Here is a 60,948-nt window from a genome sequence, read left to right as displayed (position 1 = left end):
CTGGGACAGGCTCAGCGTGCCTTGAACACATTCCTACAGGTGAACATGGTTTTGTGTTGACAAACAAGTAACTCTTGTTGCCTGCACCTATTCATTCCTGGGCACAACGAGCAAGAGTTTGGAGGGCAAAGGATCCCTCGTCATGCAAATCTCTTTGCTTCCTAGTCAGTACAATGCAAAGGCAATGTGCTCTCACTGCCACGCTGCTGGGTGCTCATGACACCTGACGTCCGTCACGGGAGGCACCCCTTGTCTCCCCTTCCCCCCACGCCTCCTGAGATGGGCTTCAGGTTGCTTCCAGTTTCCACCACCAGGGTTAACGACAGGCTGGTTTTCTTGTTTTAGGTGCTGAAATTATAGTGCATTGCTGGACCCACAGTCATCTGGAGCAGGGGGTCGGAGCAGCCACAGAGAACAAGTTTTGTGCTTTGTCTTTTTATTATTCTTTATTTACTGGTCCTACCAACGTGACCCTTTACCCAGGCCCACTGTTCCTATGTGCACTGGCTTTACAGACATTTGCACCATATGTCTGTGTCCCAAGTTGTGACTGATTTCTCCTTCCTATTCCTTTTCCATGCAGTGCCTCATTTTCTCAGAATCTGAAGGCATTTTTGTTTGTTTGGGTCTGTGTAAAGGTTCCTTGGCAGGAGAACATGCATATGATCTTAAAATAAAGACATTCTGACACTAAGGTAATGCACAGAAAAAATACAGTACACAGACATCATTGCAAATAAATACCCCGTACAGATGAAGTTTTTGTAAATGTAACATTATTTCTTATGAATCAACACTGTAAGAGAAGGTAAAAATAGGGGTCCCTACAACTAGGAATAAAAATGCTTATTCCAGGAAACAGAATTCTTCTATTCTTGCTACTTATATTATTATAATTTGTCCTGTATTTTGGAGGAGAGAGGACACTTCTTCTTCCTCCTCCTTGAGTACCAATTTGACCACTTGCACAACCTCACTCAGCAGATCAGGACAGGACATAGATCTGGTTTGCTAAGGAGCTTTAGTGACTTCTGTTTCCTGAAATTAACAGTGATTAGTTACACCAAGCAAGAGAATATATAATGTCTCTCTCTCACATTTGCAAAGAATACTATGGCTAGCCCTCACCCCAATGCATGAGGCCGACGGTGCCGGCTCCCCTGCCACCCGCCCCACTCTTCACAAACGTGGCGTGTTGTTCACATAGCTTGCTTAGCTTGTCCCATAAAGTCCATTTGGTTCCCAAAGCACACTCAAGGTTTGTGTTCACTTTCGTTTTCTCAGCCCCTGAATTTGCAAGGGTCTGCACAGTAAAGAATCACTGACTAACAGAATTTTGCACAATTGCTGTTTTCTTTCCCTCAATGAAGATGCCCAGGGTCAGGTTAGAAGGTGTGCACCTGTTCACACTGATTGGTCCACACTGGCCTTCAACATTCCCAACTAGCTCTTCACTGTCCATTTTAGAGAATAAACTACGCTGGAACACCTCCCTAAACTGATGAAGGCACTACTGGCAATGATTACTAACAAAAAGGCGTTGAAATATAACACCCTAAAAATCGACGACTGTAGAATTTTCTAAGTGTACCACAATTTGGCACAACAACCGGAGTAACAAAACAATTCCAATTTGGAATTTCACTGGTACAGTTGTATAAAATTCTGTTAATCAGTCATGCTTCACAATGTCCTAAAACCCAGAAAATTCTGGAATTTGTAGGTAATACTACTCATTCAATAATTTATCTTTTTGTTTTCAAGTGCCTTTTACTGTTTAACCAGAGCAAAGGTCAAGTTTTCTTCTTGTTACATTGAACTATTCCTAAGAATAATAATAATACAATATGAAAAACCCCAGAATCCGAATACCCTGGATTTCTTAATGAACAATGGCATTTAAAATCTGTAATTTCAAACACGAACCACAATGCCGTATAATTAAAAGGCTGCTGAACCACAGCATGGATACATTTAGCCGGGCTCCTTACCAAGTTGAAGCCTTCACCTAAACAGTCTAGAGCTACACGCTAGGAGGACACACCTGTGCCATGTGCTGATAACAGATCAACACACCGTTGGGAGCTACAGGACCACGAGACAGACTACGGCATCTGAGACCATCTCTACGCCAGGGATGAAGGAAGCAAATATAATATCAAAATATCAAAAGTGCACAGGTGGATTGGGTAAAAAAGGAGTATCTGTAATAGGGAGACCCCAGTGGTGAGTGTTTCTAGAGGGTTCCTAAGCAAGCCTGGTGGTCGCTGTCCAAGCAGGTTCTTCAGCGCCTGTACAAAGGCCTTTCCAAGCAGCAGCTGCCGGCATTCTCAACATTAAAGCTTTTATTTCCTCTGCCATTAAAAACTTGGGGAATGCTATTTTGAAAAGAATTGCAGTAGCATATCCAAAAACGTTTCTAAGTGGACTTTTAGGCTGCCCTTCCTTCCTCTGCGTGGGCCCATGGGAGAGGAGGGGAGGGGGCTGCAGTGTGACAGGGCCGGCGGCCGAGTCCTCCCAGCAGCTACTCTACAGCTGAAAATGGGAGAAAACAAGACAACGTTAGAACCGGTCACCCGTCAGACAACTAAAGCTCTCACCGAGCTGTGAGGGCATGGGTGTGTTAGTTGGCAGCAGAGAAGACCTGCATATGTTAGGGGGCGCCGCTGGCCCCGAGTACCTCATGAAGACCCTTTACTTTACAAGTATGGAGAGAAGCTGTGTGCCAGGCTTGGCAAGGAGGCAGAAGCAGTATGCGGCACCAGCAGGCAGCCACGCCCCTGGAAGTCCTGCTTGCAGAGGGGAGATGGCCTGACATCTTCTCAAGTGGGAGGGGAATCCAAGATCTGACATCCCATCTGCAAAACAGCCTGGAGCTGGGTATAGGCACACAGAAGGGACAGGTATGGTCCATCCTGTGTATCTTCACTCCGCAGTTTGCCAAATCCAAGTTGGTCTGGGTAGCACCTGGCATCTGGTGGGAATTGAGACATGCTTGGGAATTAAGGGAAAGAGTGGAATGAGGGCAGATACCAGTGTGCAGGGACAATGAAAATTCCCCCTCTGGGCCCCAGAGAGAGGAGGCAAAGAGCTATTCAGGAAGACTGCACCTTCATGACTGGTGGGCCCAAGGATGACATGGAGAGAAACACTGAGAGAAGTTCGGCTGCCAAAGCTCTTGGTGTGGGTGCAGCTTCTGAGCATGGGGGAGTACTATGGCTGCCTTTCCTGCCTGTCACCACCTCTGGAATTGCACTGATGATCAAGAACCATATTCCTCCTACTGTGAATCCTGAAACTAGCCCTGGGTCCATTCAAGGTTCCCTTCCTACACCAGGCTGGGCTTCAGTTAATAGGTGTGGAACCCAGTCCCTCATTTCAGCCTGGCCCGCTGGTAACTCAAGCTCAGGTTGGGGGTTTCCACAGCCCTGTTTCTTGTAGTCTGAAGCCCCCTGAGAGGAAGGCCTGATAATGGGCAGAGAGTGAAAAAATCCAACTGGAAGCTGGGGACACTCTAAGTACAAAAGGATGGGCTTCCTGTGAGGACAGAGGTCTGGCCAGGCACTTGGGAAGTTTTTCTCATTAGAAAAAACCCAAGCCTTTGGCCTGCCGATTTGTCACCTTGCAGGCCGCCGGACAAGCGTACAAATCTCAGAAAGAGAAGCTGAGGCTGCTGAGCTCTGGTCTGGGGTGTGGTTAGGTATGCCTGGGCCTCTTGAGCACGTGTACGCCTGGGCTGGAGGACATGGGACACAGGGCTGCTCTTCCTCTGGGTTTAGGGGAAGGAATTCTGTAATTCTGTCCCAAATATAAACTGTAACGAGATGCCGCGCAAACTACAAAATAATTGTCTCCGTAATCTGTACCAAGCACAGAGTGTCCTCCGAGGCCGCACCTGGGATTCAGGCTGGAACCTCTAACACTGGTTTCTGGGTGCCGGGGCAGTACAACTGCATTAGACACATGCAGGGAACATGCAAGTTTCAATGCAAGTTCTGCCCCTCCCAGTGAGAGCCAATGGCACGCGGGCCCTGGGAAGCCACACTTTTGTGAGGACAGATGGCTCCAACCCCACCTTGACCACCCCTCCAAGAGAGCAGCTGCTGTGAAGGGTGGTCCCGAGGGGTGAGAAACAGACACAAAGCTTGCAGTGTCCAGGTGGAGAAGCAGGCTGCCTCTGCTAACTTCTTCCCTCTGTGCATTAGTCACAGTTAAGACCAGCCTAGCACCATGGTCCCGCTGCTGCCAGGTTAGTTGAGGTGAAGCGGACAGGTGATATGCGGCAGGTTAGCTGCAGCGTGTACCCTTGCGGCCCTAATCGCAGTAAACGTTATATTTCTCGCCACAGAGCACCTGGGCAGCAAGCCCAGCACCCTCAGCCCTGTCACTAGCGCAGGCGCAGGTGTGACTTACGCTCGGGGTACCAGGCTTGGCCTTGGGGGTGGCCTTGGCGCGGCTTCGCCGGGTCTGCTCATGGTCCAGCTCAAGCAGCTCCAGCCGCTGGGTCAGCGCCAGCTTCTGCTGGATGGCCATGCGCAGCAGCGAGTTGAGTGTCTTCTTCTCGTCCTCAGCAGCTGCCAGCTGCCGCTGCATCTCATCCAACTGTGTGATGTACTCGTCACACCTGCAGGGACGCAAGAGGCAAGAGCGTGGCTGAAGGACCTGGGAGAGCCAGCGGCGTGTGTGATCATGGCTCCCGTACTGAGGGCTCCAGAAGGTGAGCAGACCCCATCTGCTCACTGGGCTAGAAACGAAGAGGATGTGCCCCTCTGAGGTTTGGCTTTCTCTGGGAGGGGCTCTCTGAAGCCAGTTTTCACTAAAGGAGGTGGTGGCTGCCCTTCAAGGCCTCCAGGTGGCTCAGGGGCAGCGGGCTGGAGGTGTGATATCACTTGGCTCTCAGGATGTGGGGATAAACCCGAGGGCAGGAATTGGCTTGCTCCCGGAATAGCCCAGGCACACAGTAGGTGCTTAGTAAGTCTAGAACAAATGGCTAACCAGAGCCTGGGAAAAGCACATGTGGATGTCATAAACAGCCCTATTTTAGTATCTGCTGAGCTGTGGCACATGCTCCCCACCTAGGTAAGGAGCTGGGAGAGAAATGCCCATCCTGGGCCTGTCCCTGAGGGAGGGAGTGCGGCCTGGGTGAAGGGGATGGTGGGCACACCCACCCTACACCCCCATCCACCAAGGCCAAGGACCATCAGCAAGTTTTAACCCTTGCCCCGAGGTTTGCAATCTTGGCACCATCTGACAAGTCAGGCTTTTAAATAAAACAAGTTGAGGAAGCAAGGGCCAACATACTATGTGCTGAGGACTAACTGAGATCTTTCCCAAGCACTTTGCCCAGGAGGAAAGAAAGCTTCCAGAGAGGCCTGGAAGCTTCTTTCTTTGTCTTTGCCCCCTCCTCCCACATCGCTGAAATGCAGGGAGTGCCCAGCACCCTGGCACAAGGCAAAGTAGGCCCTGAGCTCAGTTTCAACGCTGTTTAACCCAGAGCCTCAGCCTCCCAACCCTGACTGACACTGGCCAGCAGATGGCACCATGCCTCTCTGAATAGGGAAACACCCAGAAGCAGGCCCCAAAAGCAGCCTCCAGCTCTGCACCTGCCCGGCTTCCTGACCACAGGACTGGCCTAAAGAAAGACGCCGCCTGCCACCCCCACAAACTCTTAACTGGTAGGGTCAGAGGGGCAGCACTGGGACCCCGCCCCTGCTGGGAGGGAAACCTTCCTTCTAAATACATGAACTTCCCACCAAGTTCTGGGGGCAAACTCATTTGTTATCACTGGCTTGCCCACTTGCCTGTTTCTCCTTCGAAGCTCATGCCTCCAGCCTGGCCATAAGGACCCACTCTTTCAGCTTTCTGCTTCCAACTTTCTCATCTTAGGCGTAAAGTGGAGACAAAACTGGGCCCCTGGGCTGCTGAGCAGCGAAAGGAGCAGTGAGCGTTACCTGGTGGCGAACATGGCACGCAGTGAGGAGAAGGTGGCCGCGTCCTCCTTGAGGGCCTTGAGCTCGTTGCGCAGCTTCATCATGGTCTCGGTCACCATGGCCTTCTCGTTCTCGTACTTGCTCTTTAGGTTGGCGAGGGCCACCTCTGCTGTCTAGGGGGTCAGAGATGCAAAAGACGGGCAGGTGAGGGGCGCCAGGAGAGGTCTGCTGCCTCAGTGCCACAGACCAAGGCCCCAGCCAGCCCTCTCAAAGGCCTCAGCCCCTCCCCGCAGCACTGAGGTGAGGTTTTCTCACATCTTTCCTTCAGTAGCAGGAACAGCACGGACAGGAGGCCAGGGAGGGTGAGAAACCCCCCGCCCACGTGCCCGCCCCGATGGACCCGAGCGCCGTGCACACCTGCTTGTTGGCCTTGAGCACCGTGCGCAGCGTGGTGATCTGCTCCCGCTTGGTGCTGAGCAGCGACTTCAGCTTCAGGATCTCCTCCATGAGTGCCTCCCGGTCCTTGTCCGCAGCTGGGCCCAGCTCCTGTGAGGCCAGGCGCTGCCGCGACAGCTCTGTGGTGCGGTCCACAGCTGCCTGCAGGTGCCTGATCTGGTCACGGATGATGGCGATCAGGTTGTAGATGTTCATGGGCTCCCGGCGTGGGTCACTCAGGGGCGAGGGCAGTGAGGAGCCAGGTGAGGGGCTGCTGTCCCTGGCCCTACCCTCTGAGGCAGGCGGCCCCTTGGGCAGGACAGGTGAGCGACGCCCACGGGTCTCGGGGCTGCAGCTGCCGGCGCCAGCCGGGCCCTCTCGGTAGTAGTCCAGCACCACACGGGTGGGCGTCTCGTTGTTGCACATGCACACGTGGTGGTAGAGGTTGGCCAGCTCCTCACTGAAGGTCACCAGCTCGTCCTGGGCCACGCTCAGGCTGCCTTGTGTCTCGCCTGCGACGTCGCTCACCTTCTTCAGCTCCATCTGCAGCCGGGACAGGAGCTCGCGGTCCTGGCGGCTGGCCTTCTCCAACAGGGAGACCTTCTCAGTGAGCGCCTGGCTTTCGGCCTCATGCTGGCCCTTCTCCTCGGTGTGCTGGGCCTCGCTGGCCTCGTGTGCACTGCGCAGCGCCTTCAGCTGCTCCCGAAGCTCACCAGCCTCTGCCAGGGCCACACGGTACTTGCAGGCCAGGATCTCAGGCCCATTGATGTCCACCTCATAGTAGTCACCATCCTCATGGCTGTCTCGCTCCTTCTCACTGTCCAGGGCTGTCCGCCGCTCCTTGCTGGCCTGCAGGCGCCGCAGAGCACTCAGGTTCTCTGTGAGGCGGCTCACCTCCTCGTGCTGCTCCGACAGGGCCCCTCGGGCCTGCTCCAGCTGCTTCTGTGTGTCCTGCAGCGTTGCCAGCAGGCCAACCTTCTCCCGCTCCATCTGCGAAGGCACAGAAAAGGCCCGTCAACAGCCCACAGGAGTACTTGCGCTCAGAAGACCCCTGGACAGTCCCAGGAGTGACCCCATCCATGCCATGACCATCACCCTGCTAGCCTCTCTGTGATAAATTCGGGTGGAGGTGTCATGTGTGGGGCTATGATGGCTCTTCCCCGTGCCCAGATGCTTGCGGGGCTTGGTGAGTCCCTCCTCAGAGACATGCAGTGAACCAAGGGGCTGTGGTGCAGACCCTGGGATTCTGTTCAGTCGGGGCAGGAAACCCTGACGTGACGTGTCTACAGGACACAGCATGGGAAACTACACACAGGGACCTCAGAGCGACATAAGAAAACCTCTGGTGGTGCCCAAACTTGTAACCAGAAACCTAATTCTCTGGGCACCTTCCACCTATAATGCTGCAATTCCACTTAGGTTAACAATACAGAATTACCTATGTAAAAGAAACGTAAGTAAAAGAAGGTGCATAGCATTGACAAAGTGTCAGGAAAGCGCTGTCCTGGTGACGAGCAGGTCTGACCAACACCATGGGGGACAGGAGTGGAGGTGGGAATGGTGCACGTGGGCCCAAGGCCCGGGGCTGTGACAAGACCTGGGTGGGGTGGGGCTACCCACCCGCTCACCTGCATTAGCTGCTGCTTAAGCTTCTGGATCTCAGAGATGTTGAGCTCACTGAGGAGGTCAGAAACGAGGCTGGGGGAAGGTGGAGCAAGGCCGTCCTTGGTGGGCGTGGAGGTCTTGTTGTCCAGCGGCAGCTTGGCCAGGCCACCGTGCTCAAAGCCATTGGCCAGGGCTTCGGCGTCATCACCGAGCTTAAGGCCGTCCAGGGAGACGTGCAGGTGGCTGGTGTAGAGGGAGTCATTGATGCTCATGTAGTGCGACAGCTCCTTGCGCAGACTGTTCTTCTGCTCCCGCTCTGTCTTCAGCGTCTCCAGCGCCTCCTCCAGCTGCCGCTCCGAGATCTCCTTGAGCCGAATGGCGTCCTCCAGCTGGCTGTTGAGATATTCGGTCTCCTCCTCCAGACGCTTGATCTCATGCTTGAGACCCTCAAACTCCACCTGTGAAAGAGGTCAACACTCTTCTATGCCTGAGGAATGGGGAAGAAGCACCATTGTGCTGACTACACAGCTGGGAAGACACGGATGCTTAGAGAGTTACAGGCATGAGGTGCACACAGGAAATGGTCAGCCCACACCTGGGACACACGTGCACGTGGTATGAACAGTGCAGAAGCATGAGACTTGCTCATCACCAGAGATGCCACGGAAATCAGAACACATCCACACTGCCAATTTGTCAGGTGACTTAAAGTGTTGCCAAGTGAAAGTGAGGGTTAGGCCAGGGCCGTGGCCCAGAGCCAACCTACCTGTCCCACCTGCCCAGCCCAGATACTTGCCTGGTTCTGCCTGAGCACAGACACCTGCTTTTGCAGACTGATGTTCTCCTCCTCCAACTCCGAGTAGTCCTGCAGCAGGCGGGCCTCCCGGAACTTGTACTCCTTGATGTCATCCCGCAGGCGGCCACGCTGAATCTCTACATTTTGGTTGATCTGCCAGGAGGAAGGCAGGTGTGAGCAGCCTGCCCTAGCTGGTCTCACCACCCCTTGGGCAGGAGGAGCTCAGTGCAGCCAGGCCCACCATAGTGGTCATACAGCTGGGACTTGGAATCCCAGGCCTGCTCTGGTGCCCGATGTGGCCACCTGGCGAGGAGCTGGGGCCCTGGGCTGTGAGGTATTGCAGTGAACAATGCAGGATCTCAGCCTGCTCTGACCCTTGGTTTCTTCATCTGTAAAATGGGGTTCAGAGTAGTTCCTCGGTCACATGCTGCTGGTAGCATGTACAATGGTGCAGTGCTGTGGAAACAGTCTGCAGCTACTCGAACAGTTCAGCACAGAGTTAACATCTGACCCATCAATGCCCCTCCTCGGCATGCACTCGAGAGAAAGGAAAACACACGTCCATCAAAATCTTGTGCACAAATGTTCAGACACTATTCACAATAGCAAAGGTGGAAACAACTCAAATGTCCCCCAACTGATGAGATAACATGCTGTAACACAAATAAATCTTGAAAACAACATGAGTAGAAGAAGAGGTGTTAGTGGTCATGTATTGTATTGTAAGATTCCACTTACATGAAATGTCCAGAATAGGCAAATCCACAGAGATAGAAAGCAGATGGGTGGTCGCTGGGGGGCAAGGAGAAGATGGGATGGAGAGTGACTGCTAACGGGGTTTCTTCTTGGAATGATGTAATATTCTAGAATTGATTTGGGATGGTGCATAAATCTGTAACTATACTAAAATCCACTGACTGTACACTTTAAGTGGGTGAGTTGTAAGGGCTATGAATTATCTCAATAAAGTTGTTAAAAAAGGAGTTCCTGCCTCCAAGGTGCCTTGAGGATTCAGATATCATGCACGGAGAGAGGCCAGTGCAGACCTGTCATTAACTGTGCACTCAAGACTGGTGGGAATTCTCAACCGGCTGCTACTATGCGCCGTGTGCCAGGACCTGGGTCCCTTGGCCCACATTCTGGGGCCATCTTATATACTGCAGGATGCTTAGCAGCGACCTGAGCCCTGCCTACTGGATGCAGCCCGCACCCCTGCTGTGACCACTGAAACTGCCTCCAGACATGGCCAGTGTGCCATGGGGGCAGAATCATCCCCTAGACAAACTCTCCATCTCTCCCCACATCCCTGTTCCCAACAATCCAAGCAGCTTCCCCCACATGCCTGCAAAGACCTAACACCACCACCCCCAGGCCAACACCGCCCCACCTGGACCCTCGGCTAGAAGCGCCATCACCCACTGGGCCCCATAGCTCACTCTGTCCTCCTCACCCAGCACACTGGCCTCTCTGCTGGTGCTGAGGTTTCCTGTGATCACATCCGTGCATACACTAAGATTCCATATAGGTACACACGGAACGGCAATGTTGGATTGGTAAAATGAAATAGGACCAATAAGAAAAAAAGTTCAAGAAAGCAACAGAGAGGGGAGTGAGTCATTATATGTGTCAAGCACTCGTGACAAACGCTCACTACCAAAATCTCCAGTAAATGGACTGATGCAGTCTTCTCAATAAGTGACCCAAGGAGGTACCCAAGAGCCAACACCAGAAAAAACACACCAAGTTACTGACTGGAGAAATGCAAGGCCCCCGGAAACCAAAACTCCTATTAGGCAAAAATAAACAAAATAACAGTGTGAGTGGCAATGGGAAGAAACATATACTTACTTGCTTCCTAACAAAGTTCTGCATACACCTCGACTCTGGCCATTTCCCTTGTTAACCACCCAACTGACTGTTATGGTTAATCTTAGCGTCAACTTGCCTAGGTCCTGGCATCCAGATATTTGGTCAAACACCGGTCTAGATGTCGCCATTCAGGTATCTTTTAGATGAGATTAACATTTAAATTAGTAGACCCACTGAGTAAAGCAGATCACGTGCCATAGTGTGGGTGGGCCTTATCCAGTCAGTTGAAGGCCTTGAGGAAAAAAAAAAGACAGCCTTCAGACTCAAGCTGCAACATCAGTTCTTCCCTGGGCCTCCAGCCAGCTGGCACAACCCGCAGATTTTGGATCTGCCAGCTCCCACAACTGAGGGAGCCAATTCCTTACAATAAATCTCTCTCTCTATACACACACACCCCTATTGGTCTGCTTCTCTGGAGAGTCCTCACTAACACAATGGTTGCTATACAAGAACCATGCCTGCTGCATCCACCTTGTGTAAGGCAAGCTGGTTGCTCCCCACCTGGTGTGGTTCAGCCCACTCTGGCCTGATGCACCTGCTGAGACCACCTGCCCACTCTCAGTATGGGAGGACACAGGAGGTAAGATGGTGAGACAGGGGCAGCGGGCAGGGGCAGCTGTTGGTCACGAACAATGTAAATGGGCTTTATTTAAAATTTAACAACTCCCCTCAATAAAACAAGTGGTCCTGAAGTGGACAGAAAGAACACAGAAAGAGATAAGACCACGGGCCAGCCTGATTGCCTAGGCCGAAGCCCTCTGCACCCCGGAACCTATGTGCCCAGGCTGCACCAGAAACCTCTGCTGAGCTGAACCCTTACACAGTCTTCCTGCACAGGAATCGTCTTTGTTTTTTTTTATTGAGATATGATTCATATACCATGAAGTTCACCCACTGAAAGTGTACAATTCAGTGGTTATAGCTTATTCAGAGCTGTGCACCATTACCTGTTCTGGAACATTTTCATCACCCTAAAAAGAAACCACACACCAATTAGCAACCACCAATCTTCTTTCAGTCTGTGGATTTGCCTTTCACAGAAATGGACCTGAACAACATGTGGCCTCTGTGTGGCTCAGAAAACCTTTCACTGGCGCTGTCTCCATACTGGCACTGCACTTGGTGCTTGACTGCCCCGAGGGGCATCACCCACTCCTTCACTACTGAGTACCAACTGTGCTAGGTGCTGCTCTAGGCTCTGTCTTGTTCACTGAGGCACGTGTATAGTCGCCCACGCACAGCACACACATGGCCAACTGGTGTCAGCTGCTGCTGAGTGAGGCCCTGAGTAAGTGAGGAGGGGTGTTGTACTGAAGTCAGGTCTGGGAGTCTGGAATGCAGAGCAGCCAGTACCCCATGTTGCAGAAGCCCCATCACGGCACAGCTGGAACTAAGGCACAGGGAGGGAGCACCGCCCTGCACAGGAGCGCTCCAAAGCTGGTCAGTATTTTCCCTCAGAGGAAAGGACAAGATGTTTAGCCATGAGGCCATAGCCCAAGCCCCAGGAAAGGCCTGTGGCCCCATGTAAGGCCAGGGTGGAGGTGGGAGGGATGCCCCAGCCCCGTCAGAGCTGTGGAGCCTGCACAGGGAGAAGGTGAAGACAGAGGCAGAGACCGGAGCAACGTGAACACAAGACAAGGAACACTGAGGGTTGCCGGCACCCAAAAGCTGGAGAGGCTCCACCTGGAACACGGTCCTGCCAGCACCTTCATTTCAGACACAGAAAATCTTAGAGAATAAAATTCTGTGGTTTTTAAGCCAGTAGTTTGTGGCAATCTATTATGGTGGCCCGAAAGAACAAATATACAAATATAGGTTTAATACCAGGAAAAAGACATTGCTGTAACAAATACCTGAATATGTGGAAGTGGCTGTGGAGGTGGGGATGGCCAGAAGCTGGAAGAGCTTTGAGGAGGACAGGAAAAGGCCAGACTGCCTTGAGACTATTGGGAGAAATGTAATTGTTTCAGGTGACTCTGGTGAGGTTCAGAGAAGAGTCACAGAGAAATCTTCAGCTGCCTTAGGGAATGCATATACCATCACAAAATAACACTAGAAGAGGTACGAATGGTAGTTAGAAGTGCTCCCAGTAAGGCCTTAGGAGGGAACAAGAAACAGTGGAAAGGCGGTCCTTGCTGTAAGGCGGTAGAAAACCAGACTGAGCTGTATACCAGGGCTGGGTGGAAGGCAGAATTAGTAAGCGAGGAATTTGGATGATTAGCAACCTCTGGGTTGTCTGCCCATGTGACAACTCCATGCCCTGGCTCTGGAGCCAGGTGTCCTTCTGTCCAAGCCTGTCCACTCCACGCTGGAGCACGGGGCTGCTGCCCCTCACCCAAAACCCACCACCTCACTTTGTGGCCAAACACCTTGCTTTCTTCCAGCAGCTCCTGGTGGCCCAAATGCCACCACAGCAGGAAATAAGCCTTTTCCTGGCTCCTAGCCAGGACAGGGGAGATGACAGCCGACATAACTTCTGCTGGGACATCTTTGTCACTTACTCCTGGGCCTGTGCAGGGCCTGACATGTGCAGAGTCCACCAGGAAAGCAAGGCCAGGGTCCAATGGGACAGAAAGATTTTTCCTAGTGGGGGGTCCCACTGGGCAGATGCTGCTGACCCCTCCACAACTCACAGTCCTGCTTCGCCAGGAAGCCCTCACTCCTCCATTCCCAAGGCAAATCCGTGGAAGGCCTTGGCATGTGCCAAGGACCTGACCCTGCCTCCAGCCAGCTGTGGCTGTGCCCAGCTCCTTGGGTCTCTGCTTCTCCATCTGCAAAATGGGGCCCAAGGCCATGTCCCAGGACAGAAGTCGACAGGGCCCGTCCATTCACAGTGCAGAGGTCAGGACCCACTGACTTTAGGCATGCAGCCAAACCTTCTGCACCTTGGCTTCCCAATTTGTGAGATGGGGGAAGTAAGTGGATGCCCACAGCGTCACTGAGAGGACAAGTTATGGGGTAGCTGGAACTGTCTCACATGCTGAGCATGTTTGCTACACGTGTCACATGATGGAGGCCACAAGTTCCTCTTGGAGAGTTGGGCATGGGGGATTGAACCCCTAAGCCAGTTATCGCAGGGTGGAAGGATGGGGATGGGGGTGGGGGTCAGAGGGCACAGCACAGCTGGCCCATCAGTCACTGAACATGGACGGAAGCAGGACCAGGCACAGGGAGGGAAATGACCTTCTGTGGAAGGGGCATCTCCTATGGTGACTGTGCAAAGCCTCCTCGGCTGGGTCACACCAAGACAGGTACAGGTTGGTGCTTATCAGGGACAGTGCTTGGTGTTGTGTCCTCATGATCCAGCCTCCTCAGCCAGGCCCGAGCCTTGGCGCAAGCCTCCTGTAGGATGGGGGACGGCCATGGAGGAGCTCAGCAGAGCAGCTCAGGCAGAAGCAGCAGGGCCAGGACCAGCAGAAGAGTAACTTGAGTGGGATGGGCGCGGAGTTCAGACAGAGCCAGCAATCATGGGGACACTGACCAGGGCTCTAGTCTGAGTAGGCAGTGATGGAGAGCCTCCACTCCAACCAAGAACCTGGCATGGCTCCACAGTGATCCTACAGAGCTCCTACAGTGATCAGGGGCACAGGTGGGGCCTCAGGAGAAAGATGAACTGAGGGTGTATGGGGGTGGGGAGTGGAAGGCTTCCTCCTGAAGCACTAACAGAAACAGCAGGAATCCTGGCCCAACCAGACCTGTTCTTTAATAGCAGTGTGTGGGACTGGCTGAGCTCATTTCCTGACACCAAAGCCAGTAGTCAGCAAGTCCCCCGCCACGCTCCTGACTGCCCCCTCTAGAAGGGGGAAGGAGCAGAATGAGTCTGGGCTGGGCAGAGCACCTCTACTGGCTCTTCTGGAAAAGGGTGCTTAGCCAGCAAAGAGTCTAGTCTCTAACTTGGGTGGTCAAATCTACAGCTCCAATGGCCCCTTCTCCCCACCCTGACTAGAATGCTCCTGTGGGAGGAAATGAGATCATGCACTCCCCCTGGATCCAGCCAAGTTCCTCCCAGGCCCACAAGCCTTGGTGATCTCTGATCCCAAACCAGGGTGGGTGACTACTCCCCACTGTTGCCGGATCCTGGGCTCTGCCCCAAACCTTGCCAGTGTCCCCTCCCAGCCCTGTGGGACCTCGACTGTCATACATCCTCACATCTGAGGTGTCGACCTCAGAGCTGCCCACCGCTCAGAACCATCTGCTGTTCTGGTCACTTGTCACTGCTCCCCCCTCCCCGCCGCAAACCAGGAGAATAGAGGCCAGAGTGGGTCTTCCCACAGCCCAGAACAAGGCCTCTTGCCCTTCCTAATGAGAACTTGTGGGCTCTAACAACCAGGGACCCCCCCTCAAGGCCACAGCCAGGACTGCAGCTCACGTAGACTTCTGCTGCTCCCCTGATGCTGTCCCACCCCATCTTGCGAATGGTGGTCCACCCTCCCACCTCTCTCAGAGGGCACTAGATGCCTGCCCTCCCCTCTCCACCGGCCCAGGCCTCTCATGGCCAGGCCCCTGTCAGTGGCCGAGCTGATCCTAGGAGCTATCTGTGGTGGTCCCTTCTGATTTTGTTGTCATGAGCTGGCAGGTGGACACTATAATTCTGTTGTTCACATGAGGAACCCAGGATTCACATCAGCCCAAGGGCAGAGCTGGGATCCTGCCACCCTCAGCCCTTCCTGGACCACCATGAACCACATAAAACTGGGCTGGGAGTGGAACAACTTGTGGGTGGCCTTGCCCCCAGGAAGCACTGGCTTGTTTTCCCACCCACCCACAGTCAAGCAGCCCACCCTAGTTCTGCTGCTTACCTCCTTCAGCTCCTGGGCCACTGAGGCCAGGCGCTCGTTCTCTGACTGCGTGTTGGCAAGCACGTTGCGCAGCTGCTTCAGCTCTGTCTGCAGCTCCAGCACCTTGCGCACATAGTACTGCTCCTTGGAAGCTGACTCCTGGATCAGACTCTCCTCCCGGCTCTCGCCGTCTGCAGCCACCTTCTTATGGTTCGTGTGGGCCTGTCCAAATGCCTGCAGGAGATGAGATGCTCTTGAGAGGGAGCCTGGAGGCAACCCTGTGGCCAGACACGTGGGGGAAGAAGGGGACACAGGAGGAGCAAGATACCTAAGGGCTACACGAGGGCTGTGAGGTTACAGAAGAGCTGGGAGTGGAGCTAATGAGGAGCCCTGGTGGGATGGGATAGAGGGACGGGCTGGAGGAACTGGGGTGAGGCAGGGATAGGAAGCCCCAGCCACCATCTCTGCCAGTGTGGCCCCCATCAGCAGATTGGCCCCACTTCGGGGCCAGGAAGGGAAGCCCCCAGAACCAGGGTGGGTCTGAGGTCTCCCTCCAGATATGGAAACCGAGACTCAGGGAAGTGCCCTTCCCCTGCCTGATCCTGATTCACTCATCCTGGGAGACACCTGTGCCTGGGGAGGCCTGGGAAGGCGGAAGCCCAAGCCTGGCACAAGTGAGGGGACAGGAGTGTGAACCAGAACACTCAGAATCAGCCAACAGGTCCCCATGTGTGTCCTAGTCAGGAGACCCTGCCCACCTGTCCAGGGCCTGAGCACAGAGATAAAAATACCAGAGGAGAGAGGACCCACCATCCGCAGACCCAGCAGGAGCTTTGGGCTGTAAGAGGCAAAGGAGCATGTGGCTGGCTCAGGGAGGAGCCCCCATGGGCAAGTACAACCAGGATTGGTGCTGGCCTGCCCAAGTCCACGCCCCAGGTCCCGGCTGGCTCGGACCTGCCATCGTGCCGTGTCCCCCCAGGTGTCACGGCCCCTAGTAAGCACTTTTGCTTCTCTTTCCCTCTCACCCGCACCATCACAGTAGCCAGGACGTGACCCACATAGGCCTGTAGTGTGTGTCCTCCCCAGGGGCTCCCTTCCCACTGGCCACCCCATGCAGACCTCTGAGGGGAGACCTTGTCTCTTTACAGGGCTCCTGGCTCACAGAAGAAAAATAAAAGAGAGGGCTCCTAAAGAGCAAAGAAAATGATGCCTTTATCTCTTGAGAGAAAGAGAAACATTTTCATTCACTTATTATTTAATATGAAGTCCAGGAATTTAGTCCAAGAAAACAACTGGGAAAACGTGCAACGCCATGTATAAGGATGTTACTGAGCAGGACTGTTTGTAATATAAAAAATCAAAATGTAGAAAGTGTCTTGTTTCTCTGTCGGCAGGGGACTGGCTAAATAAAGTAGGGTAGGGTATGGTCAGGGTAACTGCTCTCCCTCCCAAGAGTGAGTCTTGTTCATCTGCTCTCAGCCACTGACAACCTGCTCTGTGAAGACACAGGCTCCTTTTTAAATCAAGTCAGCTCAGCTCTATGATTTCTGTTGCTGTCCTCCACCTCTTCCATCCTGGTCCCAGGGAAAGACTAAAGCATAAATCTGTGTCTACATAGGACCTGCCGTATCCTGGGTGGCAGCCCCAACCCCCAGCTGCACACCAGCCCTGGGCGAACCAGAACTTGCCAGAAGTGCAGGAAGAACCCAACCCATGGGGCAGGTGTACTGGAAAGCATCAGCCAGGTCATGGGTGTCTCTCCAAACCTCCAGACAAGCCTAACGGGGTAAACAGAGCAGAACACACCCTTGAATCTCGAGCTGGAGCACCAACATCTCCTGAGGCACCATGTCATCCTCAGAGGCTATCCTGAGGTGGGATGGCTAAACACGCATGCGCGTGTACGTACACACACACACACACACACACACACACACACACACACACACACACATTCACACCTTGGCCTGAATCTTCACCTCCACCCAGCTCCCAGCCTGGGGCCCATGAGCACCCAGGCAGCTTTTCAAAGACAATGGAGCTGGAGACTTACACCTCCCTGCCAAGACAAGACACTCAGAGTCTGGATCTCCCTCCCATGTGGAAAACTAAAAACAACTGGGAAGTTTATGTGACTAAGCAATAGTTTTCAAGTCACTGAACACCAGATAGTGAGAGGCAGGGCACAGGTAAGCTCCGTGACACCCCCCACTCCTCCAGGAAGGAACTTCAGCCACCGTGCAGAAAGAAACTGAGGCCTGGCAGGACTGAGAGAAGGAGGTGGTACTGGAAGACAGTGAGTGGACAAGGCAGTGAAGGCAGTAGACCTTTGAACAGAGGGGTCCTCAGTCCTCGCAGGGGACAGTCAGTGCAAGCCTGTGAGGAAGCCACCGAAGCCAGGAAACGGCCACCCATAGGGACAGAGGCTGTAAGCAGCACTTGTTCCTACCAGCAAGAGGGAAGCCCTAACCCACAGGCAGCAGGTAGAGCCCTTGCAGGTCAGGGCAAAGTGGAGCTGGGGAAATGCTCTCTGGTCCCGACCAACAAAGCTTAAGGGCAAAACCTGAAAGGATCAAACTATATCCCAGAATAAAGCACATGAACACACACAGGAACAACCGCACCATCTCCCAACACAGTGAAACCCAGAACCTGGCACCCAATCACTGGTGGCTGGGCCTGCAAAGGGGCAGAGAAGCCAGTCCACGAGGAAAGGAGAGGACAGAGTGACACAGTGACAGAGCCGGGAGACGGGGCAGGACTGATTTCTACAGGCTCAGGAACACTGAGCCATGCCAAGCAGCAACCAAAGATAGAGGAGATGGAATTGCAAGGTGTGAGATGAAAGGGGCACTGGATGGGACTAACGGAAAACTGCACAACACAGATTAGTAAACTTGAAGAAACAGCAATAAGACTACACAAAATAAAACACATAGACAAAAAAAAGACTAAAACACCAAACACAGTGTGAGCGAGCTGTGGGATAACTGCAAGGAGCCCAACACACGGGTAGTTAAGAGTCCCTACGGGAGAGGAAGAGATGAGGATAAAAAAAAACTTCAAGAAATAATGACTGCAATTTTTCCAAATTTGATGGAAACTATAAATCCACAAATCTTAGCAGCTCATCAACCTCCAAGCACAAGAAGAAAACTGCACTAAACATATCACAGACTTGTTTAAAACCAGTGATGCAGGAAAAAAAAAAAAAAACTAAAATCAGCCAGAGGAAAAAGGACACAGTACTTATAGAGAAGGAAGCATAAGGATGACACAGGATTTCTCTGACAAGCCTGGAGACAGAGAAGCAACATCTTGAAAAAACAAAACAAAAAACTTATTAACTGTAGCTCCATACCCAGTGAGAACTGTTCAAAAATAGAGGTGAAATAAAGACTCCAGACATACAAAATCTGTAAGAATTCATCACCAGCAGATATGCATTACAAAGTGCTAAATAAAATCCTTCAGAAGAAGAAAAACAATACCAGATGGAAATCTAGATTTACAAGGAGTTAAAAGCACCAGAAATGGTGACTACGTGAGTAAATATAAAAGACTTGTTCTTCTTCTTATGTAAATCCCTTTAAAAGATAATTAAGAGATTCAATGCAATCTCTATCAAAATTCCAATGACCTTTTTTGGCAGAAATGAAAATTTATACAGAACTGAAAGGGGCCCAGTACAGCTAGAACAATATTGAAAAAAAAACACAGTGGGAGGACTCATATTAAGTTTTGAAATTCTCAAACTTAAGATTTCAAAACTTAATATAAGGCTACAGTGATCAAAACAGTGTGGTACTGGCATAAGGATAGACAATATAGACCAACAGAACAGAAGAGTCCAGAAATAAACACTCACATATGTGGTCAATTGATTTTTGAGAAGGGTGCAAAAATAATTCAGTGATGAAAGAATAGTTTTTCAACAAATGGTGCTAGGACACATGGAAATCCACATGCAAAAGAATGAAGCTGGATCTCTTCCTTACATCATATATAACAATTAACTCAAAATGGATCAGAGACCTAAATGGAAGACCTAAAACTACAACTCTCAGAAGAAAATAGGGATAAATCCTCATGACCTTGTTGGCAATGGGTTCTTCCATGTGACACCAAAAGCGTGAGTAACAAAAGAAAAAAATAGATAAATTGTACTTCATAAAAATTTAAAAATCTGTGTATTAAAGGACACTATTAAGTGAAAAAACCTATACAACAGTAGAAAATATTTTTAAATTTTGCATTTGATAAGGGTCTAGTATCCAGAGCATATAAAAAAAAGGCAATCAGCTCATAAAAAGATGCTCAACATCAGCAGACATTAGGGAAATGCAAGTCAAAACCACAATAGATAGCACCTCACACCCACTAGGATGGATATAATTGAAAAATAAAATTTAAAAAAAAAGAAAAATAACAAGTGCTGGTGAAGGTATGGAAAAACTGGAGCCCTCATACATTGCTAGTGGGAATGAAAAATGGTGCAGCTGTTCTGGAAAACAGCCTGGCAGATCCTCAGAAAGTTAAACACAGAATTACCATATGATTCTGCAATTCCACTCCTAGGTATAGACTCAAAAAAAAAAAAAGAAAATATATATCCACACTAAAACTTGTACACAAATGTTCATAACAGCCAGTAAGTGGAAACAACCCAAATGTCCAGCAATTGATGAAGGGATAAATAAAATGTGGTCTATCCATACAATAGCGTATTATTTGGTAATAAAAAGAAATGAATTACTGATACACGGTACGACATATATGAACCTTGAAAATATTCTGCTATGTGAAAAGAGCTAGTCACAAAGGGCCACATATTTTATGATTCCATTTATATGAAATGTCCAAAACAGGCAAACCTATAGAGATAGAAAGCATATCAACGGTTGCCCATGGCGGGGGCTGGAGTTGGGAGGTTGGAGTGGGTGACAGTTAAAGGGGTATCTTTTGGGGCTAATGAAAATGTGCTAAAATTGGTTGTGGTGATAGATGCACAACTTTGAATATAAAAGCCAATGAACCATACATTTTACATGAGTGAATTGTATGGTAAGTGAATTATATTAATAAATAAAGCCGTTAAAGTTGTTCAAAGAAGTTAAAGAATGAGAAAAGATAAACCACGCTAACACTTATCAAAAGAAAGCTGAGGGGCTTCCCTGGTGGCGCAGTGGTTGAGAATCTGCCTGCTAATGCAGGGGACATGGGTTCGAGCCCTGGTCTGGGAGGATCCCACATGCCACGGAGCGACTAGGCCCGTGAGCCACAACTGCTGAGCCTGCGCGTCTGGAGCCTGTGCTCCGCAACAAGAGAGGCCGCGATAGTGAGAAGCCCGCGCACTGCGATGAAGAGCGGCCCCCGCTCGCCACAACCAGAGAAAGCCCTCGCACAGAAACGAAGACCCAACACAGCAAAAATAAATTAATTAATTAATAAAAAAAAGAAAGAAAGCTGAAATGGCTCTATTAATATCAGATAAAGTCGATTTCAAAGCAAAGAATATCACCAGCAACAAAGAGGGTCATTTCATAATAATAAGGAGTCTAGGGACTTCCCTGGTGGCGCAGTGGTTAAGAATCTGCCTGCCAATGCAGGGGACACGGGTTCGATCCCTGGTCCGGGAAGACCCCACATGCCGTGGAGCAACTCAACTACTGAGCCTGCTCTCTGGAACCCGTGAGCCACAACTACCGAGCCCACGTGCTACAACTACTGAAGTCCACGCTCCTAGACCCCGTGCTCTGCAACAAGAGAAGCCACTGCAATGAGAAGCCCATGCACCGCCACAAAGAGCAGCCCCCGCTCGCCACAACTAGAGAAAGCCTGCGTGCAGCAACAAAGACCCAACACAGCCAAAAAAAGGAGTCTAAGTCACAAAGAGAACCTTACAATTCTATGAAGCAAAAACTGATAGACCTGGGCTTCCCGGGTGGCGCAGTGGTTGAGAATCTGCCTGCCAATGCAGGGGACACGGGTTCGAGCCCTGGTCTGGGAAGATCCCACATGCCGCGGAGCAACTAGGCCCGTGAGCCGCAACTACTGAGCCTGCACGTCTGGAGCCTGTGCTCCACAACAAGAGAGGCCGCAATAGTGAGAGGCCTGCGCACCGTGATGAAGAGTGGCCCCCGCTTGCCACAACTGGAGAAAGCCATCGCACAGAAATGAAGACCCAACACAGCCAGCCACACATACATACATACATACATAAATACATACATACATACATACATAAAAAGAAAGGATAACTTAAAAAAAACATCAGAGTAACTATAGAATTTAAAAAGAACTGATAGAACTGCAAGGAGAAATAGATAAATCCAAAATTATAGTTGGGAGAGTTCAACATCCAACTCCTCATATTTCTCTCAAGATTTCATAGGACAAGTAGACAGAACATCAGTAAGGACACAGAAGACATGAACAACACTATTAACTAGGTTGACCTAATTGGCATGTGTAGAATCTCCCACCCGACAGCAGCAGCACACACATTCTTTTCAATGACACATTTACCCAGACAAACCATATTCTGGGCCATTAAACATGCCCCAAAAGGATTCAGGCCATACAGAGAATTTGCTCTAACCACAGGGAATTAAATGAGAAATCAATAATGTAAAGCTCTCTAGAAAATCCTCAAATATTATATTTGGCACGTAACCAACACATGGGTCAAAGAAGAAATCAAAAGTGAAACTAGAAAGTATTTTTAACTAAATGAAAATGAAATGAATGTGATAATTTGTGGGATGTCACTATAGCAAGGACTTAGGAGGATATTTATAGCACTAAATGAGTATGTTACAGGAAAAAAAACCCAAAAAACAAAACCAAACACCAATCCAATCAATAACCTCACTTCCATCTTAAAAACTAGACCAGGTAATGGACACAAAGCTCAAGGTACAGCTAAAAGCCCTGTGGGGTTAAGCCCTTTTAACAGATGAGACGACTGAGGCTCATAAGGCTAAGAGCCTAGGCCCCAGGTGCAAAGCTCCTAAGAGCCCCACATTCACCCCAGCTCACCATGCATGCTTCGTCTTCTCCAGACAACACTCCTCCAGGCCTTAGCCCAAATGTTCTCTGGGCCTTCTACAGACCGAGGGATGAAGGCCTTCAAGTCCTGCTTGGTGGCTGCCATGTTCCTCACCTCTATGTCCCAGACACAAATTCTGTACTAAACACAGACCCTATAAACCCCACTGGGAGCATGGTTTTAAACCCTCCTTATAGACTGTGTATTACTTAGGGAGGAGCTGTTTCTTGTTTACGGCTAGTCTTTGGGCCCACATGGTATGTGATGAGAGTTCAGCCAGCCCCAGTCAGAACTGTCTCTCTTTTCAGCTGTGTGCTTGTGTATTCACTGTTTGTTGTTGCTCAACAAACACTGGATAGCAGGATGGTGGACTAGGACACATATTGTTATGCCCTGCCTAAAGCCCTCATGACCTCTTATCCTCTGGTGGTGGGAGTGTAACTGGTACAACCACTTAGGAAAACTATTATCTACTAACACTAAGCACACACCTGTTCTCTGACCCTGCGTGTTTATAGGAGCATTATTTACAAAAAACCCAGAAAGTTCCCAAGTTTTGTCAACAGAAGGAAAAATTATGATATAGTCACATGATGAAATACCACACAGAAATGAAAATGAGTGAATTACTGCTATTTAGACAACAGAGACGAATCTCATATAATATTGGGTGAAAGAAGCCAGACACAAAAGAGATATACTGTATGATTCCATTTATATATACAGTTCCAAGAATAAGTAAAACTAATCTCTGCTGGTATTAGGGCAGTGGTGACCGTTGGGTTGGGGGAGGGCCCTTGAAAGAGGCTTCTGGGGCTGGAGATGTTCTGATTCTTGATCTGGGTGCTTGTTATATGGGTGTGTTTAGCATCTGGAAGTTCACACTTATGCTTTGTGCTTTGTATGTTTTTCCTCAATGAAAAGTAAAAACAGAAACAAAAAACTAGAAGAGCACATGAAATTCAAAGAAAAAAAGGAAGTAATAATGATCAGAGTAGAAACGAATGAAATAGAAAAAATATAGATAAAATAAATTAATTCAAAAGCAAGGGCTTTGAAAAGATTAATCAAATTGATAAATCTCTAGCCAGAATAACTGGGGTGGGGGTAAGGAGCACCACAAACATTAAAAAGCATAATAAGGGAATGTCATGAGCAGCTTTATGCCAACAAACATGACAACTTAGATGAAATGGACAAATTCCTTGAAAGACAAAAACTACCAAAGCCCACTCAAGAAGAAATAGATTATCTGAATAGTCCTATATGTACTAAAGCAATTGAATGTGTAGTTAAAATCCCCAAAGAGAACATTCTGGGCTCAGATGGCTTCACTGGTGAATTCTACCAAACATTTAAGAACAACATAAATCCAACTGTACACAGATTCTTTCAGAAAACTGAAAAGCAGGGAATATTTTCCACCTAATTTTATGAGACCAGCATTACCCTGTAACCAAAACCAAAGACAGTACAAAAATCTACCAATAGGGCTTCCCTGGCGGCGCAGTGGTTGAGAGTCCGCCTGACGATGCAGGGGACACGGGTTCGTGCCCCGGTCCGGGAAGATCCCACATGCCGCGGAGCGGATGGGCCCGTGAGCCATGGCCGCTGAGCCTGCACATCCGGAGCCTGTGCTCCGCAACGGGAGAGGCCACAACAGTGAGAGGCCCACGTACCGCAAAAAACAAAAACAAAACAAAACAAAACAAAAAAAATCTACCAATATATAAAAAGGATAAGGAACCATGATCCAGAGGGGTTTATCCAAAGAATGTAGTGTTGATTAGCAATCACTAGGAAAAAAACAATGTAATTCAGTATATTAAGACAAAAAAAGAAAATCTATGGGATCATCTCAAAAGATGCAGGAAAACCTGACAAAATTCGACATTCATCCCTGATAAGCACTCTCAGCAAACAGAAGGGAGCATCCTCAACCTGATAAAGGGCATCTTCCAAACACCTGTCAGCTAATATTTAATGACGAAAAACTGAGTCTCCCTGGTTCTGTTCAACCTTGCACTGGAGTTCCCAGCCTACAGTGCAATGAAACAAGAAAAACCAAAGGCATCTAGATTGGAAAGGAGGAAGTAAAACTGTCTTTATTTACACATCACACAACAGTCTGTATAGAAAATCCAAAGAATTCTACAAAGAAGCCACTAGAACTAATAAGTGAGTTCAGCTAGGCTGCAAGACACAAGATTAATATACAAAAATCAAGCTTATTTCTATATGCTAGGATTGAACAATCAGAAAGTGAAAAAATTTTAAATGTTATTTACAATAGCATTAAAAATATTAAATGCTTATGCTTAAATCTGACAGAAGATGTGCAAGACCTCTATACATTAAAAGCTACAGAATATTGCTGAGAGAAATTTAAATCATGGAGAGATATACTTATTCATGGGCCAAAAGACTCAATATTGTTAAGATGTCAATTCTCCACAAGTGGATCTTTTAATTCATCACAATGCCAATCAAAATCCCAGTATTTGTTTTGGTAGAAATTGAACATCTCATTCTAAAATTCCTATGGAAATTCAAAGGACCTAGAACAATCAAAATGACTTTGAAAAAGAACACAAAGGAGTAGGACTAACATTAACTGATTTCAATATTATAAAGCTATAGTAATTGAGAGCATACTATTGGCATAAAGATGGACAAACAGAGGTACTGAACAGAACAAAGAATCGAGAAATAGACCCATACGTATGGCCAACTGACTTGACAAAGGTACAAAGGCAATTTGGTGAAGAAGGGATAATCTTTTAACAAATGATGATGGAATAAATGAATATCCTTATATAAAAAAATGAGCTACAATCCATACCTTACAGCATATATGAAAAGTAATTTAAAATGGATCATAGGCTCAAACATTGAAAATATAAGACTTCCAGGGGAAAACAAGATAAAATGTTGGTGACTTTGGACATGACCCACAGAAGGAGAAAACTGGTAATCTGGACTCCAAAACTACAAATTTATGCTGTTAGGCAAGTTAAGAGAATGACAAGTCATAGACTGGGAAAAAAATGTTTGCAAATCAGACATTTGATAAAGGATTTGTACCCAGAATATAAGAACTCTCAAAACTCAGTAAGAAAAATAACCCAATAAAAAATGGGCAGAAGAGGGGCTTCCCTGGTGGCACAGTGGTTGAGAGTCTGCCTGCCGATGCAGGGGACACGGGTTCGTGCCCTGGTCCGGGAAGATCCCACGTGCCGCGGAGCAGCTGGGCCTGTGAGCCATGGCCGCTGGGCCTGTGCGTCTGGAGCCTGTGCTCCACGACGGGAGAGGCCACAACAGTGAGAGGCCCACGTACTGCAAAAAAAAAAAAAAAAAGCCTGACCCTATCAAGGTTGGCATGAGGGTGGAGCAATTAGAACTCTCCTACACTGCTGATGGGGAGAGTAAAATGGTTCAACCACTTTGGCAAAGAATCTGGCAGATTCCTAAAAAGTTAAGCATACATCTGACATATGGCATAGCCATCCACTCTTAGGTATTTACCCAAGAGCAATGAAAGCATATTGTCTATACAAAGACTCATATAGGAATGTGTATATCTGTAACAGCCAAAACAAAACAAAAAACTCAAAACAATCCAATGATCATCAATAGGAAAATAGATTTTTTAAAGTGTAGGGAAAAAAAAAAAAGTGTGGAGCAGCCACACAATGGAATGCTCCTCAGCAATCAAAAAGGAATAGCTATTGATATGCACGTTAACAAAGGTACACCTAAAAATTACGCCAGACCAAAAAAAAAATCGTATGTGTTGTATGATTCCATTTATTTAAAACTAGAAAGTGCAAACAAATGTATATGTCATGGTCGCCTGGGGATGAGGAGGAAAGAAATTACAAATGGGGATGAGGAAACGTGGGGATGATGAATACCTTCATTATCTCGATCACACTGTGGACCTCATGAGTATACACCTATATGAAAACTTACCAAACTGAATACTTTAAATATATGCAATTTATTGTATTTCACTTATACTTCAATAAAGCTAAGACAAAAACCTGGATGTCTTTGAAGCATCAACCTGGAGACCTCACCCTTATGCTCACTGCCCCAGCTCACAGGACAGGAGGTTGAAGTTGGGAGAAGTGGAGACTATCTATGCCCCTGGTCACTCAGCCCACCTGTCTGAATTTCTTCTGACCAAAGCATCCTTACTCCCACCTTGCACCATCATGTGCAGGCTTGAGTCTATCTCAAAACCTGCCTCCCTATCCCAGGAAGCGCTCAGAGCAGCACCATTTACCATGTGATTGGGGTGTCCAGCTGCGGATATGCTTGTCCTCGCCTCACTGCACACTTCCCAGGCCGGTGCCTATTGGAGGGCCTCCAAAAGTTTCTGGGCAGCTCAGGGGCCCAGCTTTGGCCTCCATCCCAGGTCTGTCCACAAAATTCCCTGGCCACTCTGGGGAAGAAAGGCAACGACCTCCTGGACCACAGCGTGCCTGTTTTGACTCTGAGGCGGCGGTGGTAGTGCCTTTGTGATGTCCCCTCAGGGCTGCTCCAGCTGCGAGCCGGCTGACGCTGTTCCTGACACAGGATTGCAGCCCATACCCTGCCCACTGCTCCGAAGCTTCCCAGGTCCAGTGAGCTCAGTTGTGAGGTCACGCTGGGCCTTGCTTCAAGTACATCCACATTTATGTGGACACCTGGAGCCAGAATCAGACATGGTGGGGGAGGCTGCATGTGTCAAATGGGGAGGGGGCCAAGGGCAAGCTTCAGCCCAGGAAGGGGAGCTGCAGGGTTCCAGGGGTAAGATTTCAAAGCCAAATGTGGTGGGAAGAGGGGCCAAAGCCCGGGGAACGGTGTGAGCACATGCCAGGCAGGAGATCCCAGGCTCTCTGGGAAGTATCAGGAGCCACTTTCTGAGAATGGAGGAGTTGAGAGTCTCAGAGACCACAGGGACAGCCTGGGCAGGAAGACCCAAGTGGGGAGCAGAGGGGCTGGGTGGGGATGGGAGTCAGGCCTGGAGGCTTCCCCAAGTAACTTAGCATGCTGCCTAGTTTCTGTGGAGTGGCAACAGTGGTGAGGGCTCAGAGACCAGGGCACTTGCACACCTTGGTAAACGAGACCGGTACCACCCTGACCCTCCCTCCCTCAAGCCTGAAGTCTCACTGCGGGAGCCCTTAGAGACAAGAGAGGATGAGTTCCTGTCACGAAGTTCAGGCTCTGGGTGGCCCCACCTTGCTGTCCAGTGCAGCCACCAATCTCGGTGTGTTGGCAGTGAGGCATCGAGGGCCGCATGGTCCAGAGCACAGGGCACCCAGAGAGCAGGACACAGAGGGGATGGAGTGAGTGTAGGGAGGGTGACAACTAGTGGACCATCAACTGTTTATGAGGGTGGGGTCTTGGCAGGGAGCAGACTCCCATGAGGACATTCATGCAACAAACCAAACCTCTGCTTCCACCAAGGGCTGGGACCCACCAGTAGACAAACAGCCCCCCTCCTGCCTCTTCCACCTGATGAGAAGAATGGAGGTCAGCACACTGTGGCCCATGTCTGGTCCAAGCCTCATTCTACAGTTAAAGTTGTACTGGAGCACAGCTAAATGGGAAAGCTGAAGCAGGCTAGCATGACGCTGGGGCTTCTGCCTTCAGTCCATGGGTGTGAGGCCCACATGGCCCACACGGGGGTCAGCGACTGGACAGGGACCAAGAGCCTGGTGTCCACAGGGAGTCTGTGGACTTTCCAGGTAAAAGGCCCCATCCGCCTCTCCCTAACTTGCCTGGATCAGGGCACAGACCTCAGGACCCCTCGGACACAGAAGGTCCCTCCAGAGAAGCCCCGGCTGCCACACAGGCTCTCTGGGTGGGGCATCCAGGGCAGACACAAGGACAGGAGGGAGGGAACAGGGAGTCAAACAGGAAGAGAGCTGAAACAGCTCCATACTCTCAGCACCAAAATCTGTATTAGTCAGGGATGCCCAGAGAAATGAAAGCAAGAGAATATATGTAGATATACATAAGAGGAGACTTATTATAGGAGTTGGCTTAGGCAGTTACGGAGGCTGAGAAGTCACACAATCTACTGTTTGCAAGTTGTAGACCTGTGGCGTAATCAGTCTGAGTACAAAGCCCAGAGAACTAGCAGCATCGGTGCCTGAGGGCAGAAGGTGGACATCTTAGCTCAAGCAGAGAGTGAACTGACCTTTCCTCCACATTCTGTTCCAATCAGTCCCCCAATGGATTGGATGATGCCTGCCCACACTTGAGGAGGCATCTACTGAATCAATGCTAATCTCTTCCAGAAACATGTTCACAGACACATCCAGAAATGATGTTTCACCAGCTATCTGGGCATCCCTTAGTCCAACCAAGTTGACACACAAAATTAACCGTCACACAGGCATGGGGTGTGTTGCAAGGACCCTCAACTCTGATGCTGTGGTGTGAAAGCAGCCGTAGACAACAGAGGCAAAAATGAGTAAAATGTTATTTACAAGACCAGACTGAAAGCCAAATATGGCCCTCAGGCAGCAGTTTGCTGACCCCTAGTCTGGGCCAGCACCTCGTCATCACCTGGCATCCACTTTCTGTGGCTCACTATAGAAAAACTATTAAGTGTATGTTGAAGGGGCCCATCCCTAAGCCAGGTGCAGAGGAGAAAATGTGCATCGGATCAGTGCCTGGAAGGATGAGGGGTGCTGCAGGTGCAGGGGTGGCCATGACGAAAGCCCAGGGCAGGACAAGGTGGGCTAGGAGGAGAGCTGGGTCCTTATGCCATGCCTCTGAGCCCTGAACAAGAAGGCCCCTTCCTCCTCGGCCATGGCAGACCCTAGCACTCACTGGGCAGGAAAGAAGGTATGAGTACTGTGGCATCTGCTGCCTTTGCTCCATCCTGGCTGTGAGTCTGGACAAGTCCCTCCCCTCGCTGAGCCCAACTGTAAACTGGGCTGTGTGTAGAATGTCCAGTCCCAAGCCAGCTGATGGGCCCTGAGCCCCAGGTGAAATAAGCCCCATTGAGCCCACTTATGAAGACTGCCAGGGCTTGAAGAGTGACCCTGGGTGAGAGTCTGCTCTGCAGTGTCCTCACTGCCCACTCCCCTTCCCATCAAGAGAACAATGTGAGCATTTCTGCAATGAGCACGGGTTACCAGTCCTAGCTCAAAGAGGTTGATCCTTAGTCTCTGACACACCTACAAGGGGCCAGAAACAAGTCTGCATGAGGGGACTGAGCACAAGCCTGGCTCCTGACCCTAGCAGGGCAGAAGCAGCAGTGGGAACCAGGCTGCAAACAGGGCTGCTCTGGAGGACCTTTCTTCCTGACCCAGTCTGGCCATCTTGTTAGCAGAGAGGGTAGGGGGTCCCTGGAGAAAGAATCAGGCATGGCTTTCTTGACGTAAGAGAAGCCATTTTTGGCCACAGACATTTTGTGATCTAAGCCTGGTCACAGCGCTTGTCCTTGAGCAGGTCTCAGTAATTATCTTAAAGGAAGAAAAGAATGCGGGAACAAATTATTCCCTATTATCAAGTAAGAGAAGTAATAATAACAAAGATAATATATATTTGTAAAGACTCCCAGTTCTGTTTCAATGGTAAAGATTGGCCTGAAGTGCTCAACCAACAGATCAAATGGAACCTAAGGGATGATGATATGGACCTTTTCTGACCCTTGTGACTTCCAACTAATGCTTGGACTCTATCGATCTGTGCCCCAATTCTATGCTGATTTCTCCTTTGCTCTGGTCCCTTTATGAATATGCATACACTGCCCAACCTTTATGAATATGCATGTGATATTATCTTAAAATTTCCCCAATTTTAAAAAAAAATAAATTTATTTATTTTTGTTTACGATTTTTGCCTGTGTTGGGTCCTCGTTGCTGCGTGCAGGCTTTCTCTAGTTGCGGCGAGCGGGGCCTACTCTTCGTTTGCAGTGTGCGGGCTTCTCACTGCGGTGGCTTCTCTTGTTGCAGAGCACGGGCTCTAGAGCGCACGGGCTTCAGGAGATGCGGCGCATGGGCTCAGTAGTCGTGGCTCACGAGCTCTAGAGCGCAAGTTCAGTAGTTGTGGTATACGGGCTTAGCTGCTCCGCAGCATGTGGGATCTTCCCGGACCAGGGCTCGAACCTGTGTCCCCTGCATTGGCAAGCAGATTCTTAACCACTGCGCCACCAGGGAAGCCCAAAACTTCCTCAATTTTTGAGGGAATTTTATGATTGTTGAATTCTCTATATTTGTTCAATACAGTGTAACATCACTTAGGAATCGAACTTCTTTTCTGTGCAGCATAATCTCACAATGCATATGGCAAAGTGTCATTTTGACGGAGCTCTTCATTTCCCCATATTGTCCAGCAGAGGGCGCCTTATGTGGAAGGCAGCCTTGATCGTTTTTTGATGATTATTATGGACTGAAACACATTATTCAGAAATGTGGTAGATTTATCTTCAAAAATTATAAGGCTCTTTAGAGGATAGTTATATGCATGTGTACTTTTAAACTGTATTGTAATTCACACATAATTTGTTCCACACAGGAACGCCTACACTGAGAATCATTACACTTTTTCAGGTCAACATTCTTTAAAAATTATCTTAGCTTGGGCTTCCCTGGTGGCGCAGTGGTTGAGAGTCCGCCTGCCGATGCAGGGGACATGGGTTCATGCCCCGGTCCGGGAAGATCCCACATGCCGCGGAGCGGCTAGGCCCATGAGCCATGACCACTGAGCCTGCGCGTCCGGAGCCTGTGCTCCTTAACAGGAGAGGCCACAACAGTGAGAGGCCCATGTACCACAAAAAAAAAAAAACTTAGATTGCTTTACATTATTAACTAGTTAATTATTATTGCAAATAACCTTATATTCTCTTTCTTAAAGGTATGAAGTGAGCAGATACTGGCCAAATAGTTTATACACATAGGTATTTTGCTATGTCTGTATCAATTAATATAGAAACCATAAAATACACCCATTTTAAAATCATATCTTATAAACCTTTAGAAATAAATGTAACATAAAAAATAATTTACTCCTGTGCCTACCTTCTTTATAGGTAAGAAGACAGACCACATTTACATTTTCTTTGCCCTTTTTCTTTAAAACTGTATCTATATTATATTGCCTGCAGAATTACATTTCCTCTTGCCTCTTTTCACTGACAAATCTGATAGGGGTTCTGCCACACTATCCAGCTCAGAAATATTCTTGAGTAATAAAGTGAAAATAATATTGAATAAGAAAAGAAAAAAACAAAAAACTTCCCCAATTTTGATGTTCAGGGAGACACTGCTTTGGGAAAGATCCCTGGTACTCTCCTTACTTGCTGCCAAGTAATAAACCCTTCCTTCTCCTGCTCTTTGGCTTGGTCGTGTCTTTTGGCTTGATATCCACCAAGAGGTGAACCAGTTTTTCGGGTGATGATCTGATACAGCAGGCACAATACATGTCAAACGAGGAGAACCGGACTAATAAGCATTTCCAGGAGTTAAGGCGTGATTCCAGGAAGCAGTTTTCACAATGAAGCTTGGGATTTGGGATTCTCAACTTCCTTGTTGGAATTCCTGGGCTTACCCAGCCCTATCCACTCACAGCAGTTCCCACCTCTTCCTGAAGGGCTACCAAGCAGGGTGTGGGCATCCCGGAAATTCCCGACTTCTGTTAGCTGCCCATCCAAGCCCCTCTGTTGGGTTTCCTTCCTAATCCTGTTCCTGGGACCAGGGGCTGGGTATGGTCATTATGTACCCACCCCACATCATCTTCCTGTGCAGGCTTATAGGAAACCCCACCGGCTAGCTTCACAAGGACCTTTCCAGGTAGCATTCAGTTTGCCTTTAGCAAGAGCATGCTTACTGAGTGTCTGGCCTCAGGTGGGTGCCAGTGGTACCAGGAGAGCCAACACTGTCAGGCCCTCAGGACCCAATTCTATCCCAGCTGGGCCTCCAAAGCCTGGCATCCTGGGGAACCACTTGAATGGACAGAAACACCGCCCACCCTCAGCTCACGAATGGTCTTGATTACTATAACCAGTCAGCACCACAGCCTCTCTCTATCCCCCAACCAGAGTGAGAAGTCCCTAAAGTGTCCCTCACTTCTTTTCTGGTTCTAAGTGGTGTCCCTACCAGAACCTCACCCTGGGAAGCAGCTCCTCAGAGCAAATGTGTGCTGAGAACCCCAAGGTGCAGGGCACCAGCCTGGGGCAGAGCTGGGCCACATGGCAGCTGGTGCTCAGGGAGGGAGGACTCCCTCCAGTCATCACTCCACATGGTCACCATCTGCTGGCACACTTGTGCCTACTGGACCTGGCAGCCCAGGCTCAGCCCCACCTGGAGCACAGAGCACTTACTAATCAGTAGAAAGCCGTAGTTGTCTGCTTCTGCTCTGAGGCAGGAAGGAGCAGCCTTGGGAGCTGGCCTCCCTCCCAATCCTTATGCAGGGAGCTAGGTAAGGAAGAGGAACCAGTAACTCAAGTTCAGTACAGACTGCCGCAGAAGTTGTTCAGCAGATACTGACGGCTGATGGATTTCCCCCTACCCCAAAACTAGTACATACAAACCACAGGGCTTCACCACTCGGTTGAGTCAAGGGGGATCTGGCAACTCTGAGAAATGGAAAGAAGACATGATGGGGGGACCTGTGATATGGGGCCACACACTCTCTGTGCGAGGTTGTCAGCCCCAAGAAACCACGTGAGCCTCATTAACCTCAAAACGGGACTAAGGCTTATGAACTGGACACAGATAACAAGCTCTATAACATTATGAGATAAAGATTTTATAGCATTAGGAGATTAAAGTCTCTCAAAGGTTGATTAAACCTATCAACACTTAATTCACTGGCCAAAACAGCCGGGTACAAAATACTGTATAATGGTAGACATGCAAGAATGTGTCAACTGGCAAAGAACTCGACTGGGGTTCAAATGAGTCAGAATTAGCATCAATGTAAAGAAGACTCAACAGAAGGCTGAAGGGCACACGCTTCCTTTCAAGCTTTTTCCTAAGGAAATGGTATCACAATGGGACAGAGTGATATCACAGTAATCTGACAAAGGGAATATAACTACATATACGTGTGCATCACTGTAGAAGAAAAATTTTTAAATACATTTCAAAAAGTTTTCTGTAAATCTAAAACTGTTCTAGAAGATAAAAGCTATTAAATAAAATCAGTTCACACCCAAACACATGGAAATTGGTCTCTTAAGTAATGTCTGGACCAGAGAGGGCATACAGAACAAACAACAGGAAACCAAATAAACAAAAAATAGAAACATCTCATATCAGAACTTGGGGATCACTGCCAAAGCAGTACCGTGCTGCGGGAGGGGTTACACTAAAAATCCATATTAATGATAAAAAGAAACAGAAACTGAACAAAGTAATGAGGCAAAGGTCTTAGAAAGGGGAAGTAATACAACAAAAACCCAAAACAAAAGAAAAAAAAAAAGCCACTAAGTTAGTGTATTTTCTCAAGCTGGTGATGATCATAGCCATAGGAAAAGTACATGCCCCTAAAACAGGGAGCTGTAAGCCAGTCCCCTCTGCCCTGCTGCCCCACTCCCTGGAACTTTGAACTGTGCTGCAGGACTGGAACCTGGGACTTCTCTGTCCACTTCCACATCCACTCACAGCACAAGACAGGATGGGGGGAGGGGAGGGAGGGGCAGTCATCACAGGCTCAATGGACACCCTGTGGAGCTCAGAGGAGCTCCACAAATCCTTCCTTCAAAAGCCGGTGGGGGTGGGGGGGTGTCCGAGGACACCTGGGCTGACTGTGCATGCAAAAACTTAGGTGAGACCTCAGCAAACAGAAGCCAACAGTCCACCTTGAGAATCAGTCACCTGCCCCAGGAACACAAAACCAGAGGCACTAATTTAATTCAATTTAAAAATATTGCTTTGGCGCCTGTCCAGGATCAGGATAAGCAAGCACAGTAAGTAAACCATATAGTGCTGTCAGAAGGTGAACTATCAACATCCCTGTCACAGACAAACTAATGTTTAGAAAGGATGTAAGAATGTCATCTGCACAAAGATGCTTTCAATCCACTCCTCAACTGAAGTTTTAGAAAAATGGATATGGTAACTTTCTTTCTTAATTTCATAGAAAGAGCACCTATAGCTGCAGTAAATCTACCTAGACAGATTTAAAATGAGAGCCAACTTAACAAGGAACAGAACGCGTTAATAAATAATGGACAAGCACTAGAGCCACTCCACTTAAAAGGACAAGGCAAGATAACCTCCCACCACACTTCAGAGACTGGAAGAAAGAAACAGAAGAAAGGATATGTTAATTCCGTATTGTCAGCAGGTCTGATTGTCTAATTTTCTCCAGAAAATGCGCTAAGAAACACCTCCAAAAAGGTCATTGAGAAATCTCCAATCCTCCCAAGTTAAATTAGGCTAGGAAAACGTACTTTAAAAAAAAAATTACATTTATAATCTCAACATCAAAAAACATTAACCTTGAATATTAATTTAACCAGAAAATGATATTCAAAGAAAATGATAAATAGGCTAACAAGAAGGGCTGAACCTAAAAGGGTAAGTAAGGTGCCTGACTTGTCACTTGGAGCTCATGTGTCTGGGACACCACAGCTATAAGGCTGAAGTAATCCCCAAATCCTCTGGGATTACTTGAGAGCAATAGTGCAATTTATCCAGCTGATTTAACAAAAAGACTCTCTCCCCTTTGCCTCCAATGAAAAAAAATTTAAGGTATAATTCACATACTATAACATTCACCCATTTAACATGTACAATTCAGTGGGTTTTAGTAGATTCACAGGGTTGAGCAACCATCACCACCATCTAATTTCACATTTTCATAACCCACATTTTCATTCCCCATTAGCATTCACTCCCCAGCTCCCCTCGCCCAGACCCTAAGAACCACCAATGTACTTTCTGTCTCTATGGCTTAGACTATTCAGGATATTTCATATAAAGGGAACCACACAACACGTTATCTTCTGTGACTGGCTTCTCTCATTGAGCATAATGCTTTCAAGGTTCATCCATGTTGTAGCGTGTACCAGCACTTCACTTCTTTTTACTGTCAAATACTATCCCATTGTATAGTATTACAATACAGTAAATGTGGACGGACCACATTTATTTATCCATTCATCAGCTGACGGACAATTTGTGTTGTTTCCACTTTAGGGTTGCTATGAATAATGCTGCTGTGAATACAAGTTGTGTGGACACATATTTTCATTTCCCTGGGTATATATGTAGGAGTGAACCGATGGTACATATACATGGTAATTCGATGTCTGACACTTTGAGGAATTGCCAAACTGCTTGCCAAAGCAGCGTATCATTTTCCATTCCAGTGTTGATTTCTCCACAGCCTCATCAACACTTGTTACTGTTGGTCTTTTGATTTTACCCGTCCTAGTAGGTGTAAGGTCTCTTCCCATTTAAAAAAAGATTAATATTAGTAACAATAATAGCTACCACTCTTATAATTTTCCTTAAATCTATTATTTCACTTAATGCCTAGCTCAAAGTTCTCAGGAGAATTCTGGTTCCCATTTTATGGAGGAAGAAACTAAGGGTCCCAGAGGCCAGGGCCATGTCAAGCTGTCAGCTATCATGCTCAGCTATCCTGGGCAGAAGCACAGCTGGGACTCTGGGCCATCCCTACCCCCTCACACCAGCTCCTTCTGCTGCACCAGTGTCAGAACTATTGCTGGAGGGCAGGAAGATCCATGTCCAGAATATATTAAGAACTCTGACACACCAGGAAGAAAAAAGTGGACACCCCACAGAAAAAAGGGTAAAGGTCCTGAACAGGCTCCTCACAAAAGAGGGTTTCCAAATAGGCAGTCAACATAGGAAAGGTCCACGGGGAAATGCAAACTAGCATCAGGATGGCGACTAGGACACACAGATCAGAAAGGCCAGAATTTAACATGGAAAATGCCAGTGCCCACCCTGGGTGCTATCTACATGCATGCTCACAGAGGCACAGAGTCCAACAGCACAAACCTGGGTAAGGAAGCATGGTGTGTCCACATGGAACCCTGCCAGTGATGAGTGCCAACAATCTGCAAATTCAGGCAACAGTGTCTCTAGATAGAAAATGCTGAGTGAATACACAAAACCCAAGGTCCGTAGGACTGCCTAGAGTAAGTCGAAAACAGGTAAGATCAATGTATGGGGCAGTGTCTGAATTATTAACCCTGAACAAGCATTAGAGAACAGTCTCTGGGATGCTGACAACATGCTCCTTGCTCCATCTGTGGAGCTGCATGGAAACATCAAACTGTAAAAGTATGATCTGTGTAGTTTCTATATTTTATACTCCAATAAAAACTAATTTTAACCATTGTCAAAACTATAATAGGGCTTAAAAATAAATAGGAAGTAAACTATATCTCAAAAAGTAAACAAAATGATTTATGAAACTGCATACTGAAATAGAAACAAACCATTGAAAAGATGTAACGTCTGCAATGTTATCTAAATGTACAATGCTAGAGGTGAGATGCTCAGAACCTTAGCTACCACCACTCCTGGTGATGAGAAAGAACAGGAAGCAGGATGCAAATGTGCCTGGGTTGGTGTGCACATGCACTTAAAGTCTGTGCATTTTACTGTATGTTGTACAGTTATAAGATTAACAAAACACAAACCAAATGTACCCCAGATCTCAATATAGCCCATGGAGACCAATTACTCATTACTAATGAAACAAGGTATCAGAGAGACAATGAGAGATCAACTTTCCATAAATGCACTTCAGCAAAAACCTGACATAAGAATGCAAGGTCCAGCCAGGAAATGGGACAAAAAAATGGACTGCATGCTCACTCTGGGCCATATGCTTCCAATTGCCCCATGCAGGAACACAGTCTTGCTGGCAACTGGAGAGAAACAAGTTACAACAGCTACAAAGTACCAGCTTGGATGGGGGACCAGATGGGGTAGGGAGAGAGGGGCATAAAAAGGGCTAGAGCTGGCAATCAATAAGGATGCATCCAGGACAGATGTCCTTGAGAAAGACCCTGAGATTCACACAGCACACAGAAACAGAGTGGCTCCAAGGCCCATTTTCCCAGGCCCCTCTTCCAGCTCTGATGGAGTCCAGGGAAGAGATGAACCAGGTGGGAGAAGCCCAGGAGGGTGGGCAATAACCCGAGGCCTGTGCACTTCACAATCTGTGTCAACATGAGCCCATTAGCTTCTCTCACAGGAGGGATCTCCTTTCACAGGTAAGAAACTGAACTCTGAGAACAAGCAACTCCATATGACTTCCCAGGTGGGACTGCCAGAAAAGGCAGGAAAGAGGCGTAACAGATTGGAAGGCAGAACCAGCACCTGGACCCATGACTCTGCTGTTCAGTTGCCCACACCTAAGAATCACACCAGGAGCCAGAAATGTACCTTCCCAAGTACAGGTCCACCTGCCAGTCAGCCCTGCCAGTCTCAAGCTTGGAATCTGGAATGTTTCAGCTTACTGGGGCAGTGCTTGTTAATCCCCAGATCTGGCTGAGGCTGGTCGTGCTGGTCCTTGGTCCTACTTCACATAGCTTATGGAGATTACCTCTCTCCTGGCACAGCCCTGCCACCCTCAAGCACTAGCTAAATAAAGGGGCAGAGCCTGCAGAGGAGCTGGCCTTTTGGCCAAGGGACCAGGGTGGCCAACTGTGTGTATCTGTCCTAGACAAAAGGAAGTGAGTTCTGTTCCTCGGGTATCACCGAGGAAACTGAGAATGCAGGTCCACACAGAGCCTTGCACAGGTGACCCTGATGTCCTCCAAGGGGAGGTGTTGGTGACTCAGGCATACGACTCAGGCACTGCTGCTCAGAGAGAACAGCCACCACCAACACTCACTCACAGCTCTGATGCCTTTCAGAGGAGCCAGACAAAAAGGCCACCTGGGTGCAGCCCGTCAATATGCAAGTCTAGAAAAGAACCTGATCACTGCAGCAGAAGGTCGGCAGGGCTGTCTTGGATGGGGTGGACTGGAAGGCATGTGAGGACAACCCTCAGGCAGGGCAGCCACAGGAGCACAAACAACTCTGTGTCTTGTAATAGGTAAATTATGCCCCAATTTTAAAATGAGAGCTGATTACAGACAGAATCCTCTGGGCAGTAGCCAGAGTTGTCACTCCAGAAGCATCTGTCAGAGGTGTACCTGAACAATGCAGTCTGCCACTGGAAGAGGGGCTCAGCTTCGCCTCGCAGTGAATCACCCAAATTCCGACAGGTGGGTGAGACCAAACTGGCCAGGAGCAGCTTCCAGGAAGAGAAACCAAGGTGGGGAGGGAGGATGACATGCCAAACTCACACACAAGGACAGAACCTTCTGGAGGGCTGAACAGAGCCCTGTGACATCCCCACTGGGTCCCTATCAGGCCATATCTCAGACCTAGGGTGTCACCAGGGGTCAAGGGGGCCTGGGTTGGGGGGGGCACTCAGGGCAGTCAGCCCCAGGGACAGCAGGGGACAGGCAAAAAAAAGTGTCAGGGGCTACTCTGGGACCTTCCACCTTCCCTACAGAAAGCCATCCTAGGGCTGGTGCTCTACCATTTGAGTTCACAGATGCAGAGCTGGGCTGGGGGGAGGCAGGGTTCAAACCCCTTGGACACATAGTGCAGGCCAGGGCAGTGGGGGTGAGGTGGCTTCTCACACAAGGAAGGTGGGCCTGTGGGAATGCAAGCAGTGGTGCACCTTACGGCACCCCATGCCTGGCCTGTGCCTAAGGAGTCTGTGCCTCCTAAGTTGGGTATAGGCCTGGAGTGGGCAAGCCCACTCCCAGCGAGAGAATGGCACTCAGTAAATATATGCGGACTGACAGGAGAATAGGGAGGATGTGGGGACACCGCAAGGGGGTGACAGGGCTACATCAGAAGTGGGTGGACAGGGACAGAAGGTCCAGTGAATGGACAGGTAGTAGGGGTGCTGGGTGAGGCTTGGTGCTTGCGGGAGCTGGGAAGCGGGTCCTGCAGGCATCTCCTCTTTACCACTCTTCCCCAGCCAGCAGGAGACACACCCCCATGACTTGGCAGCAGGAATAGCTCCTAGGCTCACCCCTCTACCTGGGTCTGCCTGTGGCTCATGCACACCTCCAGAGAGGGGTCCTTTCCAGGACCAGCCCCGGGTAGCCAGTGGCCCATGACCTGGCCGTGGGAAGCAGACAAAGAGGCAGGCCCTCCTGCCAGCACGTGGACACAGCCAAGGGCATTCCTGGGCCCTCACTGTGCACCAAGGTGGAGAGATGCGGATAAATCCTGTAGCTGTGCAGAAGTACAGAATGACAGTCCACCCATGTGGCCAGGGAGGGTTCAGATCCCTAGCATAAGCTGCAGTAACATGATAGGTTTCCCAGATGCATCTTCCCACTGGGATCCTTCCAGAAACATGAAATCTCCTGATGCTCAAGTCCCACCCTGAAACTGTTTGATCCTTCTGGGTGTGGCCAATGTTTTGGAATTTCTGAAAGCTCCCTGGTGATCCTGGCGTGCAGGAAATTCAATACACCACACTGGCTCTGCATGAGCTTCCCAGGGAACCCAAGCCAGCTGAGAAACCAGAAACAGACCCATTCCCTACACAGGCCCTCAGAGACCTGCAAACCCACACAAAAGGACACCCCATGCACTCCATGGGAGAACTCAGCTCACCACCCTCAGCCAGCTCTTCTCATCTGCTCCTCATCTGCTCCCACCTTCCATTCCAAGAAGGACCTACCCCAGACCCACTCCCTCTTCCCTGTCTCACAGGTTTCCTGAACAGACAGGTGGTGGCAGGCATGGCCCCAGGCCTCTAGACATTTTTGGAGGCAGCCTGGGAAGGCCTGGCTACCCCGCAAAGGTGACCGAGGTGGGTGTGAATCTTATTTGATCTTCACAACAGCCACGCAAAGTAGAAACTTATCACTCCCATTTCACAGTTGAGCAAACCAAGGTTCAGCGAGGTCAGATGATTCCCCTGAATGGCACCACAGGGCTTCTCACTACAAAAACAACTTTTCTTCTTTGCAGCAAAGTAGTTCCCAGAGCTGGGAAGGGCGGGGTGGGATGAAGGTGGAGCTGGGCTCCAAGGAGCCCCCAGCAGCCTCACCTGGCAGGAGGGCAGGGAGGAGCTGGGGAAGGCTGCACAGATCTCCCCTGCAGGAGAGGATGGGGGCCTCCTGGGGATGAGGGTTCCACCTGGGAACTGGAGCAGAACAGAGGCTACAAGCACACCTGCATACACCCTGCCCAAGCAAACAAGCCTCATCCATCAGATCAGCATGCCAAGGGCCCAACCCTGTCCCAGACTCCCTCCAAAGGCCCAGGAGGGGCACGTGTGTGACAGCTGTTCTCCACTGGCCTGCCCTTCCCACTGTGTGGCTTCCTGTCTTAGTTTCCTGTCAGAGCACCTGCACACTGGCTGTAGGGATCAGAAAAACTGGCCCCAAGGTGTGGTACTCACCCAGGGATCACCCCCAACCCCCACGCCTGTCCCACAGGTCCACATCCATCCCATCACCAACCACAAAGCCCAGCTGCCCTGGGCAGTGTCCAAACACTAAGCTGCTTTTAGAAAACTGGGAATCCACTCCTGAGCAGGAGGGATTTAGCCAGAATCGGTGCCATTTAGAGAAGATTACACTCTAATTGCCCCAGTGTCAGCAGACAGGCTTCTGGCCAGCTGAGCCCTGTAGCCAGTGGCACTCCCCACAGACCCTGGCTCCTCTGTCAATCCTGGGGTCTGGGGACAAGCCCTTGTCTTCCGAGGCAGCTGGCTACCCGACACAAACCTCTATTCAATGGCCTGCAGTCGAGGGAGCTGATCAGCTCCCATCTATCCCAAGCCTCAGAATACATTTGGTAGGCAGAGCAGCCGGGACTATACCCGGCTGGAAACACCAGGAGAGTGGATTGCGGTTTCTCACCTCATCTCTAATCTCAACACATGTCCTCACGTTATTAGCCCCATTTAGGAAGGGACATCCAGCAAGCCTCACAGTCAGCAAGTAGCCAGAGACTCTAACTCAGGCCATGTCCCTTCAAGAACCCAGAGGTCTGCAGCTTTAGAGACGAGAGTGGAGCCAATGGAACTATGTATGGGCATGGGCCGCAATGATGATTCAATTCTCACATCTGCCCTAAGAGGCTCTGGAAGGCAGACGGGCCTGTCAGCAGCTGTAGCCATGATGAGATAAAGGGTGTCAGGAGCCAAGTGTCCCCCATGTCTGGCATTCTGTCACAGTCACCCTGGCAGGGTAAGTCCCCGTCATGAAGGACTCCCACACCCCAAGGAACCAAGGATGCTGCACTGCTCATGAAAAGAGGTGAGAATCTGAGGCTCAGGGTGGGCGGCTGAGACCCTGTACTGAAGCCAGGTACCTGGTCTCCCAGCCTCGCCCCTCCAACCTGCACACATCGAGATCACCCAGAAGAGTGAGGCCTGCAGGGATCCTTCCTGTGCTGTCTGTGACACACACACATGTGAACACATGCACACACACGCACACATGGCTCACTTCATCATAGCTTGGGCATGAAAGCCTAACACTCCTGACTCATCCTGGACACCCTCCAGTAGACTGCCCGGGGCCATTTCTCAGCCCAATCACAACAGCACCAACACTGCTTTAAGTTGCAGCAGCCACTGTGCAAATCGCAGCCAAAGAAAGTGCCACATCAGGACCTGACCCTCCGCCCTGCGCCTTTGGCCCAGGCATGCTACCTCTCCCCAAAGCCTCACAGGCTCCTGTGGGTCCTGAAAACAGAGATGTGTTCCAGACTTCAACCAGTACAGGCACAAAGGGGCATCCCACAGTGGAGGTGAGACACTGATGCTGAGAGAACATGAGGAAAAAGAGGTGTGCTTGGTAGTGAGAGTCTGCGAGAGATGCAGACTTGGCGGCCTGGCACGTAAACACCACCCACACCTACCATAAATCCATTGTGGGTCCCTACAGACCTATTCCAAAGGTAGTGAAGAGTCAGAGCTGGCATAGGGAAAGGCTGGGCGGGCATCTCTGGGGTGGAGTCTGACCCTAGCACCAGAGAAGAGGGCCAGACCTAGAGGCCTGGCAGGCTGGAAAGGGGCTCACATAGGGTGGTGAGCACCTGAAATAATAGTGAAGGTACCTGAAACGAAGATGGGGATGCGTCTGTCACAGTTTTGGAGGGACCTAGCCACCAGCTTCTGCCTGTGGGGCAAGCAGCTAGTAAACGGCCAATTGGGACCCAATCCCAGGTCTGAGCAGTGGCTGAGTCCACACCCCTCCCCTAACTACTGCCTGGGTCAAATGCATAAGGCTAGTAAGTTAAGCAGCTTTCTGGGTGGTTTCCCAGGAGTAAAGTCAACCCTGACTGAGCTGCTCAAACAGAAGGTCCCATGGACCACCTTAAAAACAGTGACACAAAGACACAGAGAAGTATCATACTCATCTTCTATCAAAAATCTAACCAACTGTACTAGTGATTTTTGTTTTTACTTTTTCTCAAGATTTAAAAAAAAAAAAAAAGGACCACCAATTGATGATGACCAGGACCAACCCTGCCAACCCAGGGCTGAAGACCTAGGCCAGCAGATCCCAGTCAGGTGTGCCGAGTCACATAACAAAAACCACAGGGCTTAAGGGAAAGATTCACCATTAACACATAAAAAGACAGAAACCTAATAAAATCAGCAGCATACATTCAAGAGGGCAGGGTGTTGGAAAAAGGATAATTGCACAGATGATTGGAACAGAACAGAACTCCCAGGAGTAGACCCACACACATACAGCCAACTGATCACTGACAAAGAAGCAAAGCAACTTCATAAAGAAAGTTCAGTCTCTTCAACAAATGACGCTGGAACAACTGTACATCCATGTGCGAAAAATGAATCTAGACAAAGACCTTATACCTCTCACAAAAATCAACCTGAAATGAACCACAGATCTAAATATAAAATGCAAAACTAATAAAACCTCTAGATAAAAACATAGGCAAAAAATCTATATGACCTGGGTTTGGTGAGGACAATCTTAACATGAAAACAAAATGGCATTAAAATTAAAAACTTCTCGGGCTTCCCTAGTGGCACAGTGGTTGGGAATCCGCCTGCCAATGCAGGGAACACGGGTTCGAGCCCTGGTCCGGGAAGATCCCACATGCCACGGAGCAACTAAGCCCATGAGCTACAGCTAATGAGCCTGAGCTCTACAGCCTGCGAGCCACAACTACTGAAGCCCGCATGCCTACAGGCCGTGCTCCGCAACAAGAGAAGCCACCGATGAGAAGCCCACTCGCAGTAACGAAGACCCAACACAGCCAAAAATAAAAATAAATAAATTTAAAAAAACTAAAAACTGCTCTGTGAAAGGCACTATTATGGGAATGAAAAGACAAACCACAGACTGGGTTATTTATTTGCAAAGTAGGACTTGTATCTAAAATAGATAAAAGACCCTTAAAACTCTATGATAAGGAGACAAACAATTCAATTTTAAAATGAGCAAGAGATCAGAACAGACACCTCACAAAAGACGATACACAGACAGCAAACAAACATGAAAACATGTTCCACATTATATGTCAGCAGAGAAATGCAAATGAGAACAATGAGATGCCCCTATACACCTACTCTAGTAACTGCCAAATGCAGGTGAGGAGGTGGAGCAACAGGAACTCTCATTCATTTCTGGTAGGAATACAGAATGGTGCAGCCACTTTGCAAGACAGTCTGGCGGTTTCTTACAAAACTAAACATACTCTTACCCTGTGATCCAGCAAGTCGCACACTCCTTGGTGTTCACCTAAAGGAGCTGAAAACTTATGTCCACACAAAACCTGCACATGGATGTTTTATAGCAGCTTTATTAATAATTGCTCCCAGCTGGAAGTAACCAAGATGCCCACTTTGAATGGATAAACAAACTGTGGTATATCTAAACAATGAAATATCATTCTGTGATTTAAAAAAAAAAAAAAAGAGCTAATAAGCAACGAAAAGACATGGATCAATCTTAAACACATATTGCTGGGGCTTCCCTGGTGGCGCAGTGGTTGAGAGTCCGCCTGCCGATGCAGGGGACACGGGTTCGTGCTCTGGTCCGGGAAGATCCCACATGCCGCAGAGCGGCTGGACCCGTGAGCCATGGCCGCTGAGCCTGCGCCTCCGGAGCCTGTGCTCCGCAACAGGAGAGGCCACAACAGTGAGATGCCCGCGTACTGCAAAAAAAAAAAAAACAAAAAAACCCACATATTGCTAAGTGAAAGAAGCCAATCTGAAAAGGCTACATACTATATGATTCCAGTTATATGACATTCTGGAAAAGGCAAAACTATGGAGAAAGTAAAAGATCAGCGGTTGCCAGGGGTTCTTTTTTTTGGGGTGGAGTGGTGTTGAATAAAGCACAGGGGATTTTTTTAACAGAGTGAAACAATTCTGTATGATACTGTAATGGTAGATAAATGACACTACTTGTTTGTCAAAACCCAGATAACTTTGCCGCACAAAGAGTGAACCTTAATGTATAAAATTTTTTTAAAAAATCATTTAGGATATATGGGGATCCTAGGCTGGAACACAGAATGTGGTAAAACAATCTAACTGTGTTACAGATAGATGAAACCACCTCACTGAAGGGGATAGCAAATAAGGTGCTTGCTTAAGTAATGTATTTGGAAATCAGTGGAGTATATAAGACTGAAGTCAAAAAGAACAGCACGTGAGCACTATACTCTAGTTGATAAATTATTTCACAAAGGGGTATAGGTCAACAGTTCTGACACTACTGTGATGTGTGCTGGAATGGAGCTGTGTGGGGGATGGGGAAGCCAGGTGTCTCTCTGGTGGAGGGAGGTTACATACAGATAAGCAAGGGGAGGTGGTGGGAATGATCTACGTGGTGATAGATCAGAGCTGGAGACATCAATAGGAACTCATGTTCAGCTTAATATAAATACATGTGACTACATCTAGAAATGTTTATAGATGTGTGTGTATATGTGGGCCAGATCTATCTCCTGCCTCTGTTGGCTGAGAGGGCCTAGAAGCAGGGACACTCCAGCAGCAACAAACACCCAGCACCCAGATCCTGGCTTCTAATACCATTCTCCAATAAAAGGAACCAGGACTCCTTGGAGAATGCTTACTCTTGTACTGGGGCAGGGAACATACAGGATGCCTCTGGAGAACCCTGTAGCACCAGAAAGTAAAGAGGCTCTCAGGAAGGAAGGGAGGAAGGAAGGAAGGGAGGGAGGGAGGGAGGAAGGGAGGAAGGAAGGAAACAATCACAATGATAGGTATGTTGAAGGGGCACAGGAGCCAAATGAAAGAGCTGCCAGGGGCCAAAGCTGTAACAAGCTAAGCAACAAAATAAAGCCCAAATATAAAATAAATATCCGTGAGTCCATACCAATATAAATGAATGGATGAATAAACAAGTAAACTGGGAAGAGACATGTCTCCCATGGGGAAAAATTCCGAACAATGTATGTACATGCTTCCCCTCAAGGCAGTGAGCATGACCCTCTCCTGCCCCCGCCTTGTCCTTAGGGTGGTAGCTGTGCAGTTTGGAAAGGATGAAAGAGCACCTTGAAGTGGAGATGCCTGACAAACACCTCAGCCAGGGGATCTAAAGCAGTTTATTTTTATTTTTTATTTTTTTTTGCGGTACACAGGCCTCTCCCTGCCATGGCCTCTCCCGTTGCGGAGCACAGGCCCCGGACGTGCAGGCTCAGCGGCCATGGCTCACGGGCCCAGCCGCTCCGCGGCATGTGGGATCTTCCTGGACTGGGGCACGAACCCGTGTCCCCTGCATCGGCAGGCGGACTCTCAACCACTGTGCCACCAGGGAAGCCCTAAAGCAGTTTATTTTTTTAAATTAATGAAAAAAGGCAGCAGAGTTTTAGAAGTGTCAGGTAGTTTAAAAACACATAAATGCTGCAACACATGGCACAAAACCCTGAGGTTTGCCCGTGGATATGATTTCTCCAGAGGGGGAAAGCAGGCCTTCTGAAATGAGATGGAAAGTCACACCAGATGCAGGTGGGTGGGTCACTGGGTGCAGGTTCTGTGTTCACCTGGTGTTTTCTGAGGACAAAATCACACATAACTCTTATTATGCTCATATTGTTCCCTCAAATATCAATCACTCTGGAAAAAATTTGCATTTTCAAAATCAGTGTTATGGGGCTTCCCTGGTGGTGCAGTGGTTGAGAGTCCGTCTGCCGATGCAGGGGACACAGGTTCGTGCCCTGGTGCAGGAAGATCCCACATGCCGCGGAGCGGCTGGGCCCGTGAGCCATGGCCGCTGAGCCTGTGCATCCGGAGCCTGTGCTCCGCAATGGGAGAGGCCACGGCAGTGAGAGGCCCGCGTACCGCAAAAAAAAAAAACAAAAAACAAAAAAAAAAACAGTGTTATGGCAGAGCTGACTGCTCCCATAAGAAATAAATCAAACCCTCTGAGACACCCTTTCTCCCTCACCATGCTGGCCACGATGACAAAACCAACAACACTAAGTGCTGATGAGAATGCAGACCTGCTTGTCAGCTGCTGCTGGACTCACTGCAATTCCAGCCTCTCCAAACCGGCAATGGGGCAACATTAGGTACTGCCTCGGGTTCATGACTGTTGGGAGCAGCAACTCCAGGGGCCTACATCCCCTCTGATCATCCTGGGTCACAGTTCTACAATACCCAGGGAATCTCTCAGGTCGGTGGAGAAGCCTGGACCCCTGCAGAGAATTTGGGGCAGGATGTGAGGGGGAAGGTGGGAGGAGAATGCCCAGGGGACCCCAGGAGCTAGAAGGGTGAGGTCCCAGGCCTGCCCTGACACCATCACTGAGGGAGAATCTGGTCCACTGCCAGGGCTTCAGGGATGTGCTGGCCTAAAACAAGGAAACCAAGGCCCAGGGAGAGGACCACTCAAGATCATGTCAAGCCTTGCTAGCACACAGTGTGGGATGTTAGCCCTCACTCTGAGCCCCAGCATCCTCACCTATGGAACTGGGACAAAGAGAGCTCCTCCCTCCTGGTTCAGAGAGAGCTGGACACCTCTCAGCACCACAGTCAGAATACACTTGACAGGTGACCACGAGCCTCAGCGGCACAATAAAAGCTGGTCTAATGAATGAACTGGATGGGCAACAATGACCCAGCAGTGCAAGGGCAAGGACATGTATCAGCTGAAGGTAGCACTGTGGCCAATTTCCTATAAAAGAGAAAGGAAAGACAAGACAAGAGTGAGATGCCTGGCCTGCATGGGGGCGGGGACAGCTACTCCAGGTTGCCAGTGGGGAAGCAGGACGGGCAGCCTCAGGATGGTCACATGAGGCCCTGTAAGCAGTGGCGCCCTCAGCCAGGTGCACCAAGTGGACCCTGCTTGGCTCCCAATGCAAACAGAACAACTGTAAAGCGACTATGAGCCAAACAGGGAAATCCGGACGCTGACCAGATAGAAGATGACATTAAAGAGTCACTGTTAATCTTGTGAGGTATGAAAATTAATCTGTGATTCTGTTTTTATAAAAAAACAGAATCACAGATTACTTTCTCAACACAACACACCAATGTACTTACAGTAGAAGTGAGGCACAGAACGGAGGCTGCCAAAGCTGGAGCTGCCAAAGTGGGCGCGAAAACACACAGGCCAATCTCTCTGCTCTGGTTATGCTTAAAACTTCCCCTAAAGATGGAAGACCTTTAGGAGGGGAACAGTGCAGAAAAACTGCCTTAAAAAAGCAAACCCATAAAACTCAAAGTACAACAATTATTTCACATGATACAACAATAGACTGGAAGTGCACAGAACCTTCCAAACCCATGGAAACCTCCAGGTCTTCGACCACTTGAATGAAACCTACTTTTCTGCAACTCAAAGAATAACACCAAACTCTGTGTCTTTTTAAAAACAACTGTTATAGATGCTCAAAGCACTTTCTAGTTTTTATAGATCATATGTATCTCACATACATACACAGGAAGAAAAAAGCTGGCACGTAGAAAAACCCGGTAGTTCCCCATACATACTCCATAATTCCTACAGAGACATGCTCATTTCTACATTTTGATGTTCTTAAAGTGAATGAACAATTTTTTTAAGCATATTAAGCTCTAAAGAAGAAGCCAGGCCCCGATACTCCTTGATGTCATCACCTACCTGAGCCTGGACTGCCTGTTCTACCACATGTCCCCGAGACACACCCTGCCCCTGCAGCCCCATCTGTCAGTCCACCTCCCATGGCACAGCAGGGCTGGGACAGAAAGGTTTGATGCCCAGGACAGCGGCTGGGCAGTCACACGGGGCCCTCTCCGGCTCTGGGGGACAGCTTGAGGGGCCACACTTCAAACACTGGACAGTATGGGGCCTGGGGCCCAGGAGAGTCTCATCCATCAGAGCCTGCAGGGTCCTGGCCAGCCCCTGCCTGCTAGCCACCTTCGCTTTGCTGTCTAAGAAGAAACCAAATCTTTCTTTACCTTCAGCATGTGTAGTGGCCCTTTATCCAGTGCACGGATGTGGAGAAGCAGGTCTGACTGAGGGGTGGCTGCCCCAAACTGACAAGGGTAAACTGATCTCTCCTCCCTCACAGTAAGGGGTTGGGGTCCCTGAGGTGGGAAGGCCCAGCAGGAGTCTGTGTCTACCTGGCCGTGGCTCTCTCTGAGGCAGCTGCTCAAACTTAAGGAGCCTCGGTCACTACCTGCCCAAGTGCCCCAGGTACACCAGCCTGATCCTGAGGGAAGAGCCATTCCTCCAGGGCCACATAGCTCCTGAGGGCCCAGGAAGGGTCCAGTTGCTCCCTTGGAGCCAAAGTGTGGAAACCACAGCCCTGGACAGCACATGCAGTACCTCCTCACCTGCCCAGGTAGTGCCACTCTTAGGCCTGGCCTCCCTCCTGCACCAGTTATGGAAAAGCAGCTCCTTCATAGTGTGTCCAACCACCCATCCAAAGTCACACCCTGAGAACACTGAGGTACACAGCTGCTTAACCCCCAGGCCCTGCAGGAAGACAGAATGCCAGGTGACACGGGAGTCTTGGGAATTTTTAAAAATGGAAGAGCCCTCAAGATTGCTTCACAACGCCCTGCCAGACACAAGCTCTGCAGGCAGGAAAGTGGGGAATGCCCAGCAATGCAGCCACAGTGGGGCGTGTGGTCATTGCCTTTGGATGCTGGTAGCTGCCTCTCCCAGCTGTTAGACCCCTGGGAGCAGGGCTGTCTCAGCACCTCCAGGATTCCCTGGATCCCCACTTCCACCACAAGTCAGGCTTCTTCATGCTGACAGCAGACCACCACACAGCTTGCCCTGAAAGGCCCACAGGTCTCCTAGAGTCTCCCAACCCCCAATGGCTCTCTGCTCCAAGTTCTAGGGTGGTATCAGATGAGCAGAATCCTCACAGGGTTTAGTCCAAATCAGGACTTTTCCTGTCTCAAAACAAACACTTGAGAAGGATGCGCCTTGCACAGAGGCCTCCAATTGCCCTTCCCTCCTCCACAGGTGCCTGCTCTCTTGGGGACAGGCTTCCTAGGCTCAGAGCCTTGAGTGAAACTCAGTTTCTCTATGCCTCGGTTTCCCCAGCAGTAAAACAGACATAACAGGGTGGTGACTCCAAGGGATGGCATGAGGACTGCAGGAGTCGGTGGGGCATGCGGAGGCTATGGCAGGAACAGCTCACCAACAGGGGCGAGGCCTGAGCGGCAGCCCTCACACCACCCTCCTCTGTGAAGCCAGCTCATGGCCGGAACTTCTACACAGACTTGGACAGGAACCTGGTGCCCAAAGAAAACTTCCAACTTGGTCTGAGCTATTGGACCTTCCTCAATCACTCACACCCATCCCTACCTTGGTTTCCCCATCCTCTGAGAGAGGAAATTACAAGAGGGATGGGAAGGAGGAAGCAAAGAGGACAGAGCAGCTGCTCCCACCAGCTCTGCCACAGTTGTTCATGCAGCCAGAGCCTGCAGGATGGGAGGGATATCCAGGTATTGGGAGCTGGGCTCAGGCAAGTCCAGAGGAGGCTCTGAAAAGTGTCCAGGCCTTGAAGGGCAGGCAGAGCTTCCAAGATCCAAGATTGGGAAGAGGCAGGGATGGTGAGGGCAGTGAAGGCAACCAGAATGCAGAGAGCAGTGTAGGTTGAGCCAGGCCAGAGGCCCCAGGCAGCAGGCTCAGGCCGCCCTCTGGACACGAAGCAGGGACACTCCAGACCCTGCGAGAACAAGGAGCAGAGACAAGGTGACTACAGGGACAGCTGGGAGGGGATCCAGGCCTGGGTGAGGTGGAGGGAAGGAAGGAGCTAATGACACCAGCCAACACATACTTATTGCGTAAGCACTTATTGTGTGCCAGGCACCAGTCCCAGCCTGTGACAGGCTTCAGCTCACCAAATTCCACCCGCGGCTTCCCTGGGATATAAGTATACTGCACAGACAAGATCCCGAGGTAGCACATAAGTCAGCAAGGGCATCCAGACTTTGTCTTCCTGCTCTCTCTGGGAGCCAAGCGAGGGTGGGGCTGAGACTGCACCACGACCCCCACCACTTGCCTGCGGCATGCCCTCCAGCCCTCACATTCCCAACCTACAAGGACCACTCACTCCTGGTACCTGCCTGAGCCATGCAGGCAGGAACTGTCTTGAAAAGGGCAGCACACCTGTCCTTTTCAAACTGCAGCTAAGGACACAGAGTGAGATGTTCCATGGCTACTGAGGACAGGAAACATCACATGGCTGACCAAAATCTGTCACCATGGTGGGGAAGGGGGCACAGCAGAACTTGTGACATACAGCGCCCTTATTAAGCCAAGCTCAATCACTAGCAAAATGGTTAGGCAAAATGGGCCAGTGGGTACCCTTCCTCCCGCACACCATGGTGTCAGTAGGACACAGACACACATACACTCACCATGTGAGAAAGGCTGCAGGGCCAGCACCACTGCCACTGGCCCCACAGAGGACCCTCCCTCAGGTCTGGTCACAACCCAGTCACCTGGGACAGACCAGCCAGCTTCTCTCCCTCTAAATCAGTATTATCTACAAATGCTCAACAGGAATACAGGCCCCTCTGTTCGTAGCATAATTTGTTAGTAACTGAACCCACTTTAGTTAAAGAAATAAAGTTTTAAAAGAATGAAGATGGCTCATCTCTCTACAGAAGAAAACAAATAAAATTTTAAAAAGACCCAACAGATATGGTCTCCTTAAATCTTGATTTTTAAAATAAGAGTAAATATTTCCAAGTATAATAATAACAAGAATTAAGAGAGGCTGACAAGAGCCTGTGTTGGCATGGCTTTGAGTAAACTGGTGTGAGGTTTCTGGCAACATCTACTGAGACTCTGATGCACCTTCCTCTAGTTCTGCTGAGACTTCCAGCTGAACTGTTCTCATCCCACCTACAATGAGGGAAACTGAAGTTCAGGACAGTGGGACAATGTGTCCAAGGCCATGTGGCCAGTGTGTGCGAGAGCCAGACGGTAACATCAAACTAAGCAAGCAGCCACCTGTGGAGACCGATATACCATCTTCCCAATTCCCCTGGGGACCCATCCTCCAGACACATGCCACAAAACTGAGTCAAGATTCTTACACTGGCCAAATGTCTGTGACAGTAAAGAGTTGACAACTGAAAGGTCCCTAAGCAGGGAATGATTAATTCCTGTGCAACTTTCCCTTCTGGTCTGCTCTTACAGCGGACGTGAATTCGAGCTTGTGAACACAGAAGGGGACTGCACATGCTGCCAGTGGGAGCTCACTATGAACTCTGAGGGGAGAGGCTACGAAAGACCAGGCTCACCTCTGAGCTGCAGAGGGTGAGCCTAATGTCTCCCACTCCATATTCTCAAGGCCCCCTCAGCATCCCTCCATCTTGGGCACATTCCCCTACCCCACACACTAAGATGAGGCCCTTGCCAGAGGGATCACATGTCACCCCTCTTGTAGATCTAGTGCCAGATAAACCTGGCTTGGAGTAGGTACCAATACCTGCTGACAGATACAAGACCTCGGGTCGAATGAGCTCCACCATCACCCTCCCTGGGGCCCCTATCTGTCTTCTACAGGGCACCTGCTCCACCAAGCATAGATTTAAGTACCTTCATGAATTAATTCCCTGCACTATCAGAAGGGGACCCAACTGGTCTACCCAGTGAGACACGGAGGCTCAAAATAGCCCAGGCACCTTCCTGAGGCCACTGGGAGTGGGGTGCTGGGAGGTGGGCAGTCCGGGAAGCAGCGAGCATGGTGGATCCTGAGACCAAGGGCCAGGAGCCTACCTGGACAAGATAAGAATCAAGTAGGGAAGGGGCAGACTATCTCAGGCACTGACAGGCTAGATACCTAACACCTTGTCCAGGCTTTTTAAATATGCCGCAGACGAACCCTTTCTGGGTGGGATGTTGCAGAGGAAGAAGCTAAGGTTCCTGCTCATAGCCACATCACCAGCAAAAGGCAAGACCTGGATCCAAACCTGGGTGTTCCACCCAGGAAGCAACTTCTCCCTCCCCACCCCCACAACAAGGCTGGGGAGGCAAGGAGGACTGAGAGAAAATGGTGCTTAAATCACCCAAGAGAATTATTTCACGGCAGGACTGCACAGCTCTCTCGCTGCAAGGCTCTTTGGCAGCCTGGGGGTCCAATCTGCTCACCCCGGAGTAAAAATCACACAGGAGACACAAGGCTTATCCATGACAAACACCCACAGACCTGTCCCCCAACTTCAGGGAAGGGCCTGGGAGGGCAACCAGGACGGGAAGTGGACAGAAGCACTGCATCACAGAGAAGTAACTAGCGGGGTGGTCTGCAAGCTGAGCATGGGGAGAGGCTGTGGGGTACTCCCGCCAGCTGTGATGAACACATTCAAAGCAAGCCCCCGACTTCGCCTTTTCCTGGTCTCCCGGCGCTGAAACCTCTGAAGGCAGCTGCGCCCAGAGAAAGGAGGTGATGTGCCTGGAGACGATGGAGACACACGCCCGGTCTTTCCCAGCCGGTCACCTGCATCCATCCCACGTCCCCATCCCCCGCACTCAGAAAATCAAACACCGCAGAGGACGCCATCCCACCGTGCCCGAGACCTGCCATCAGTAGCAGAAAAGCTGACCACACGGTTCCACCGCAGCCCTTGCCGCGGAGGCCAGAGTTTCTAGAACGCGCATCGCCCACCACACTTGGGGCCCGCCACCCACCGCAGGGCCGCCTCCCGGCCGGCCAAGCACACTGACGCTGGGCGCCCCGGTGCTGATCCGGGCTGCCTGGGGTCAGGGGTCGGCTGGGGAGTCGACCCGGCCCAGGGTCAGGGGTCAGTTTGGCCTGCGTCGGAGGCTGGTTGGGGGTCCGCTCGGGGGTAGTCTTGGCCACGGTCAAGGGCCGGCTCTGGGGTCAGAGCTGAGGTCAGTCCGGGGTCGGGATTGGCCGGGGGCGCGGAGGGCGTGGCGCCGGCGGCCCTTGCTCTTTACCTCCTTGAGCTGCTCCATCTCGCCGCGGATGGCCTCGTAGTCCACCTCGAGCTCCTCGAACTGCAGTTTGAGTTGGTGCTTCTCCTCGAGCACTGCCAGCCCGTACTCGGCCGCCTGTATCTTCTCACGCGTGGTCTCGGCCAGCTCGTGCGACAGCCGCTTCACCTCCGCGCGCAGCCACTCCGGCTGCGCCTCCATCACTAGCCGCGCGTACTCCTCCTCCTCGGACGGCGCGGACATGGTGACCACGGCCGGAGTCACGCCACTCGCTCCGAGGCTCAGGCCGGGTTCCCCACCGCCGCCGCCGCCGCCACCGCCGCCGCCGCCCAACCCGACGGCGCCCCGGCCGCCGCCGCCACGCAGCCGCCGTGAGCTCGCCGCCGCGCGGGGCACTGTGGGGGCCATAGTCCCGCCCGCGGCAACTACAAGGCCCGTCGCGCCCAGCGCCCGTCCTCCCCCGCCCGTGATTGGCCCGCGCCCCGTGCCGGGAGGCCCCTTCCAATGCTGTAGCCTCCGCTGCTGCCACGCGGAGCATTGTGGGGGTCGTAGTCCCACCAGCGCGCCGACTACAAGGCCCTTAGTTCCACACGCCCGCCCGCCCACGCCCGTGATTGGCCAGGGCATCCGCCGTCGCGGAGCCGGAAACTGGTGTTTTCCGGTGCCCGCCCCCGGGCCTGCGAGGTGTGGGTAGGTGGTGCGGTAGGTCATCGGCAGGACGCGGACTGCGATGTGCAGGGGCTGGGTGGAGCCGGCCACCGGTCTGAACCACCCTACGTGGAGCGCTCGGGGCGTCGCAGGGACGGCGGGCTGGGTGGCGGTGGGGACTATAACCCGACGGTTCAGACGGGCGAGGCCTGCGGAGCCCAGGACGTATCCAGTTGGGGAGATGGTCAAACCGCTAGCGGAAGAGACGCCTTCGCCCCAGCTAAATACGAAATGCCTCGTGCGTGTTTCCTAAGAATTAGGCATTTCCATGCGTCCTACGATGATCCAATTCAGGACCGCCGACACTGACGGGGCCTCGAATCCAGCATGGCTTCCCTGCGCTACCCTCGTAGCGTGGGTTCTGGTCCGGGACCCGGTCCTGGGTCACGCCTCAAATGGCAGTCAGGTGTCCTTACTGTCCCTCAATCTGGGAGACTTTCTCCCTCTTTGTCTTTATGACCTTGACCTTTCTGAGGCGTGCAGGCCAGAGATGTACACACCGATGCATCCCCACGGTTACATTAGGTTATGCACTTTGGCTGGAATATCAACGAGGTGGTGCTAAATTCTCACAGAATCCTGTCAGGAGACTCGCAAACCCATGGACCGGATGCTGCTGGATACTCCTTTGTAATCATTGATACTATCCTGTGAGAAGACAATTCAGACTTTGCAAATATCCTGTCACTCCTCAAGCTTTTAAAATTTTTATTGAGGTATACTTGATTTATAATACATGAGTTTCAGGTGTACAATGTAGTGATTCACAATTTTTAAAGATTATACTCGGGCTTTGCTGGTGGTGCAGTGGTTGAGAGTCCGCCTGCCGATGCAGGGGACACGGGTTCGTGCCCCGGTCCGGGAAGATCCCACATGCCGCGGAGCGGCTGGGCCCGTGAGCCATGGCCGCTGAGCCTGCTCGTCCGGAGCCTGTGCTCCGCAACGGGAGAGGCCACAACAGTGAGAGGCCCGTGTACCGCAAAAAAAAAAAAAAAAAAAAAAAAAGATTATACTCCATTTATAGTTATTATAAAATATTGACTATATTCCCTGTGCTGTACAATATATCCTTGTAGCTTTATTTTATACGTAGTGGTTTGTACCTCTTAATCCCTTACCCCTGTCCTGTCCCTCCCCGCTTCCTTCTCCCCAGATGTACATCCTTCTCCCAGATGTAGAGATTGTTCTCTACATCTGTGAGTGTTTCTTTTTTGTTATGTTCACTAGTTTTATTTTTTAGTTTCCACGTAAAAGTGGTAACATACAGTATTTGTCTTTCTCTGTCTCATTTCATTTAGCACGATATCCTCTAGGTCCATCCATGTTGTTGCAGATGGCAAAATTTCATTCTTTTTTATGACTGAATAGTATTCCATTGGGTGTGTGTGTGTGTGTGTGTGTGTGTGTGTGTGTGTGTGTGTGTGTGTATACACCACATTGTCATTATCCATTCATCTGTTGATGGACATTTAGGTTGTTTCCATATCTTGGCCATTGTAAATAATGCTGCTAGGAACATTGGGGCACTTTGTATCTTTTCAAATTTAGTGTTTTCATTTTCTTCGGATATATACCCAGGAGTGGAATTAATGGATCACGTAGTAGTTCTACTTTTAGTTTTCTGAGGAACGTCCATACTGTTTTCCACAGTGGATGCACCAATTTACATTCCCACCAGCAGTGTACAAGGGTTCCCTTTTCTCTACATCCTCACCAACATTTGTTGTTTGTAGTCTTTTGATGCTAGCCATTCTGACAGGTGTGAGGTGATATCTCACTGTTGTTTTGATTTGTATTTCTCTGATAATTAGCAATGTTGAGCATCTTTTCATGTGCCTGTAAGCCATCCATATGTCTTCCTTGGAAAAATGTCTATTCAAGTTTCCAGCCCATTTTTTAATCGGGTTGTTTTTTTGATATTGAGTTATATGAGCTCCTCAGACTTTTTTTTTTTTTTTTTTAATCAGGAGAAGAAAGGATTTATTACTTGCAGCAAGTAAGGAGAACACCGGGTATCTTTCCTAAAGCAGCATGTCCCAGAACAGTAAAATTGGGGAGGTTGTAAGCTGAGGGTACATGCATATTCATGAAGGGGCTCAGCTGACAGTTGACAGAATCCAAACTTTAGTTGATTGAAGTCACCAGGGTCAGAAAAGGTCAACATCATCATCCCTTAGGTTCTGGTTGATCTGGTGGTTGAGTGCTTCAGGCTAACCTTTACCACTGAAAGATAACTGGCAGTCTTCACAACTGATATATTATCTTTGCTATTGTTACTTCTCTTGCCTGATAGCAGGTAATGTTTCTGCATTCTTTTGTTCCCTTAAGATCATTAATTACTGAGACCTGTTCAAGGGCAAGCATTGTAGCCAGGATTAGATCACAAAATGGCTTAGGCTGAGCTCCTTAAACTTTTAATTCAGTAGTTTTCATTGATATTTCTTGCCTAAAGGAATTATTACTAGCCTATTCTTTTCTATATATTTATTTATTATTATTTTTAAACATCTTTATTGGAGTATGATTGCTTTACAATGGTGTGTTAGTTTCTGCTGTATAACAAAGTGAATCAGCTATACATATACATACATCCCCATATCTCATCCCTCTTGCGTCTCCCTCCCAGCCTTCTAGGTGGACACAAAGCACCAAGCTGATCTCCCTGTGCTATACGGCTGCTTCCCACTAGCTATCTATTTTATATTTGGTTGTGTATATATCAGACTATTCTATTTCCATCATTCCTTTTCCACCTACTAACTTTGTACTCTAGGGAAGATACTACATTCATTAGTGGTATAGATCTGTGGATTCTTATTTTACTTAATGAGTTATAATCCATTACTCTCCATATTCACTTAGATGGTCAGATGTGGCAGATTTGGCCAGTGGGAGCTCCACCAGCTGGCTTTGTATCCTTTCAACATGTCACGATTTTTAAGAATTTTCTTACATTCTAGCAAAGTTGTTCCAGGATCATCTTGTACTCTGGGCCCAGACCTGGAATCAGCCATTTCTCTAAGGAGCCCTGATTCCTTTTAGTGGTTTCATGTTTTATTTGTATGAGGAGAATATGTCATAATTTTACTTGTGAAATTAAAAAATAATTTTTAGGGCATTCAATCACAGTAGGAGTGAGATGCCCAATCAGCCTGTCTGTCCTTGTCTTAGCTGAGAGTCCCAAGTCCTATGAAACCCTCAGGCCTAGGCTCACCATTCAGTCTAAGTGCGAGAGATGCTAGGGAAAAGAAGGGAGAAGGAACATAAGAGGAAGATGCTCTGAGAATTGGTGGCCCCTTCTGACCCAAACTGGCCAAACCCCAAACCCCCACCCAACTCCATGCCTTCATATGAGGCTGGCCTGAGGAGGGAGAAGAGAAAAGGCTGTGGGAATCTGGTGCAGGCAGGCATTGACCACGGAGCTTAGAACTTGGAGACAGGGTGGTGGTGGAAGGGGACAGGCAAGGACTCTCATAGGTGCTGGGGACAGAGGACCTGTCACTGGGGGAGCCATGATGTGTGACAGTGTTGGGGGAATAGTCATCAGGAAGAGATTCCCTGAGGATATGACACCTGAGTGGAGACCCAGAAGATGCACAGGAAGTGGCCAGTGAGGCTGCTGGAATAGGGGATTGGCAAAGATAAGAGAAGCAGGTCTGCTGCTTTTTGGGCTCCAACTGGGCCTCCAACATTGCCAGGTGCTTGCCCTCCATCATTTCATCGAGTCCTCCCAATACCCCGGGATGTGGGGCTTATGCTACATGTTTTACAAATGAGAAAACAGGCTCAGGGCAAAATCCTTAGTTATCACCTTTGGCTTCTTACACACTCCATCTGATTTGTCAATCTGTGAGCGAACGACAGACTCAGAACTAGCCTTGGCCTCCTGCCTGCCCCCTCTTTGGCTCGAACCCAATTGCCTCCCAACTGGACTATTGTAGTCATCTTCTCACTGGCCTTCCCCCAGCCCCCTCACCCTATATTTTCTCTAACAGCAGCAGTAGGATCCTTAGCCCAAGGCAAGTCATACCCCCTCAGCTCAAAACTCTTTCCTTTAGTACATTCAGGCTGCTGTAACAATACCACGGTTGGGAGGCTTATAAGCAAAAGACATTTATTTCTTAAGGTGCTGGAAGTCCAAAACCATGGTGTCAGCAGATTCAGTGTCTAGTGAGAACTGGCTTCCTCTTCTCTCACTGTGTCCTCACATGGCAGGAGGGGTGAGGCAGCTCTCTGGGGTCTCTTTTATAAGGCCACTTATCATGGGGGCTCCACCCTCATGATCGAATCACCCACAAAGACCCCACCATCCTAACACCATCACCTTGGGGGTTAGGATTTAATGTGTGAATTTGGTGGGGCACAAAACTTAAGATCATAGCCCCCTCCCAGAGGCAAAGCCTAATTACAGCAGCCACCCCCCAAGACACTTCACATTCTGGGAAGTGGCCCTTCTGCCCTCATGACTTGTTCCCCTTCCTGGCTTTATCTTCCTCCGTGGCATCCTGCATGTTGTGCTTATTCACGTTTGCACCTTTGTCTCCTCCTGGAATGTCAGCTCCAGGAGGCAGGGACCTTGACCAGGCCTCAGCAGTCTCCTGACCCACACACCAGGGCCTCCAGCCAGGGTCCTGCAGGGGCTCAGGACTCAGCAGAGACCAGGCTGTCCTTATTATCCCCCTCCCTGGACCCTATACCCCTTCACCAGGATGGAAGACATGGGAGAATGGAGGCCTTTGTCACACTGGGGTGCTGGGTGCCCATGGTGCACCCCCCTGCCAAGAATGACTGGGTGACCATTAGCCTGGAGGCAAAGGTAAGTGATATCTTCTCAGAAACCCGCTCTACCTTCATAAGCAAAGGCTCCGGGTCCCCCACTCCTCCCATCCAGGGCAAAGGGGCAGGATGCTTATGCACACAAGTGTCCGGGCTGGGACCTGGCCTAGATGTGGCCACTTTTTTGCTACCAAAGCTATTTGCTCAAAGGCTATTTGCTATTAGGTTCCCTTTTTTGCTATTTGCTCAGGAGCTCTGGGTGCTCACAAACGTCCCTCCTCCTCCTGGAATCCTGTCTCCTCTCTGCCTGTGGCTATCTGGTTGTAGACCAAGGAGCAAAGCCATCCCCTGTTGGTGACTCCCTGCCTAGGCATACTTAGCTCAACTGACAGCAGAGTAAATGGCATGGCATCCCCCACGTATTCATATTGTGTAATGTAGGATGAGTCTTTGACCCAAATGTCATTCATTTGATAAACTCTGTGCCAGGCCTTAGGGGTTCAGACATATACCGTATATCCAGTTTTTCCAGTGCCATTTGTTGAAAAGACTGTCCTTTCTCCGTTAAATGGTCTTGGCACCCATGTCAAAAATCAATCAACCTTATATGCAAGGGGTTGTTTCTGGAATTTCTTTTCTTTTCTTTTTGCTTTTTTTTTTTTACACTCTTCTTATTTTTTTATTTTAATTTAATTTTATTTTTTTGATGTGGACCTTTTTTTTTTTTGGCTGCATTGGGTCCTCATTGCTGCATATGGGCTTTCTGTAGTTGTGGCGAGCGGGGGCTACTCTTCATTGTGGTGCACGGGTTCTAGGTGCATGGGCTTCAGTAGTTGCAGAACACAGCTTCAGTAGTTGTAGCACACAGGCCCTAGAGTGTGTGGGCTTCTGTAGTTGTGGTGTGTGGGCTCAGTAGTTGTGGCAGATGGGCTCTAGAGTGCAGGCTCAGTAGTTTAGTTGCTCCACGGCATGTGGGATCTTCCCACACCAGGGATCAAACCCATGTCCCCTGCATTGGCAGGCAGATTCTTAACAACTGAGCCACCAGGGAATTCCCTAGAATTTCTTTTCCACTGGTCTGTATGTCTATCTTTATGCCAGTACCACACTGTTTTGGTTACAGTAGTTTTGAAGTAAGTTTTGAAATAAGGAAGTGTGAATCCTCCAACTTTGTTCTTTTACAAAATGCTTTGGCTATTTGGGGTCCCTTGAGATTCCATATGAGTTTTAGGATTTTTTTTTTTTAATTTCTGCAAAAAAATCATTAGGATTTTGATAGGAATTGCATTGAATCTATAGGATGCTTTGAGTAGCATTGACATCTTAACAATATTGTCTTCCAGTCCATGAACACAGAATGTCTTTCCATATTTATGTCTTCTTTAACTTCTTTTAGAAGTGTTTTGTAATTTTCGGTCTGTAAGTTTTTACCCACTTTGGTTAAGTTAATTTCTAAATATTTTTTTCAGATTGTTCATTGTTACTGTATGCAACTGATTTTTATGTGTTGATTTCGTATCCTATAACTTTTCTGAATTTGCTTATTAGCACTAATAGGTTTCGGGGTTTGTTTATTTGGTGTGGAATCTTTAGCATTTTCTATGTATAAGATATGGACAAAGATAATT

At 49.4% G+C, this 60,948-nt stretch overlaps 1 protein-coding gene across 3 annotated transcripts; it reads right to left on the bottom strand.

The window, feature by feature from the left end:
- Positions 1-405: 405 nt before the first annotated feature.
- Positions 406-54,126, bottom strand: BICD2 (BICD cargo adaptor 2). 3 transcript variants are annotated; one of them, XM_060015039.1, is made up of 8 exons: positions 53,840-54,126; positions 15,435-15,647; positions 8,767-8,919; positions 7,994-8,428; positions 6,348-7,355; positions 5,952-6,103; positions 4,414-4,624; positions 406-2,974 (listed from the first exon to the last, which is right to left on the bottom strand). In XM_060015039.1, the coding sequence occupies exons 1-8, from the start codon at positions 54,077-54,079 to the stop codon at positions 2,654-2,656; spliced, it is 2,733 nt and encodes a 910-aa protein (XP_059871022.1). In that variant the 5' UTR covers positions 54,080-54,126; the 3' UTR covers positions 406-2,653. The 3 variants fall into 3 exon arrangements, with proteins under 3 accessions (XP_059871022.1, XP_059871024.1, XP_059871023.1); XM_060015041.1 differs by having other exon boundaries at positions 406-2,535; XM_060015040.1 differs by having other exon boundaries at positions 2,846-4,624.
- Positions 54,127-60,948: the final 6,822 nt, after the last annotated feature.

This window comes from Delphinus delphis, chromosome 6, assembly GCF_949987515.2.
Source record: "Delphinus delphis chromosome 6, mDelDel1.2, whole genome shotgun sequence".
In the NCBI taxonomy this organism is placed as follows: Eukaryota; Metazoa; Chordata; class Mammalia; order Artiodactyla; family Delphinidae; genus Delphinus; species Delphinus delphis.
This window is presented reverse-complemented; position numbering and strand designations above follow the sequence as displayed.

Bases quoted from the DNA above. Each gene is read 5' to 3' on its own strand.
- BICD2 (XM_060015039.1), bottom strand. From the start codon at position 54,079: ATGTCCGCGCCGTCCGAGGAGGAGGAGTACGCGCGGCTAGTGATGGAG. The intron at 7,356-7,993 runs GTGAGCGGGTGG...GTGCCTTCGCAG, and splicing joins TTAAGCAGCAGCTAATGCAG to ATGGAGCGGGAGAAGGTTGG. The intron at 2,975-4,413 runs GTAAGTCACACC...AATTCCCACCAG, and splicing joins CCAAGCCTGGTACCCCGAGC to ATGCCAGGTGCTACCCAGAC.